At 38.8% G+C, this 72089-nt stretch overlaps 1 protein-coding gene and 1 long non-coding RNA gene across 2 annotated transcripts; both read right to left on the reverse strand.

The window, feature by feature from the left end:
- Positions 1–26582: 26582 nt before the first annotated feature.
- Positions 26583–29323, reverse strand: LOC107789162 (uncharacterized). Its single transcript, XR_001648797.2, has 2 exons — positions 28416–29323; positions 26583–26923 (listed from the first exon to the last, which is right to left on the reverse strand). It is a non-coding gene; the product is annotated as an uncharacterized LOC107789162 (long non-coding RNA).
- A 10777-nt stretch (positions 29324–40100) lies between these two features.
- On the reverse strand, positions 40101–40508 carry LOC142165463 (uncharacterized). Its single transcript, XM_075224012.1, has one exon. It carries the CDS (start codon positions 40506–40508, stop codon positions 40101–40103), a length of 408 nt encoding a protein of 135 aa, XP_075080113.1.
- Positions 40509–72089: the final 31581 nt, after the last annotated feature.

The raw sequence follows: 72089 nt of genomic DNA on the forward strand, positions 1-72089 counted from the left end.
AACGAAGAAATCAAGAACGTGAAGATGTTGATAGCCCAGAAGACGAGGAACTTGAAGATATATTAACACATGGTAACCCATCCGAATTTAACACTCCAGAAGAAGGTCAATCGATTCATATTGATTATGATGAACTTACTAAGGCAATGCAAAACCTTTGAATTTACTATTTTACTTGTTGAAAAAAATGTAAACCTTTCAATTTGTAAGTTTGAAACTTTGAATTAAGAAATAAAAGTAGCACTTGAAATAAGTGCATTTTTTCCCATCTCCCTTGTATTCTTTATGTTAGTACTTTGTATTGCACTTATTACAATATTTATACAAAATTCCAAAAAAAAAAATTACACTAAACCCGGCCCGGCCCCCTCAACCCATAACCCGATGGTTCAGTTTTTACCCGGATGAACCCGAACCCGTTAAACCTGTTAAGGACCAACCCGGAACCGGCCCGGACTATAAACCGTACGGGTCCAAAAAATGGAGGCCCGGACCGGCCAGGTTAGCCCGTTAAATACCTCTAGGCCCAAGCGGCCCAGGAAAATTCAAGTGAAGAAGCTCAAGGTATAGAGGATCCTCTCCACTCCTTCGATGGCCAGGACATGTCTACACTGGAAGATTTCTCCGGGTTGGGCCACCTGGAGATATCGAAGAAGGACGTGCCTTCGGGAGCTGATGGGCCGAGTACGAGCCCAAGATTGGTGAATCAATTCCCTGCACCGAGTATGGACCCCAAGCGCAAGAGGAAGGTTGTTCTTATAGTCCCACTGGATGTCCGGGTCTTGTACACTCCGGTAGGCATAGCCAGCTACCTCTCCGATGCCTGGTGACCGAGGAGGAACAGACAAAGAAGAATGTGGTAGGCACATCAAGTCTCTTCAACGAGGCACAACAGATGCTGAACCGGGTAAGGCTCTAACACCTTCAAACTCCCTTATGAATCATTTAAGTTTTCCTTTGATTTCTCTTACTTAATTCCAATTCTTTATAGGCTTCAGTGCTTCACCACGAGTGCTTCCTCCGATACCGCTTAGAAACTAGCCAGCTTGAGTTCGAGCTCAAGGAGCATGTCCGAAAAATAGAAATGTACATGTTTCTGAGTGAGCAACATGACTAGGCCCTTAAGGACCTCCTGATTCTACAGGCCGAGCCAGAAAAAACTCGTAAGGAAGCCTTGACCTAAAATGGGAACACGCCAACCTGGTTGAAAAGGTAAAGATCTTTGAAGATAAGAACGAGTTGCTAGTCGCAATGACTAACAACACAACTTCGCAGGTCCAATAGAAGATGGATCTGATTGGCAAGCTGCAGGTCGAGATGGACGAGTTCAAGGCCTAGATCGAAGTATGGAAGGGTAGGATGGACCGACTAGCGTCGAAAAAGGAAGTTGCAAAGACGGAACTGGCATCGGTTGAGAACCAACTCTGGTGGCGAAAGACAATTCAATGCTCAAGTCAAAGGGGGGAGTCCAGCTGAATGACGGTCTTCGAGCACGATTGAGCTCGGCTGTCGCAGAGCGGGATGCCCTCGGTAGAGAATATGAGGCACTGAAGTCCAAGCTGGACATAACCTCCGCTGATGCCGAAACAATGGTGCCCCAGTACAAGGCCGATGTGGAGGCAATTGAGATCCGCCTAAAGACAGGCTGAGTACATGAAGCAGTTGTCTTGAAAGGAGACCCTCAAAGATATCCACGCCCGAGGCTTGATTCGAGGAAGTGAAGAAGCTTGAATCCAAGGAAAAGAAGCTTTACTAGCCTAAGCGTGTCAAAGGATCTGAGAGCTCTGACGGTTCTGGTGATAAGTCGGGCCCTGACGAAGACCAGGCGTAGATACCTCAGTACCTTTTTTGTCTTTTCTTCTGTATATTTTTGTTTTTGTTTATTTTGAGGCCATTTTTATTCGGCCTTTGTAAATATATTTCGGAATATATGTGAAATTTTCCCTTTCCGGCAATATTGTGTCTTTACTTTTCAAGAATCTTTTGATAATTTCTATCTATGTAGTGTTTTTATGCCTTAGTATAGAATCGAATATAGTTATAGGGCATTCATTTTTTGGTGGTCCGAACGGAGCCCGAATTCGATACAAATTTGTTTGCTCAAAGTTTTAAGACCTCGGTGTGACCGGAAGCTTTCAAGATGCTTAAGTGATTTTAGATGATACTTTTGTCGTGGGTAATCTTTTTGCAGGTTTCGAGTTTTTATAAAGGCCTTATTTTCTGATTACAAGCTTAGGGTGTCTCTGAGCCGTTTTTAAGATGGCCATAGCCTTTGTATTTGGGCACCGCCTAATAGGCTTGGTGCATCCAGGATTCGCTAGCCCGGGTTGTCCGAATGTTCCTCGGGTGGCTGTCCCCAAGTAGGGGTAGATCACGGGCTCGATAGTCCCCGAGTAGGGGCAGCCCAAGGGCTTTTAGGATCCGAAATTGAAGAATCAAGAAAATGCTTAGTAGCAAGGCAGAACTTTCTTTCATTTCAGTGTGTAAAGTACATGATCGAAAGCACGTAAAAGCTTATATCATGGCTAAAGTGTACTCTGTGGGCACGGTTCATACGACCGTTTGGCCCTTACAATGAATCCTAACCACCGAGCCTTAGCTTCTAACATACAAGATTTTCTTTTTTCCTTGCTAAAAACCTTAACCGAGGGTAATGGCACCAGTATTCAAGGTCGAGCTTGAGAAGGCTCGGATACTGTTGATGCGAAGTGAACGCCCGTTGACTCCGGTTTGAGACCGAACTTCGAATCTAAGTTACCACATTTTATTGTTGCCTCATTAAAAACCTTGCCGAAAAATCCATTTTGGGACAAAACCGGTTCAAGGGAAAAAGAGAACAACGCGAGCTTTCAGACATAACATCCATATCCATCCTTGGTCGTTTACCTGCAAATGTTAGTACAATTCATAACATGATTATGGAGTAATTGAGTTTGTACCTTAGCATTAGTACTACTCTAAGTGCGTCGTGTTCTAGTTATTTGGTAGTTGCATACCGTTTCCTGCATCATGTTTGTACGAGCCTTTGCCGGTAATTCTAACGACTCGGTATGGTCCTTCCCAATTTGGTCTCAACTTCCCCTTGTTCGGGTTCCGGGTGTATAATGTTACTTTTTTCAACACTAAGTCCTCGATCTTAAAGTGTCAGAGGTTGGCTATTAGGTTGTAGTATCTTTCTATTCATTGTTTATGGGCGGTCAATCGGACTAGGGAGGACACCCGCCTTTCATCCAATAGTTCTAGGCTCGTGATCATGGCCTCTCCATTTGACCCTTCTTTCGTATATTGGAACCTGAGGCTCGGTTCTCCCACTTTGATTGGTATTAAGGCTTCGGCCCCGTAGACCAGTGGAAATAGGGTAGCCCCGATACTAGACTTCGAGGTTGTACGGTATGCCCACAGGACTTTGGGCAGGATTTCCTTCCATTTCCCTTTGGCATCGATCAACCTCTTTTTTAGGTTTTGAGATATGGTCTTATTTGTAGATTTTTCTTGTCCATTTCCACTAGGGTGGTAAGCTGTTGATACTATTTTCTTAATTTTGTGATCTTCGAAGAACTTATTTACCACGTCGTCGATGAATTGTTTCCCATTTTCGCAACGATTTCGGACGGTATGCCGAATCGGCATATTATGTGGTCCTAGATGAAGTCAATAACTTCTTTTTCTCGAACTTTCTCGAACGTTTGAGCTTTGACCCATTATGTCTCTATTCCCCATTTCAAAATTGGCCACGGGGACAAGACTGAGTGGAGTCGCTCTCCAGGTTGATGGATCATCGGTGTGTGTCTCTAACAGTTGTCGCATTTTCGTACGAATTCCTTCTCACCCTTCTCCATTTCGGTCCTGTAATAGCCAACCCTGATTAATTTCTGAACTAAAGATTCCACCCCCAAAGTGTTCGTGCAAGTGCCTTTTTGAACTTCTCTCAAGGTATATTCGATATCTCCCAACCCCAAGCATCTGTCTAACGGGCCGTTGAATGTTCTTTTGAACAATGTCCCTTTGACCAAGCTAAATCTAGCAGCCTTTGTATGCAGGGCACTCGATTCTTTGGGATCCGAAGGCAATTTTTTGGTTTTCAAGTAGTCTATGTATTTGTTCCTCAATCCCAAGTTAAACTCGTCAAATTTACTTCGGTGTGGCCTTATTCTATTACCTACGAACCCAAGTTAGCTAGAGCATCAGCCTCGCTATTTTGATCTCGGGGCACGTGCTACAAGGTCTGTTCCCTGAATTGATGCAATGTCACCTGTAACTTGTCTAAGTATTTTCGCATACGTTCCTCCTTCACTTTGAATGTCCTATTAACTTGATTCACCACGATGAGGGAGTCGCACTTAGCTTTGATCACCTCAGCCCCAAGGCCTTTAGCCAATTCGAGACCTGCAATTATAGCCTCATACTTGGCCTTATTGGTAGTCAATTTCACAGTTCTAATAGATTGTCTAACTACATTCCCTTTAGGAGGCTTTAACACGATGCCGAGCCTGAACCCCTTTGTGTTCGAGGCACTGTGAGCACGTGATTTTTTCTTCACGAAAACTACTCCCAAAGAAATCGAAAAATAAAATAAATTGCCTTTGGGTACAATTTTGAGAACTTTGCGTGACATTTTGGATAATTATTTTTGTCTGTGAATGTTTAGTTTGTTTTAATTAATTAAAAATACAAAAAATTATATGTTGCATGCACATTTAAGATTTAATTGTGCACTTAGGAATTAATTGAACCATGTTTTGTTTTTAAGAGAAAGAAAATCACAAAATAATGTATTTCTTTTTCATTTTTAGCATTTCATGTCCAAGTTATGTGATTTTATTTGATTGTGTGTGTTAATTGTTATTAAAAAGTTAGTAGTACTTTTGTAAATTAATCTAGTCCTATAAGCTAATTTAGGATTTTTGGAATTTTTAGTTTTATTAGTTTAAGAAAAGATAGACAAAATAAAGGAGTGTTAAGTCATATTTGGGCCAAATCAATTTAAAGTCCAAACAATTTTTCTTCCCCTTTGAAATTGAAACCCGGATACCCAGCCCATACCCCATCCCCGTCCCGGTCTGCCCCATAGCCCAAACAACCACCCCCCCTTCTTCCATTTTTCATTTCTCATTTCCAACCCCTAAACCTTAAACCACCCGCCCCCTCTCCTCTTTATCTTCTCCAAACGACCCCCCCTTCCCCCGCACCTCCATGGTTGCCCTTCTTCTTCTTCTTTGAACCCACGACCCCTCCCCTCTTCCCCTCCAGCTCCAAACGACCACGTCCATGGCCAGGCTTCTTCATCTTCGTCCAAACGACCACCCCCTAGGGCTGCCCTCTCCTCTTCATTTACCCCAAACGAACCCTCCAACTCCAAACGACCACCCCCATGGTTGTCTTCTTCTTCATCTTCGTCCAAACGACCACCCCCCATGGCTGCCCTCTCCTCTTCATCTTCCCCAAACGACCACGTCCATGGCTGCCCTCCGTCTTCATCTTCCCCAAACAACCACTACAGCTCCAAACGACCACGTCCATGGCTGCCCTCCGCCTCACGCTCACCACGACCACATCCAGCAGCTGCCCTCCAGTCCAAAACGAGACCAACCATCCGAGGTCGTGATCAGTCGTGCGTTGAGGCAGTGCATCGAGGTTTCGTATGAGTCCATGTTTGTTAGTCAAGCGTCGAAATAGTGTTGTGAACGAAGCTGTGTTTCATCGGAAGTCCAACAATGTTCGACGTCGGATCGTTAGCATAAAGGTCAGCCATAGCTCGTTCACGGATTTTTTTTTTGTTTTTCTTTCTTTTGAGTTTCGTTTTCACTGTGCATAACGGAGCAAGAAAGTGCAGTAGTAAAGGTCATATTTCTTACCTCGAATCTATGCTACTCACGGATCTATTTGTGGTTTCGTTTTAATGTGGGTTCATTTTGATAAAGCTTTCGCATGAAGTATCCTACTGCATATTTGTTGAAATTATATGTGCATATGTTTTGACGACTTTCCTACTGTTTTGAGTTCAATTGATGGTTGTGTTTAGTGATTTGGATATACTTGGTTGTTCTGTTAAGTTTGTTCTGATATGAATTTGGCCTTGTTGAATTGTCCTAATGTTGTTGTTTGGGAGTTAGTTTCATGTGTTTTATTAGTCAATTGTTAAGATTTCTCAATTAAGATTGGTTATAGCTGTTATAGTTTGGTTAATTGATTAGGAGGATTGGATATAGCTGATGGGGCAGAATGGTAATTTCAATAGTTTCAGAGGTATTTTGGGATTTAAAGTTGTAAAAATGATTAATTTGAGTGCTCTGTCCACTAAGCACTAATAATATTAAAATAAGGCATTATTTAATACATAGTGGGGGACAAGACATTTGCTAGTGGGGAACAAGGCATGCATGTGTGGGGAACAAGGCATGCAAGTATGGGGAACAAAACATAATGGTATGAAAAGCTTAAAAAGGATTGATTAAAATATGTTGCCCATACCTGTTTTTGGATTATAAATAGGGTCATTTCAAGACAGAAAAGGGGCTGGGTTTTTTGGAGGAGAAAAAATCAGTTTTCTTTCAGTCTTTTTTCAGAGAGTCTAGGCTGGATTTTTGACATTTAAAAGTTCAGTAATTTGAGAGTAAAAAACAGGCTGGTTTTTAATCCAAAAGGTTCAGTGTTTGGAGAGCTAAGAAACTGAAAAGTGGGTCTTTTCTTTTACTGCTGAATATCAGAACTAGTACTGTTGTTGTTTCATTGGTGTTGATGTTTGGTATTTCTAGGGTTTCAATTGGTTCTTCCTGAGTTTGCTATTGGTTATTGGCTACTGTTTTCATTGGGTGTTGCTGGAACTCTGCTGGTTCATTCCTTTTTTTAATCTGCCACTGGGTTGTTCTGTCACTGCGTTGCTGTGTTATTACTGTTGCTGACTGCTCCTTCATCTTCTTGTATTTCCGTTATCTAGGTACACGTTCTACAGCTCTCAAATCTAAAGGAAAGGAAGTAAAGAGTTGTTGGAATGAATTTCTGAAAATAACTGTTTCTTTGTGTTTAATTTGATGTATAAGCAGTAGTTCACTTGATATTTCATAGTATGTATTGGCATAACTTTGAAATGCATAAACTGGACTGATTGAATCTATTTCCACAAACATGGAATATCAATTGTAATTAATCTTGGTTGGTGATTACTAGTTATGAAATATACTGTATTTAATTCTTTTTTTTTCAGTAGTCACGAAATAGTTTCAAATAGTTTATGTCACAAAGCAGGTTCAAATAGTTTATGGAAATCAGCATGTTGGATTAATAGGTCTAATTCTGAAATTGCGAGTTCACTTGAGTAAATAACATCATTTTAAATAGCAACGTAAATAATGTTAGTAACTAATGTTAGTTCTCAAATGTTAGTGATTAATGTTAGCTTGATGATAGTTTTTAAGCATTGATGCATTTTTCAACAAATCGTGAAAGGAGCTCAAAAAATGGCTTTGTATTTCACATAGTTAACTCCAATAATCCAATTCATATAATAAAGCTAAAGTTGAACTGGATCGAAATGGTAGCTGGTTTGTTAATATTATAACGGCAGGCGGCGGATCTTAAGTTAGGTAGCGGGTTCAAACTAGAAGGTGTTTCCTTTTGTTTGGACCCGGATTTGAACTTGAAGCCCGAACTTTTAATGCTAATTGATTAGGATTTTTCTTTATTCTTAGAGACCAATAAATAGAAAATCATAGTCGCTTTAGGATATCCTTGGATAAAAATGAGATGAGCCTCGCTGAATGAAAAAAAAATACAAAAATTGCGGGGCCCTCAATAAATATTTGTTTTTAAAATACTTAGACTTAGGGACGGGCCGTTTAGCGAATTTCACGGCCTTCCCCAAAAGATAATAATGCGCAAGTCACTTCCGCCGCGCTTTTAATAATTTACTCTCTTAAACTCGGGTGCACATTTATGTGACCCAAATCCAAATCTCAACGAAGTCGAAATGTGTCGCTAATCACGGGTATATTGATTGTGACGTGGTTCGAGATGCATTTTCACGACGTTGCAAATTCCTTTTAAAAATAATGAATGAGACGAGCCTCGACAAACAAAAATACACAAGATGTGGGGCCCTCTATACGTGCTGGTAAAATTACTTAGACTTCGGGATGGGCCGTTTAGCAAAATTTCACGGCCCTACCCAAAATAATGACACGCTAGTCGCTTTAGGCGCGTATTTAATAATGTTATCTTCTTAAACTCGGGTGCACATTTATGTGACCCAAATCCAAATCTCAATAGAGTTGAAATGTGTCAATAACCACGGGTGCATTGATGTGACGTGGTTCGAGATGTATTTTCACGATATTGCAATTCTCGGTAAAAATAATAATAATAAAAGCGGTACATAGTTAAAATTTGCACATAGGTTCAACATGTATTAAAATCAGATAAATAAGCCGAATATGACAGTTGAGCGACCGTGCTAGAACCACGGAACTCGGTAATGCCTAACACCTTCTCCCGGGTTAACAGAATTCTTTGCTTGGATTTCTTGTTCGCGGACTGTAATACAGAGTCAATCTTTTCCTCGATTCGGGATTCAACATGTGACTTGGGACACCATAAATCTCCTAAGTGGCGACTCTGAATTAAATAATAAATCCCGTTTCGATTGTCCCTTAATTGGAAAAACTCCTTTTTACGCCCCTTTGCGGGGTGTATCTAAAAAAGGAGGTGTGACAGCTCTAGCAACTCTGCTGGGAATTGGAGCCAGAATCTCTGGTTCAGGGTTCAAAATTCGAGCTTAGATAAATTGTTATATTTAGCTTTATCTGATTTTGTTACATGTTTGGGCCTAATGTGCTAAATGATGCTTTTACCGCTTTGATATTATCCAAACTGTGTATAAACTATGCCGAACCCTTCTCTTCTTGCCTCCAGGGATGTGCTTACTGGTTGAGACTCCCTATTCTGTTAGTGTCATACCCTGAAATAAGAAAGAGGCCGGACAAGTTACTAAGCCGGATGGCCTTTTGGTTCCCGGTACGTAGCCCCCTCCTCGACTCGAGTTGTCCGCTCGGGTACACAGTCTAGAACAAATACCCAGGTTAAAAACCTAGAATAACTCAGCATCATGTCGGATCCCTAGTAGGAACGTTTGTTTGCATCACGTGCATTTGATTTTGGAGGCTCAACACAGGGGTTGGGTCTGTCTTGGACAGGTGTACCAAAAAATGACAAAAGACCATCCTGATGCATCTTATTTGCTACTTGTGCATTTGTTTGCTTCGGACTTGCATGTTGACCGGCTTTTGAATATTTTGAGGAAAGAGAGATAGAGGTACGAGGGTTAAAGAGAGTTAATCGCCTATTTTGAAAAGAAAAAAAACAATGTCCAAATAGTGTCGAAACTCTGCCAAATTTTTGAGGAAATGAAAAGAAAAGACAAAAAAATAGTTTTATTTGCCAATAAAAAAGGAGTTTCGTTTTCAAAGAAGTTTGTTTTATCGACCCGAACTACGCCAGTTTGATTCTCACAGGGTGTGAGATACGTAGGCAACCCCCATCGGGTTCAACTCCACTTTTTGCGAAAATAACCAAAAGAACAAAGTTTTAAAAATAATTAGGATGGTGTCATTCTTGTTAGGAATAGCCGAATGTCCCTAAAAGGGCGCCGGAAGACTATTTTTGCAAGAACAACCGCCTGTGGTCATGTTTTAGGTCACTTCTCGGATTTTGAACTTACCCCAACATTGGAAGAAATAGCCGGATACATTGGGGGTCCCAAAATTCCTTTGAGACACCAGTACCTGATTGCTCCAAGGGCCGTAGCCGTACACAGGTTCCTAGACTCTTTGAAAATAAGCAGGGGGGTCCACAATCCAGACTTGGCAGCTAGTTTTTGTACTTTGCGGTTTATATACAACAGGTATGGCCACATAGGGGGGTTCAACAAGCCGGAAAACAAAATCTGTAGCAAAGGAAACTGCCTTAAGTGGGAAGAACATAGGTGTTTTGCATTCATGGTAGCCTTTCTGGGACTTCTGGTGTTTCCTAGAAAAGACGGGAACATTGACATACGAGTATCCGGGGTTGTCAGCACTTTACTCACTTAGGCCAACAGCACCCTCGCACCCATGATAGTAGCTGAAATCTTCCGCGCTCTCACAGCCTGCAAAGCCGGGGAAACTTTTTTGAGGGATGCAATGTGTTACTGCAGATGTGGATGATTGAACACCTATGTCGTCGTCCTCAATTTATGAGTTATGGGTCGACAGAGAAAACATGCATAGAGGAATTTTCCACAAGGATTGACAGAATCAGCTTACCATAAGGGATCACAGAATGGATAGCACGCCTCCGTTCTGTCACTGCGGGCCAAATAGAATGGACATTTGGATGGTTGCCTGCGGATGAAATCATATATATGCCCGCCACTGGACCCTATTTCCTTTTGATGGGACTCTAGAGTATTCAGCCCTATGCCCCGTATCGAGTTTTGAGACAGTTGGGGAGATGCCAAATAGTTCTGAAAGATGAAGATCTTAGTGGCCAAGTAGTCGAGATCGGGCCCAGCGGACAGTTTCCTGAAGCAGCCGTCCGACAAATTTGGAGCGAGTGTCAATACTTAACAGCCAATACATGTGTATGTGATCGGTCCAAGGGTGAAGTTTCGCCAGGATACCTTGCTTGGTATAGGAAAAAAATCGAGTTTGGGAGACCGGCCAAAAGGCCCCATCTCCAAGAGTTCGTCCAGGCATCACAAGAACAGTGAGATTGGTTGCCTAAAGAAGAGAGTTACAGGGCAGAAATAGGCAAGCGGAGGCAACAGATTAGAGACCTGGAATTTGAAAATAGTCTGCAAATTGATGCCGATCGGGGAGAAAAGAGCAAATTGGCCCAAGAAAATGAGGCACTGAAAGCCCAAATCCGACAAATGAGGAGAGATGCTGACAAACAACAAAGGAGTCGGTCGGATGAGCGGTTAATAAAAGGATTGAAAAAGGAAATCGGTGAGTGTCGGGATGATTTGAAGAAATCTGAGGATACCATAGCACAACTCCAGGCACAATGGGTAAAGAGAACGAAAGAGCGCACACAGTACTTACAGCAGGCAGGGAAAGATTATGAAAAGACCATTGTCAGTCTAAAAAGGAAGGTGACCACCCTAGAGAGCAAGGCGGCTAAACAAGCCAAGGCTTTTGAAACCGAGAGTAAACATTGTTGTAATCTGATGGCCTCGATGGAAGATGAAATACACCAGTTATGGAAACAACATCTGCATGATTCTCGGGTTTTTAAGGCTAGAGGGGATCAGATAGAATGCCTACTCCTAGAGAAAGACCGAACCAGGAACAAGATTCTGACTATTGCTCGTGCTATCAACAGGAAATCTCAGGAGTGCGAAAACATGACCCGTACTACTTTCTTCTCGGCGGTGATGATATTTGTGAAGCAAATCATGTATGAATTGGAACAGTTGGAAAGGAACCTTACACCTAAACCCGCAGCGAGGCCAAATGACGTCCCGCGGGCACCCAAGTTTAAAACTTTAATGTGTTCATAGTTTGAATCTGCATTTTCTTTTTCTTAGAGTCTGTTGTCTGTTAGAGTCTGTCTTTATTTCGCATCAGAGTATGTCAGTTAGTTATTGAGTTCGTACTTGGTTTGGTTTTGAGTCTGTTATTTTCCTTTCCAAAAAGCGTCTGGTTTGTAATAGAATGTTTATTAATGAAAGATCAAAAATTACCAAAAATTATCTTTTTCTTTTCGCACTTATGTGGTAGAACTACACGTGGTCTGATTCATGCGGGGACATTATACGTAGGCAATCCACATAAGATTCGACCACCACTAAAAAGAAAAAAGAAAAGGCAAAGTGAATAAAAGAAAGGAAAATAAAGAAATAAAAAGAGAGATAAAGAAAGTTTCAGAGGCACAAACAAAGTAAGCCGGAATGACGCATGTAGTCGAAGCAGAGACATGTTAGAAATGGTTAAACTGCCTAGGAACATTGCATCCCCCAACGTGAAATTGCAATATGTGTTAAACTATAACGCTAACAAGTTTGTTGTTTATCGAGAGAGAGATTTCGAACCAGTTAGTGTGTTAGATCGTTCTGGCAGATTACCATTACCAAACAAGATCCAAAGGGCCCGTACTAAAAAGCATGACTAGTTCAAACCAAAGTGTCGAGGATGAAAGGACGGAGAATCAAATGTTGAAGGAGGAAATGGATAAGTGTTGGAAGTTGAAGACTGCCATACAAGATCTTATTGACACAAATAGGATCGAGGTCCAGGAGCCAGAGGCACCCAACATCAATCAGAACCCTTTGCCAGCACACCGTGAAACCCATATGATCGAACTCATGCACGAAGAAGGGGAGCTAAAGAAACCCTCATAGACAGTGATGATGATCCGTGCCAGTCTAAAAGAAAAGTCGACAGGTGGAGAAGAGGTGGTACAGTTGGAAAAGGTAGATGCCAAGCCAGTAGTGGTGATGGAGAAGAGTTCGCCTATTGTTACAAAGAATCTAGAGCCGGTCAAAATAACGGTGCGAGGGGTACCAAGCAAGCCAGCATGCATAGGGCCAATTGTTATCAGGCCAATAATGCAGATGTCGATAACCAGTGAGAAAGCCGTGCCATGGAGCTATAGTAAAGCGATGGTAATGTACAAAGGGAAGGAGGTTGTGGAAGAAGTATGTGAGGCCCAGGGCTTAACTCGTTCGGGAAGGTGTTTTGCTCCTGTAGAGTTAAGAAGGTCCAACCCAGCGGTAGTAAAGAAGCCAGTGACGGAGGAAGAGGTTGAGGAGTTTTTGAAGAAAATGAAGGCACAAGACTACTCCATTATGAAGCAGTTAAGAAAGACCCCGGCATAGATTTCGTTGCTATCCTAGTTAATCCATTCCGGCGATCATTGCCAGGCACTGATGAAAATCCTGAACGAGGCCCATGTTCCGGATAAAATCTCCGTAAATCACTTGGAGAAGATAGTGCACAAAATCTTCGAGGTAAACCGAGTGACGTTTTCTGATGATGAATTACCGACAGAAGGTACAGAACACAACAAAGCCCTCTACTTGGCCGTGAAATGCGAAGACTCGGTGGTCACCCGGGTATTGATTGATAATGGGTCAAGCACAAACATCTGTACTTTGAGTACTCTGAACAAGCTGAAGGTTGATCATGACCGGATTCACAGGACCAGCGTCTGCGTTCGAGGTTTTAATGGGGGCGGTACTGACACGGTGGGTGATATCATACTGGAATTAACCATTGGTCCAGTCGAATTCACCATGAAATTCCAAGTGGTAGACGTGGTAGTATTATACAACCTTCTATTGGGGCGACCCTGGATCCATGCCACCAAAGAAGTGCCTCTACATTGCACCAGATGGTGAAATTTGAGTGGGACAGGCAAGAGATAGTGGTGCACGGGGATGACGGTAGAGGCATTGTGAGTGATGTCGTTGTGCCATTCATAGAAACTGATGACGACAAAGGTCCATGGGTGTACCAGGTGTTCGACGCGGTTTTAGTGGATAAAATTTCTAAAGGCGAGGACCTTCCACTTCCCAGGATCGCAGCTGCGACCTTCATGGTAGCCTCGGAAATGCTGAACAACGGGTTTGTACCAGGAAAAGGTTTGAGGGTTGATCTGCAAGGTATGGTCCAGCCAGTTTCTTTGCCCAAGAACTTGGACACTTTCGGGCTAGGATTCAAGCCTACGGCAGTAGATGTAAGGCGGGCCCGAAAGTTGAAGAAGAAAGTTTGGGTTCTTCCCAAGCCAGTTCCACGTCTTTCCAGATCCTTTGTCAGAGCAAGCATCAGAAAGTTGTCGGTACCGAAAGTTCTCGGACCACTGATTGGGCCAGATGGAGATTTGAAATGAGGGCTTTGAAAGACTGTTCACCGATGTCAACATGATAGAAGCTGGAGAGGGGTCCAGTAGAGCAGATATATAGTTTGTGGGACCAAGGGCCAATATCAACAATTGGGCAGTTACTCCTCTTCCTACCCGGAAGGAGTCGTGGTAGTGGGCTCTGATTTTTCTTTTTGGTTTTTAGATTATTCCAGGGATATAATCCAGTTTTGTTTTGTATTCGGCAAAGTGTGAAACTCTGTTATCCCGTATTTTAATAAAGTGAAAGCTTTTCTTTTCTTATTTTGTTCTAATTTTGTTTTCTTCTTTTCTCTTTCTGAATAGTTCTCTTTATATTGGTTCTAATGACATGGCATGTACAAAGGATCTTCAACCCAGTCTAAAAAATCGATCTAATTCCGAACAAATTGTACAAGAGGTCGATTATGATGATGAATCGGAATACGATGAGGATGAAGCCTTCGAAGAGATAAACAGGGAGTTAAGCCAGTTTGAAGAGAAATCCAAGCCCAACTTAAATGACACAGAAGCCATCAATTTAGGGGATGCAGATGATATCAGAGAAACTAAAATAAGCATCCACATTGCACCGAATATCAGAGAAGAACTAATCAAAGCATTTATTGAGTTCAAAGATGTTTTTGCATGGTCGTATGATGACATGCCGGGGTTAAGCACGGATTTAGTGGTTCACAAATTGCCCATTAACCCGGCATGCCCTCCCATCAAGCATAAATTGAGGAAGTTCAAAACAGACATGAGTGTGAAGATTAAAGAGGAAGTAACCAAGCAGCTGCAAGCAAAGGTTATTCGGGTCACTCGATATCCTGATTGGTTGGCAAATGTGGTGCCAGTGCCGAAGAAAGATAGGAAGATCAGAGTGTGTGTCGATTACCGCAATTTGAACAGGGCAAGCCCCAAGGACAACTTCCCATTACCCAACATCCATATCTTGATCGATAATTGTGCCGGACATGAGATCGGGTCTTTTGTAGATTGCTATGTTGGGTATCATCAGATTCTGATGGATGAAGAAGATGCGGAAAAGACGGCGTTCATTACGCCATGGGGGACTTATTGCTACCGGGTAATGCCATTTGGTTTCAAGAATGCTGGGGCAACGTACATGAGAGCAATGACTACTGTGTTTCATGACATGATACACAAAGAGATTGAGGTATACACGGACGATATGATCATAAAATCCAAGCATCAGGAAGACCACGTAGCAGACCTAAGGAAGTTTTTCCAAAGACTTCGAAGGTACGATATTAAGCTCAACCCGGTCAAATGTGTATTTGGCATTCCATCTAGAAAGCTGTTGGGATTCATCGTCAGTCGGCGAGGCATTGAGTTGGACCCGTCAAAGATCAAATCCATCCAAGATTTACCACCGCCGAAGAACAAGACAAAAGTAATGAGTATGTTGGGAAGGTTGAATTATATCAACAGGTTTATTGCACAACTCACAGCAACCTGTGAACCCATTTTTCGGCTACTGAAGAAAGATGCTGCGGTAGAATGGATGGCAGAATGTCAGAAGGCATTTGACCAAATCAAAGGATATTTATCAAATCCACCTGTGTTGGTTCCACCTGAGCCGGAGAGACCATTAATTCTTTATCTAACGGCCCTTGAGAATTTGTTTGGCTGCATAATGGGGCAACACGACATTACAGGAAGGAAGGAGCAAGCCATCTATTATCTCAGCAAAAAGTTTACAGGTTGTGAGGTTAAGTACACTCAACTCGAGAAGACATGTTGCGCCCTAACTTGGGTGGCCCAGAAATTGAAGCATTATCTGTCATCATATACTACTTATCTCATTTCACGTTTGGATCCACTAAAGTATATTTTCCAGAAGCCTATGCCCATAGGGAGATTGACGAAATGGCAGATATTACTCACAGAATTCGACATCGTCTATGTGACGAGGACGGCCATGAAGGCCCAAGCATTGGCCGATCACTTGGCTGAGAATCCTGTTGATGAGGAATACGAGGCACTGAGGACGTATTTTCCTGATGAAGAAGTGATGTATATAGATGAGTTGGAAATGACCAAGGAACCAGGTTGGAAGCTCTTCTTTGATGGAGCCACAAATGCAAAGGGAGTTGGAATAGGAGCGGTACTTATTTCTGAAACAGGACATCATTATCCTGTTACATCTCAGCTATGTTTCTATTGTACCAACAACATGGCTGAGTATGAGGCATGCATTCTGGGATTACGGTTAGATGCAGACATGGATGTCCAGGACGTCTTGGTCTTGGGAGACTCAGACCTCCTGGTGCATCAAATCCAAGGTGAATGGGAAACACGGGATTTAAAGCTTGTATCATATCGACAATGTTTGCACGATCTGAGCAAGCGATTTTGATCAGTGGAGTTCAAACACATCCCAAGAGTTCATAATGAGGTTGACGATGCTTTGGCCACTTTAGCATCGATGTTGCACCACCCAGTCAAAATTCATGTTGACTCATTGTATATTCAGGTTCGTGATCAGCATGCTTATTGCAACATGATAGAGGAAGAAATGGATGGCGAACCATGGTTTTATGATGTCAAGGAATACCTCAGGATGGGGATATACCCGGAACAGGCCACCGGAGATCAAAAGAGAGCCATTCGGCGATTGGCAAATGGATTTTTCCTCAGTGGAGGAGTGTTGTACAAAAGAACCCCAGATTTGGAATTGCTGAGATGTATAGATACTAGTCAAGCCACGATAGATATGACAGAGGTACATGCTGGAGTTTATGGGCCACATATGAGCGGATATGTGTTGGCGAAGAAGATTCTCCGAGCAGGGTACTATTGGCTCACTATGGAGCATGATTGTATCAATTTCGTGCGAAAATGCCATCAGTGTCAGATACACGGAGATTTGATTCATTCTCCGCCGACAGAATTGCATACAATGTCAACACCATGGCCATTTGTTGCCTGGGGCATGGATGTCATTGGACCTATTGAGCCGGCAGCTACCAACGGTCATAGGTTCATTCTGGTGACCATCGATTATTTCACTAAGTGGGTTGAAGCTAAAACTTTCAAGTCGGTAACCAAGAAGGCAGTGGTAGATTTTGTTCATTCCCATATCATCTGTAGATTTGGGATCCCAAAAGTGATCATCACGGACAATGGTGCTAATCTTAACAGCGGTTTGATGAAAGAAGTATGTCAGCAGTTCAAGATTACACACCGCAATTCCACCCCATATCGTCCCAAGGCGAATGGAGCAGTTGAAGCGGCCAACAAAAACATAAAAAAGATACTTCGGAAAATGGTAGAAGGTTCGAGGCAATGCCATGAAATATTACCATTTGCATTGTTGGGTTATCGCACTACTATCCGTACTTCGATAGGGGCAACTCCTTATTTTGGTATACAGAACTGAAGCAGTGATACCGACGGAAGTTGAAATTCCATCCCTTCGGATTGTCGCTGAAGTTGAGATTGATGATGACGAGTGGGTCAAAACCCGTTTGGAGCAGTTGAACTTGATTGATGAAAAGAGATTGACAGTTGTGTGTCATGGCCAGTAATATCAAAAGAGAATGGCAAGATCATACAACAAAAAGGTGCATCCCCGGAAGTTTGAAGTGGGCCAGCAAGTGCTGAAACGCATCCTCCCACATCAAGCTGAGGCAAAGGGCAAGTTCGCCCCGAATTGGCAAGGGCCATTCATTGTAACCAGAGTGTTGTCCAATGGCGCTTTATGTTTAACAGATATCGAAGGGAAATGCGTCGACATGGCTATCAATTCTGACGCAGTTAAGAGATATTATGTATGATTTCTTTTAATTGTAATTGTTATTTGTTTGTACTTGGCATTTATCGGAGAATGAAATGATGAAGGCAATTCTTTCTTCTATCCAAACACTTTGACCTTTGCTTCCCCTTTTGAGCCTTATTTAATCTTTCATACCCCTATTTTGGGATCAATAATGAAAATGAAGGAAAAAAAGAAGAAAAAATAACGGTAATAAAGACAAAATAAAAGTCACAAGAAAAAAAAACAAAGGAATGGGAACTACGTTTGACCTGATTCCTCAAAGAAGGATACGTAGGCGCCTCACGGCTCGGTCATAGTGTAACAAAAAAATAATAAAAATAAAAATCCCCAAGCAAGAAAAACTGGGGCAAAAGTTTGTGTTTGTAATTTTGGAAAAAAAGTTTGATTCCAAGAGTTGTACTGTTTTACCCATCAAAATTATTTTGAACTTTTGATACCCCTTTTTCCTTTTAGCCATACACGAAAACCCATATTGATGTCCAAAAAAGACCTCTCGATCAGTATCCGAGAAGTGCCAAGTCATGCAAACGGAAGTTGGGGATAACACCCCGATCCCCAGCAGAGAAGAGGATCATAAACTGGAAATGAATTGATAGCCAAAAAGAATCCCCAACAGATCGGTAACACTCCAATCCCCAACTGAAAAATAAAATAAAATGAGAGAGTCTTATCGGTGAAAACCTCCACAGGCACCATAAGGCGACAGAAGTTGAGAGAAATAAAATGAGAGAGTCTTATCGGTGAAAACCCTCACAGGCACTATAAGACGACGGAAGTCGAGAGAAATAAAATGAGAGAGTCTTATCGGTGAAAACCTTCACAGGCACCATAAGGCAACGGGAGTTTGAGAGAAATAAGAGAGTCTTATTAGTGAAAACCCCTCGAAGGGCACTATGAGACGACAAGACAAGATTGGCTGAAAGGATCCGCATTTGGCAAAGAGTTGAGTGCCTATTTATCCCCAGTAAGATGAGGCCATCCGAAAATTGATTGATACTACTAGACTGGGTTGATTAATCCAGAATGCACGACGTGATCGTTGGGATCGGTTATATCATTTAGATAAGTTCTTTTCTATACTTTTCCCCAACATTTGTTCAGAAAGTCTTCTTCTTTTTATATCTTTTGAAATCATCACTTTTTCATTTCTTGGTTTAAAGACTTTACCTCCCCAGCAGTTTGCTTTTGAAAAGGACTTTCAGAGCTTACTACCAGTTGCCAAAACGGTGCAAAGCAAAAGGCGAATAGGATAGGCCAAAAATAAGGCGACAAAGCGAAAAGAAGTTTGTTGTAAGACCAAATGATGAATGGGTCTAGATTCCAAGAGGACCAAATTTCCAGGGGATGTTGGAGAAAAACAGGAAAAAAAACAGTTGAGAAGTTATGGATCAAATTCCAAGAGGATCCCCATCAGATTTGCGAGATGCAGGAACAACTCCGACAGATTATCAACCAAGTTCCGTGATGGTCGGACAACACAGAGCGGGGAAGGAAGAGAAAAGAAAAGCCATCCCCAGCAGGAATATCATCCCCAACAAATAATACCATCCCCATCAAGTTTTGTAATAAAACGCAAAGCATGGAAAGGAAAAAGGAAAAAACCATCCCCGACAGAAGTGGAACGACCACTCTCCACGTTTTAAACTAACAAATTTTTCTTTGATTTGAAGCAGAGAAAGGAAATATTATTTACAGCAGGAAGACATGGCCACAAAGAAGATTATCAAACTGGGGCAGAAAATTTTCTCTCATTGCGAAAATTTTCTTGAAATCAGATAGCCATTTGGGGAAGAGGGAAGATAACACAAGTTTTGAAGGAAGTGAAATCCCCAGCAGTATACGAGAGAAGGCGATACAAGTTTTAAAGAAAGCAATCTTGGAAGAAGCGAGATAACCCGAGTTTTAAGAGTAGTGGTCTTTGAATCAGTGCCACCCCCACCATTGTTAAAAGGAGAAAAGTAACTAGTCTTGAAGAAGGAAGATAATTCCCCAGCAGTGTTATCCCCGTCAGGTTTCAGAGAAGTGAAAACACCAGTTGGAGGGAAGTAATTCCAGTGGAAGGAAAGCGCCAGCTTTAAAGGAAGTAGTCTTTGAAGAAGGAAAATAATGTATTTTTGGATAAAACATTGGTGTTATCCCCAGCAGTTTTCGGAGGAATAAAAAACTAGTTTTGAGGGAAGCAGTTCTGAAAAAAGATGATTCAAGTTAGAAGGAAAAATTGTTCGGGAGGCAAAAAGGAACAACATCGATAAAACACATTTTTAAGAATTAGTTGAAGTCAAGAGCTCGCCTGGAGAATGGAGATGTTATGTTTTAAGGTTTATTGAAGTCAGGAGCCCGCCTGGAGAATGGAGGTATTATATTTTTAAGAAGTAGTTGAAGTCAGGAGCCCGCCTGGAGAATGGAGGTGTTATGTTTTTAGAAGTAGTTGAAGTCAGGAGCCCGCCTGGAGAATGGAGGTGTTGTATTATTAAGTAGTAGTTAAAGTCAGGAGCCCGCCTGGAGAATGGAGGTGTTATATTTCTAAGAAGTAGTTGAAGTCAGGAGCCCGCCTGGAGAATGGAGGTGTTATATTTTAAGGTTTATTGAAGTCAGGAGCCCGCTTGGAGAATGGAGGTATTACATTTTAAGAAGTTGTTGAAGTCAAGAGCCCGCCTGGAGAATGGAGGTGTTATGTTTTTAAGAATCAGTTGAAGTCAGGAGCCCGCCTGGAGAATGGAGGTGTTATGTTTTAAGAAATAGTCGAAGTCAGGAGCCCGCCTGGAGAATGGAGGTGTTATGTTTTAAGAAATAGTCGAAGTCAGGAGCCGGTTTGGAGAATGGAGGTGTTATAGTTTAAGAAGTAGTTGAAGTCAGGAGCCCGCCTGGAGAATTGAGGCATTATATTTTAAATTATAGTTGAAGTCAGAAACCCGCCAGGAGAATTGAGGTATTATATTTTAAGGTTTATTGAAGTCAGGAGCCCGCCTGGAGAATGGAGGTTGTTATATTTTTAAGTCGTTGACGAAGTCAGGAGCCCGCTTGGAGAATGGAGGTGTTATATTTTTAAGAAGTTGTTGAAGTTAGGAGCCCGCCCGGAGAGCGAAGGGTTACAACAAAGATCCCCAGCATAAATTAAAGTTCAGAAGTCGGAAGGAAGGCAACACTAGTCAGAAGAAGGCGGTTCAAGCTTCGAAGGAAAAATAATTTGAAGCTCACAAGAAGGAAATAAGCAGTTCAAATTCGGCAATCAAGAGAAGACTACGAGTCAAGACAGAAAGAAAGAAACATCAGAGGAAACACCAGTCACCGAGACATCAGAGCAACAAGAGACACAAGAGCACGGCTGAAGATCTAGATAAGATTTTGTAATTCATAGACTATAATTTAGTCTAGCTTCTTGTTTTCTTTCAGCATGGTGTAATAAGGAGGTCGGAAAGCAGTAATAACAACATGCAACAGCAATAACATTGCAGTCCCATAGTAGGCTCAGCTACCAAAATTTCCCGAACTACATTAACTTGATTCCCTTTTAGCCAGGGATATGTAGGAAACCTGTGAAGAAAAGGTTCGGTTAAATCTTTTTCAAAAAATGCTTCACACGGAGTATTCCAGCAAGCAAAAAATCGCTCGTATCCGCTCACTTTATCTTTGCACGAAAACTCTTTGTGTTTTCGGACAATGAGGGGCAGTTGTGAGCACGTGATTTTTGCTTCACGAAAACTACTCCCAAAGAAATCGAAAAATAAAATAAATTGCCTTTGTGTACAATTTTGAGAACTTTGCGTGACATTTTGGATAATTATTTTTGTCTGTGAATGTTTAGTTTGTTTTAATTAATTAAAAATACAACAAATATATGTTGCATGCACATTTAAGATTTAATTGTGCACTTAGGAATTAATTGAACCATATTTTGTTTTTAAGAGAAAGAAAATCACAAAATAATGTATTTTTTTTATTTTTAGCATTTCATATCCAAGTTATGTGATTTTATTTGATTGTGTGTGTTAATTGTTATTAAAAAGTTAGTAGTACTTTTGTAAATTAATCTAGTCCTATAAGCTAATTTAGGATTTTTGGAATTATTAGTTTAAGAAAAGAAAGACAAAATAAAGGAGTGTTAAGTCATATTTGGGCCAAATCAATTTAAAGTCCAAACAATTTTTCTACCCCTTTGAAATTGAAACCCGGATACCCAGCCCATACCCCATCCCCGACCCGGTCTGCCCCATAGCCCAAACAACCACCCCTCCCCCCTCTTCCATTTTTCATTTCTCATTTCCAACCCCTAAACCCTAAACCACCCGCCCCCGCTCCTCTTCATCTTCTCCAAACGACCTCCCCTTCCCTTTCACCTTCATGGCTGCCCTTCTTCTTCCTCTTTGAACCCACGACCCCCCCCCCTTTGCCCCTCCAGCTCCAAACGACCACGTCCATGGCCAGCCTTCTTCATCTTCACCCCCCGACAACCCCCAGGGCTGCCCTCTCCTCTTCATCTACCCCAAACGACCCCTCCAGCTCCAAACGACCACCCCCATGGCTTCTTTCTTCTTCATCTTCGTCCAAACGACCACCCCCATGGCTGCCCTCTCCTTTTCATCTTCCCCAAACGATCCCTCCAGCTCCAAACGACCACGTCCATGGCTGCTCTCCGTCTTCATCTTCCCCAAACGACCCCTCCAGCTCTAAACGACCACGTCCATGGCTGACCTCCGCCTCACACTCACCACGACCACGTCCAGCAACTACCCTCCAGTCCAAAATGAGACCAGCCATCCGAGGTCTTGATCAGTCATGCGTCGAGGCAGTGCATCGAGGTTCCGTCTGAGTTTGTGTTTGTTAGTCAAGCGTCGAAACAGTGTTGTGAACGAAGCTGTGTTTCATCGGAAGTCCAGCAATGTTCGACGTCAGATCGTTAGCATAAAGGTCAGCCATAGCTCGTTCACGGATTTTTTTTTGTTTTTCTTTCTTTTGAGTTTCGTTTTCACTGTGCGTAATGGAGCAAGAAAGTGTAGTAGTAAAGGTCATATTTCTTACCTCGAATCTATGCTACTCACGGATCTATTTGTGGTTTCGTTTTAATGTGGGTTCATTTTGATAAAGCTTTTGCATGAAGTATCCTACTGTATATTCGTTGAAATTGTATGTGTATGTGTTTTGACGACTTTCCTACTGTTTTGAGTTCAATTGATGATTGTGTTTAGTGATTTGGATATACTTGGTTGTTCTGTTAAGTTTGTTCTGATATGAATTTGGCCTTGTTGAATTGTCCTAATGTTGTTGATTGGGAGTTAGTTTTATGTGTTTTATTAGTCAATTGTTAGGATTTCTCAATTAAGATTGGTTATAGATGTTATAGTTTGGTTAATTGATTAGGAGGATTGGATATAGCTGATGGGGCAGAATGGTAATTTCAATAGTTTCAGAGGTATTTTGGGATTTAAAGTTGTAAAAATGATTAATTTGAGTGCTCTGTCCACTAAGCACTAATAATATTAAAATAAGGCATTATTTAATACATAGTGGGGGACAAGACATTTGCTAGTGGGGAACAAGGCATGCAAGTGAGGGGAACAAGGCATGCAAGCGTGGGGAACAAAACATAATGGTATGAAAATCTTAAAAAGGATTGATTAAAATATGTTGCCCATACCTGTTTTTGGGTTATAAATAGGGTCATTTCAAGACAGAAAAGGGGCTGGGTTTATTGGAGGAGAAAAAATTAGTTCTCTTTCAGTCTTTTTTCAGAGAGTCTAGGTTGGATTTTTAACATTTAAAAGTTCAGTAATTTGAGAGTAAAAAACAGGCTGGTTTTTTATCCAAAAGGTTCCGTGTTTGGAGAGCTAAGAAACTAAAAAGTGGGTCTTTTCTTTTACTGCTGAATATTAGAACTAGTACTGTTGTTGTTTGGTATTTCTGGGGTTTCAATTGGTTCTTCCTGAGTTTGCTATTGGTTATTGGCTACTGTTTTCATTGGGTGTTGCTGGAACTCTGCTGGTTGATTCCTTTTTTTAATCTGCCACTTGGTTGTTCTGTCACTGCATTGTTGTGTTATTACTGTTGTTGACTGCTCCTTCATCTTCTTGTATTTCCGTTATCCAGGTACACGTTCTACAGCTCTCAAATCTAAAGGAAAGGAAGTAAAGAGTTGTTGGAATGGATTTCTGAAAATAACTGTTTCTTTGTGTTTAATTTGATGTATAAGCAGTAGTTCACTTGATATTTCATAGTATGTATTGGAATGACTTTGAAATGCATAAACTGGACTGATTGAATCTATTTCCACAAACATGGAATATCAATTGTAATTAATCTTGGTTGGTGATTACTAGTTATGAAATATACTATATTTAATTCTTTTTTTTCAGTAGTCACGAAATAGTTTCAAATAGTTTATGTCACAAAGCAGGTTCAAATAGTTTATGGAAATCAGCATGTTGGTTTAATAGGTCTAATTCTGAAATTGCGAGTTCACTTGAGTAAATAACATCATTTTAAATAGCAATGTAAATAATGTTAGTAACTAATGTTAGTTCTCAAATGTTAGTGATTAATGTTAGCTTGATGACAGTTTTTAAGCATTGATGCATTTTTCAACAAATCGTGAAAGGAGCTCAAAAAATGGCTTTGTATTTCACATAGTTAACTCCAATAATCCAATTCATATAATAAAGCTAAAGTTGAACTAGATCGAAATGGTAGCTGGTTTGTTAATATTTACAACGGCATGCGACAGATCTTAAGTTAGGTAGCGGGTTCAAACTAGAAGGTGTTTCCTTTTGTTTGGACCCGGATTTGAACTTGAAGCCCGAACTTTTAATGCTAATTGATTAGGATTTTTCTTTATTCTTAGAGACCAATAAATAGAAAATCATAGTCGCTTTAGGATATCCTTGGATAAAAATGAGATGAGCCTCGCGGAATGAAAAAAAATACAAAAATTGCGGGGCTCTCAATAAATATTTATTTTTAAAATATTTAGACTTAGGAACGGGACGTTTAGCGAATTTCACGGCCTTCCCCAAAAGATAATAACACGCAAGTCACTTCCGGCGCGCTTTAAATAATTTACTCTCTTAAACTCGGGTGCACATTTATGTGACCCAAATCCAAATCTCAACGAAGTCGAAATGTGTCGCTAATCACGGGTACATTGATTGTGACGTGGTTCGAGATGCATTTCCACGACGTAGCAAATTCCTTTTAAAAATAATGAATGAGACGAGCCTCGACAAACAAAAATACACAAGCTGCGGGGCCCTCTATACGTGTTGGTAAAATTACTTAGACTTCGGGATGGGCCGTTTAGCAAAATTTCACGGCCTTACCCAAAATAATGACACGCTAATCGCTTTAGGCGCGTATTTAATAATGTTATCTTCTTAAATTCGGGTGCACATTTATGTGACCCAAATCCAAATCTCAACAGAGTTGAAATGTGTCAATAACCACGTGTGCATTGATGTGACGTGGTTCGAGATGTATTTTCACGATGTTGCAATTCTCGGTAAAAATAAAAATAATAAAAGCGGTACACAGTTAAAATTTGCACATAGGTTCAACATGTATTAAAATCAGGTAAATAAGCCGAATATGACAGTTGAGCGACCGTGCTAGAACCACGGAACTCAGGAATGCCTAACACCTTCTCCCGGGTTAACAGAATTCCTTACTTGGATTTCTGGGTCGCGGACTGTAATACAGAGTCAATCTTTTCCTCGATTCGGGATTCAATCGGTGACTTGGGACACCATAAATCTCCTAAGTGGCAACTCTGAATTAAATAATAAATCTCGTTTCGATTGTCCCTTAATTGGAAAAACTCCCTTTTACGCCCCTTTGCGGGGTGTATCTGAAAAAGGAGGTGTGACAGGCACCATCCGTGAAAAGAGTCCAAATTCTCGAGGTGGTCCTTGAGGTTAGCAATAATTCCCTTTCTACTTTGGGTATTAAGGCCGGCGTAAAGTCGGCCACGAAGTCTGCCAAAATTTAAGATTTTATGGCGGTTCGGGATCAATACTCGATATCATACCCGCTGAGTTCGACGGCCCATTTGGTCAACCGGCCCGAGAGCTCGGGTTTGTGCACGATATTCCTCAGTGGGTAAGAGGTCACGACACATATGGGGTGGCATTGAAAGTACGATTTTAACTTTATGAAGGCGCTTAGCAAAGCGAGCGCCAGCTTTTTCAAGTGAGTATTGTTATACCCCATTTTAAACTGGTTAAACTAAGGTACAACGTATTAGGCGATTCTGAATTTGATTAAAGTTAAGAGTCACCACCTAATTATTTCTAAGGAGAATTAGGGCACCTAAATTGATTAAAGTAATTTAATAAAGTATAACTTTGTTAATGGTCTACTTAACCTAAAAATTCTAGGTAAGGGTTCAATTAATCTAAAGGGAAGGTTTTTAAGGCACCCTTTAAGATCCATATTAAAATGGTTAATCGACCGAACTAAAATTTATTAAGGCAAAGTGTTGAGATAAGTAAAGTGATTGATTAAATTAATTAAAATAGTAACTTTCATTTGCGAAATCAAATGGTAGAGGCCTTGAAAAAGGACGATTTGAAGGATTTCAAATGATAAGAGCTGCAAAATTATTTTTTCAAAAGAAAGTTATCAACTTACTACAAAAGTGAGTAAAGGCCAAAATGCTTTCATCTTTGTCACACAAACGGATTAAGGATCAAATGTTAAATCAAACGTGATTTGTGGAAGACTTAAATGTCAATTTTTATTAAAACATTATTATTTAAAGTCACTCTATCTTCTAACGTATCTAAAGCTCAAGAAAACAAGTATAGATTATATAAAATAGTGAACTCATTTTTTGGTCAAATAGTATCCCAAAATTACGTGCTTGTCCCTTATCCTCGCATTGTAAGGTGCTATTAAGACAAATTAAAAGAGGGAGTAGGTAAAGGAGTTGGCTAGACCATTGATTTTAAAGTCCTCAACCGTTGCCATATCTCCATGTAACAAGTAATCCCATTATTAGCTTGAATATAAGTCCTAAGTGAGACTAATCGAAAGTTTTTTAATTAAAAAAAAAAAAGGACTACAATCTTATACCCAAAAAAGAACAGATTCGCAATATAGAGATCAAGGGAGAAACTAGCAAAGTAAAGATTAAAGTAGCATAATGGGTAGTCCCCACCGATATCCCATAAGGATGAATTTATGGTTTTCCGCCGTGAGATTCGACAATAGGATAGCACAAATAACGATGACTCCATGTGGTGCTACGCGGTCGTTCAGTCTTAAAAGTAAAACTTTCGGCTTCCGTGTTCATGCAAAAACAAAGAAAGAGCAGAAGAGTTAGAGAAGAACATATGCTTTTTAACAGACATGAAAGTCAGATAGGAAATATTGATCTTTCCAACTTGTATTAAAATAAATATGCTCACATGCCATGGTGACCAAAATATGAAGAATCAACTCCTACTAATAGAAAATAGCTTCTTAAGTAATATTTCAAGTTAAGATATAATTTATCTTCTATTGAGTATTATCCTAAAGTGTCTAAATTAAATGGGCAGACAAGGATATATTCTACAGTTTCTAAGGCCACTTTTAGATTATTAACCGAAGGATGTTAACAACAAAAAAGACTTGCAAGTTCTCATCAGTAGCATTCACTTCGTTAGCAAGAGTCTATTTCAAATGAGATATCAAATTCTATTGTTGTGGTTTCTTAGTGTTAAAAAAGGGTTGCAGAAAACTTGTTACTGGTGTATCTACATAGAAAAAGAAACAGAAAGCTAACACATACCCACAACTAGCCAACGCCATACTTTGAACAAAGTTTGTAAAAGAAAGCTAATGGCATGGTATTTCAGTTATCAAAAGTAAAAAAATGTAGAGTCATGTAATTTGTTATTTAGAGATACAATAGATCACCTTAAATATCTTAACAGATTATACCCTTTTTATATCCGTTATCTAAACAAGTGAAACAGTGGTCAGCTCCTATTAGTACTACTGACAGCAAAAACCAAAATCATAGAGAAGTACTTAAACTAAGCATGAATATTATTGTTGCCCACTGTCGTCATCTCTATAATTACCAAAATAACCCACAGGCTATGCTTTCTACCATTATTTTTACACTTCAAGAATATAGTTTTAAAAGTATTTTAGAACAAGATGGTTGTTAAGACATGAAATCCTAAAGAACATGGTTTATATTACATTTGAACAACGTCACTTCTTGTTGGGAACTGATTCAATTACTCTTTTAAGTTTATTGGCTGGATGAAGTTATTTACTGTGAGTTGAATAAGTCTTTTACTAGAGTTTACAGAGTCTTTAGGTTAGTTGCTATTTTTTCTAATTTGGTTGCTGTTTTTCTGGTCATTTCCTAGATTTTAGTTAAGTGGGTGTTATGGATAGATATTATCTTTCCGAGCTTGTAAGCCTATAAAAGGCACACCACTTTCCGTTAATAAAATAAGTCCTTCTACATAATATCTCTTTTAGCTTCCCTGCATCTTTAAGTTTTCTAGTTAAAGACAATCTCTTTTTCTACACTTCTTTGAATAGTCAAGAAAACAATAGCAAATAGCATGGTTTGATCAATAAAGTTTTAACACAGCCAACTTGAATACAACATAACTTAAAACGTTGATTCTTCACATCACTTTAGTATAAAAAAAATATCATCTGTACATTACACTACAACAGATAAAACATAAACCTAAGACATGTTTTTTCTAAGCAAATACAATTTCCTTAAGGGAAAGATCAGAACTAAAAAAAAGTTAGATTTTACCTGTTGTAGGGCAGTGAACTAGGACGATGTTGGCCTCGAATCTACTCTCTCATTATGGAAAAGATTCGAACCTCGATCGGAATGGTTCCAAAATCTCTGTCACGGCTAAAGTTCACCGAGACAGAAAAGAAAAGTTTTGTAAGAGAGTCTTGAGTTATTTGAGACTATATCAAATGTGATAGTGATAATGTAGTGTTCAAGAGGTGGCTAATTCTTATGTCTAGTCTAGGCGGCTAAAAAACCCCTCCTAAATGGGTTCTAACAGGACATATTTATAGTAGAAGAACTAGGGTCACAAATTTTGAGCAGGAATTTGAAATCAAGGGTTTGAATTATAGTCAAAATACCCGTTTGAATCGGAACGTTGCGATTCGGACAAGCCCTCATGTGATTTGGTCAAACAACTCGTGATTCGCCTCAGGCCTTGCCCGAAATTGTAATATTTGGTCTTACTTTTGAAGATTCACGGGTTGTAAGACACCAAAATACCTAGCCTGATTATAGAGCGACGAGATTGCACGAAATAGGGCGGATACTATATGTTCGAGGCTGATAAAGACCAATTCTTTAGCCACAAATAAACTTGGAGACAGAATAGAAATCTGCCATGGAAGAGGGGGGACTGTGCGCTGGAGAGAGAGAGAGGGGGAGAGAAAGACTTATTTTGTTCAATGTGTATTTTGGGTTTCAGTTGATGCCTGAAATTTGGGCTAAGATTGATTAATTCTAGTGGGTTCATCCGCTGGAAAATAGGTGAGAAAACTACCATGTATAACCCTTCAAAATTTTATTAGCCCATATTTTTTCACATGGACCCAAAATAGCCTTTAGGCCCAATGTATTAACAAGTTATAGTCACTATTTCCAATACATTTTCACTCTCTTTCAACCGCCTGCTTCTCCTCTCTTTTTTCATCTTCTCCGATCTTCAATCTTCCATCTTTTCCTTTCTTCTTATCTTTCCCTTCTTCACTCCCTCCTTTTTTTTCTTTTTTCTTTTCCTAGTGGGTTCATCCGCGGGAAAATAGGTTGGTTAAGTTAGATGTGTTTGGGCTATAAAATAGCTCAGAATAGATGGCATTTCCTTTCTTCCTCTGTATATTTCTTTTAAGCTTCTAATTTGGATTATATAATTTTAATGATCACTAGTAGTAGTAGTAGTAGTAGTAGTAGTTAATGGAAAATAGTATTGAAAAAAATAAGTATTTGATGTATTAATAACTTTGAAGCTCAAAGAAATTAATTGGAAGAAAGGAAGGACAAAATTGGATGTCAACAAGGATACTTTGTTTCGGCCTCGCCTAGAGTTCTACTGATATAGTAAATAGAAAATTGCGTACCTTCCTCGTCCTATGATGACCCAATTGGTCATCTTATAATTTAAAATCATATTCCGTATTTTGAGGACCTTAAAACCTTATTTTATCCCTCCTCGATTTGTGTGCGCAGTCCGGGCATGTTTCCGAAAAGCTTTTATGTTGAAGGTTGATGAAAATAATAATTTTTGCCTTTAAAAGTTGATTTAGTTGACTTCGATCAAAACGGGCTCGGATTCGTATTTTGACAGTCCTGGTGGGTCAGTATCAAAATATGGGACCTGGGTGTATGCCTGAAATTGAATTCGGAGGTCCCTAGCCCGAGTTATGATTTTTTGTTAAAAATTGTAAGTCTGAAAATTTAATGATTTTTAAGAAATTGTCAATGTTTGATCTTGTTGGTATCAGGTCCGTATTTTGGTTCTAGATTCCAGTATAGGTTCAATATAATATTTAAGTCATGTCTGTGAAATTTGGTGAGAAACGAAGTTCGTTTGACGTGATTCGGACGTCCGGTGGAGAAAATAGAAATTTCAAAGTTTTCTTGAGAATTTCATTTGATTTGATGCTAAATTCGTAGTTCTAGGTGTTATTTGGCGATTGGATCGCGCGAGCAAGTTCGTATGATGTTTTAAGACTTGTGTGCATATTTGGTTTGGAGCCTCGAGGGCTCGGGTGAGTTTTGGATAGGCTACGGAATGAAGTTGGACTTAAACATTGCTGATATTTGCAACTTCTGGGAACTGGCCTTAGATCTCGCATTTGTAAGACCAGGGTTTGCATTTACGAGCTACTCATCGCAAATGTGAAGAGTAGATGGGCCAGGCAGTCCTCGCATTTGCAAGAAAATCTTCGTATTTGCAAAGTTGATCTGGGGAAGGGGTTCTTCGCATTTGCGAAGAAGGTGGTCGCAATTGCGATCCCAGTTTCGCATTTGCGAACAATATGTTCGCATTTGCGACAGAAGCAGAAATGCGACAAGTTCGCATTTGTGATGCCTTTCTCGCATTTGCGAGCTTCGCAATTGTGAAGCTCAGGTCGCAAATGAGACATCAACAATTGTTAAAAGGGACTTAGACAGGATTTTTCATTAATTCTTTAAATTTTCAAAATCTAAGAGGTGATTTACCGAAGACCATTTCTTCCCCAAATCATATGTAAGTGATTCTAAACTAGTTTCTTTCAATCTTTCACTTCATTTTACAAGATTTCAACCTAGAATCTAAGATTTTCATGGAAAAATTGGGGATTTTTGGGTAGAAACTAGGGATTTCGAAATTTGGGGATTTATACCTCAAATTGAGGTCGTATTCCAAAACCAATTATATATCCAGGCTCGAGGGTGAATGAATAATCGGGTTTTGGTCCGAATTTTGGATTTGGACCAAGCGGGCCCGGGTGTTGACTTTTGTTCCCTTTTTCAAAAGTGACCTAAATTGAATTCCTTACAATTGTGGGTAGTTCCTAAGGCTTAAATTGAATTGTTTGGTTGGTAATTTGCTAGGTTCTATTGATCCGAAGGCTTGTAAGAAGGAAAAATCGGTGATTGAGCTTTAAATTTGGTCGTTGGAGTGAGGTAAGTGTCGTGGTTAACCTTGGCTTGAGGGATTAGGTATTATTTTCCAACTACCTACGTGTTTGGATGCTGAGTACAACGTATAGGTGAGGTGACGAGTACCTATGCGTTGTTGCCGAGTTATGGCATGTGAGTGAGTCTTATTCTTATAAATGTTGTATTCTTTGATCACATTGTTCATGTTTAGACTAGCTATTCGATGTGTTGAGCAATTTCTTATCATGTTTTACTGAATTTGGTATTGATAGAGTATTGCCTCAAAGTTGAGGTTGGTATTGTAGAACTAAGTGTTGAAGTAAGATTTGTTCTTGATATTCCTATCTCCCCATGTTCATTGTTTTGGTGAGGGAGAGTGTTAAAGCACGAAGGGTCATGCCGTGCAATATTTTGTGAGTGGGTGATAAATCACGAAGGATGGTGTCGTGCACGTTTTTATTATTTATTATGGTGAGGTTGAGTGTAAAATCACGAAGGGTGATGTCGTGCATATTTCTATTATTTTATCTGGTGAGGTTGAGAGTAAAAGCACGAAGGGTGATGTCATGCACTTTCTTTTACTATGTTTATCCATTTCTATCTGTTTAAGGTATATTGATTGTCCATGTTCTTAGTTCCGTTGTAATTCTTTGTCTTGTAATCCCCTCAGCATGCCCCCTTACCAATACTTCGTGCCTTATTTATTTAGTTGTTGTTATTAGTGTATATGTATTGATAAACTGCACAGGTTTGTTTGGGAGTGTCTTGTCCTAGCCTCGTCACTACTTTGTCGAGGTTAGACTCGACACTTACCAGTACATGGGGTCAGTTGTATTGATACTGCACTCTGCACTTTTTGTGCAGATTTCAGTACTAGAACATATTGACCCGAGTTGAGCTGCTGACTTCAAACCCACATGAGACCCAAGGTAGATCTGTCGGCATTCGCAGACCCTGGAGTCCCTTTCAGTTATTTCAGTTTACTGTTTCTTTTAGCTCAAAAACAATTGTACGTTTTTTCAGCCAGTATTTGTAGTGACTCTTAGAAGTTCGTGAATTGTGACACCAGATTCTGGGTAGTTGTGTATAATTATTTGGGTTATTATAAAATTCTGCACTCTTTTAATCTGTTATGGTTTAATTGTTGTTATTTACTGGATTGTTTAAGAGTTAGTGTATTAATCTCTAATTGTTGGCTTGCCTAGCAACTGAAAGGTTAGGCGTCATCACGGTCCCGACGATGGAAAATTCGGGTCGTGACACTTCCCTATCTAAGACACCACTTACCGCCACCTGAGAAATCGCCAATTAAAGGCATATCTGTTCGTCCGACTTCGGAGTATGTAGTAGGGGCGGACTTGATAGGTATCATTTGAGTTCTTCCAAAGCTTGTTGGCATTCCGGGGTCCAGGAAAAATTATTCTTCTTCTTCAACAGTGAGAAGAACTGATAGCTTTTGTCTTAAGACCTCGATATGAACCGGCCAGGGCGCTACCCGCCCGGTCGGCCTCTGAACTTCCTTGACATTGTCTACTACGGTGATGTCTTCTATGACTTTGATTTTTTCGGGATTGATCTCGATCCCCCGATTGGATACTATGAACCCAAAGAATTTTCCCAATGGACCCTGAATGCTCACTTCTTTGGGTTCAGCTTCATATTGAATTTCTTCAATATGTCAAAGGCTTCCTGTAAATGTTTCAAATGGTCCTCTGCTAGCAGGGACTTGACTAACATGTCATCAATATAAACTTCTATTGATTTTCATATTGTTCTTCGAACATCCGATTTACTATGCATTGATAGGTGGCACCAACGTTCTTTAATTCGAATGGCACTACATTATAACAATAGGTGCCGAATTTAGTGATAAAAGAAGTCTTTTTTGGTCATCCGGGTCCAGCTGAATTTGGTTGTACCCAGAATAGGCATCGAGAAAGCTGAGTATCACGTGCCCGGCCGTCGCGTCGATCATTTGATCGATGTTAGGCTAAGGAAAAGAATCCTTAGGGCATGCCTTGTTCAGATCTTTATAATCTACACACATTCTTAGCTTATTTCCTTTTTAGGTACTACCACTACGTTAGTTAACCAATCTGGGTACTTAACTTCCCGAATGGACCCTATTTTATGGAGCTTAGATACCTCATCCTTGATGAATACATGTTTTACCTCGGATTGAGGTCTCCTCTTCTGTTTAACCGGGTGGAACTTCGGATCCAAACTAAGCTTATGAGTGGTTAACTCCAGCAGGATACCTGTCATGTCAAGATGGGACCAAGCAAAACAAGTTATGTAAGCTTTAAGAAAATTAATGTTTTTTTTCGAGCTCAGGGGTTAACCCCGTGCCCATGTATACATACTGATCCGGTAGGTGTTCGATCAATATAACTTGCTCCGGCTCTTCAACTGTCGATTTGGTGGCATCGGTATTATCAGGAGCTACAAATGACCTCGGAATTCTGTGATCATCCTCCTCGTCGACTCTTCGTTCCTCTGGTCCAGCCGGGACCGGCATCGGTGGTTGCTATTTAACTTAGGCCTTTATGGTCGGCTCAGTGTTCCTTAATGTCAAGACGGCAGGCATCGGGAGTACTTTATCGACTACGAACATCTCCTTTGCAGCCAGTTGTTCTCCGTATACCGTCTTGATTCCTCCTGGTGTAGGGAACTTCAATGTCTGGTGTAAGTTCGAAGGCACCGCCCTCACGTTGTGAACCCGTGGTCTTTTGAATAGATCATTATATCTCATGTCCCCTTCCATCACATAGAACTTTGTTTCTTGGATGGTCCCGGCAATGTTCACTGGTAGGGTTATCACCCCTTTGGTGGTTTCTTATGCCATGTTAAATCCGTTCAGCACTCGGACTACTGGCACTATTTGATCCTGTAACCCCAATTGCTCTACGACGCTTGATCTGATGATATTAGCTGAGTTACCTAGATCAATCAACACACGTTTTACTCGAGATTTATTGATAAGTACAGATATTACGAGTGCATCATTATGAGGTAGTACGATTCCTTTGGCGTCCTCGTCACTGAACGAAATGATTCCCTTCGGGATATAATCTCGTGTGCATTTCTCCCTTGTGATAGATACTTTAGTGTGTTTTATCATCGGCCCTTGAGGGACATCGACCCTTCCAATGATCATATTGATGACGTTTTGAGGTTCCTTTTGTTTGGTCTGTTTGTTGGTATCCCTATTTCTAAAGTGGTTATTGGATCGATCACTCAAATATTCTCATAGGTGCCCGTTATTAAACAACCGGGAAACTTCTTCTCTCAATTTCCAGTAATCTTCGTTCCTGTGGCCATGAGTGCCATGATATTTATACATCAAGTTAGGATCTCTCTAGGTAGGGTCGGACTGCAACAGTCGAGGTCACTTAGTTTCCTTGATGCACCCAATGGATGATACGATACTGGCAGCATCGACGTTAAAGTTATATTCCGATAATCTTGGTGCCTCCCTGGCCTCGAGCGGCTGGTCGAAACCATTATTGCTCATCAGACCTCGACTATTGGGCCCTCGATCACTTCTCTTTTCGTTCCTCGTAAGGTGACGCCCAGACCCGTTTCCCCTTCGATCTTCATTATGTGGTTGATACCAGTCTCGAATCAATCTTGGTTCATAATCGACGACTCTCTTAGACCTATCATTGGTTCTAACAGGATAAACGGACCCAGAGAGGGCTCTGAGTTGGTCTTCCTCGACTCTAATTTTTGACTGGTACATGTTGTGGACATCATCCCAAGTTACAGTCGGGTATTCTACTAAATTTTGTTTTAGCTCCTATGAAGCTAAGGAACTTCGGGGGTTAAATTCTTGAGTAAATGCCTGAACAGCCCAATCATCCACAACCGGAGGAAGATCCATCTGTTCCATTTGAAATCTTGATACGAACTCCCTAAGCATATCATTTTCCCTTTTCTTAACCTTGAAAAGGTCCGATTTCTTGGTCTCGACCTTGATGGCGCCGTCATGAGCCTTCACAAAGGCATCTACAAGCATAGCATATGAATCAATAGAATTTGGGGGTAAGTTGTGATACCATATCATTGCTTTTTTTGATAGAGTTTCCCCGAACTTCTTTTGCAATACCGACTCGATTTCATCATCTTCCAAGTCATTCCCCTTGACAACACATGTATAGGAGGTCACATGCTCGTTTGGATCCGTGGTTCCGTTGTACTTTAGAATATCGGGCATACGAAACCTCGTCGGGATCGACTTCGGTGCAATGCTCGGAGGGAAAGGATTTTGGATAAATTTCTTAGAATTCGATCCTTTTAATATTAGAGGTGCTCTCGGAATTTGATCGACCCTAGAGTTATATGTCTCTGCCTTTTGGTCGTTAGCCTCAATTTTCTTCTCACCTGATTCCACCTATTTCGTCAATGTTTCAAGCATTTTTATTATCTCGGGGTTGGCCCCAGGCTCAGCTTCATCTGACCTCTCGGTGGTTTGCTCGTTTCTTCGGGTATTCTCCCAGGATTGTTCGGGCTCAACCCTACCGGGAGGGTGGCCCTAATTCTGTAGTTGTGCTATCGCCACCTGTTGATCTTGCAGCATTTTGAAGATTAGCTGCATGCTTATCCCATCACCTTCGCCTTCGGGCGTTTCTCGAACTGTTGATTGAAGGCCTCCACGAATGTTGTTTTTGAAGTCAGTTGGCAGGTGGGCTTCAATAGCAACCTGTTAATTGGCATGGATTAGATCGGCAGTTGGGGCTCCGTTAGGGTTAGTAGGGGACACCTCATTGCTAGGCACCAGGTTGTTATTTTCACCATGATGGCCAGACACAGCCTCAACGTTCAAGTGAGCAGACTGAGAATTTGACATTTTTTAGCTGACCTGAAATTGAAACTTTAAAGAACAAGCGTAAAATAAAGTGTGTTATGGAAATTTGTATCAAACCACCACTATTATCCTTATCCCTATGGTGGGCACCAAACTGTTTACCCTTAAAATAAATAATAATTGAATTTATACACAATTTTAAAGATATGCGGATTGAACAAATGACCAAGAATGTTAGATAGATGAGTTAAAGACACAATGAATAATCAAACCAGTCGTGCGTAATGGCCTAGCTTGAATTTGGACTGGACAATGGTTTCTTCCATCGGTTGGGTCTTGGGTTCAAAGCCAATCAAGAATAAAGAACAAAATTAAAGTAAAGACTTTGCAGTAGCTAGAAAGCAGAGAAATAACTTTGTATTTCCTTGGTATGCGTGTTACAATATATCTCATTGAAATAAAAAATTTCCCTTTATATAGTAGGAGAGTTTTACCCCTAGTACAAGTCTAAAAAAGATAAAAATCTTCCTTTCTCATTAATTATGGATCTGTTACCGACATCGGGCAAGATCTGCACTGTGATATCCGGTCGGATGCGGATATCATGGCTCTCTGTTAGCCGTGTGCAATCGTTCATGCGCTTTCCGAAGTATCAGAACCCCTCTAGGATCCGGGGTGCATCGTTTTATCTAGTCCGATGGCGGGCATTTTGTTCGGGCCTTGGTACAAGAAGTTCTTAGCTTTGATTCTGATACTGTATAATCATATCCTTTCTTTGTTTGACCCTCCGGAAAATCGGGGTATATGTTACCCCCGGTTTCACCCGAATACAGAGACCACTCTTTCCTTGTGATCATTTTGCACCGGATAGAGTCAGCGCCTAACTGAATTATGTATTGAAGTAATTTGTAAGAACAACTTCATAAAAGGACTAACCTATTAATGAAAAATATTTTAAATGAACTTTAACTAGATTTAATAAGTTATGTCACACATGACATACTTAAGTTATAGGTCAAGAAAATAAAATATTGTATATAACAGAAAAATATAGAGGAAGAAATTGCAAAATATCAAGGGTAAAATAGGCATTGCGCAGAGTATGAGGGTAAAAAGTTTTTAGTATTAATTTGTGTTGATGAAATATTTTAAAATATGTCATATTTGAATTATTTGAGGAAAGTTTTGATTTCCTCAGATACTAACATTTTTCAGTCATCTTTTAGATTAATATTTTGTTTAATTTTGGTAATAAATGTGAATATTACCATAACAATCCAAATGCTTTACATCCTAAGAGCATCAAGTGTACTAGCTAGCTCTTCCAGTACAACAAGACCTCAAAAAAATAGAATCTTCTAAGTACAAAATGCCATCTACTTTAGAAGAAAGAAATAAAATCAATCAACAGAGTACAACCTAACTACATAATCTTTGTACCAACAATGGACATTGTTTGGCTTTTTTAGACTCTGCATACATACTCATTCTATCAACAAGCTCCTTCTTAATTTGCCCAACACAGAATTTCAAGTTCAAGTTAATTTGTTTAAAAATTCTGCAGTTTCTCGCTTACCAAGTATGATATACAATTGCTCCTATGATTGTTGTTGCAACTTCCTTTCTGAATTGCTTCCAATTCCTCTTTCTAATCCACTGTATCATCTCTGGTATTGCCATATTTAGTAGTCTGATGTCTGCCCAACTAGTCAGTGAATCTCTCATATTTTTTACCTAACAACAGTCCCCAAAGAGATGTTGTTGTGTCTCTAATACTCCCATAGTACACATGCAACACTCTGCATCTCCTATGATAGGGATGTGTAATTGTACTAGTCTTCCCTTTGTTTGTATTTTTTGTTGATACGCCAGCCATAATACAAATCTATGCCTTGGTAACATCATCCAGTTCCATACCAAATCCATTTCCCAACATCTTAACATATGCCGTATCATTACATTATAACTACTAGAGATAGAATAACTTCCATTGCTAGTCAGCCTGTATGTATTTCCATTGTACCATTGTATCATGTTATGTTTTAAGCCATTAATTTTTTTCCAATACCAACTGCAATCAGAGGGTGGATTGTGATCCCAAATGTTCCTGCACGACTTCATATACACACTATGTACCCATCTCACCCGCAATACTTCCTTGTTTGTCACTAATTGCCATAACAGTTTGCCTACAGATGCTATATTCCAATTTTTACATCCCTTAATATTTAGACCTCCATATTTCTTTAGTCTACATAGTACATCCCATGACACCAATGCCATCTTTCTATGCCCTTCTGTACTGACCCATAAGTACTCCCTACATTTCTTGTCTACTGCTTTAATAACACTTTGAGGGAGTATAAAGACATCCCCCAGAAGTTGTATATTGCAAACAACACTGAATTAATAACTTGCAGTCTACCTGTATATGATAACTGTTTTGCATAACCTGACTGAATGTTTATTGTAATCTTCTCCACTAGCTGATGATATTCTACTTTGCTCCACTTCTTTGATGTTAAAGGCATCCCCAGGTATCTCATAGGCAATGTACACTGATAACCCTGTATCCCTCACAATAACCTGTTTAGTAGCCTCATCCATCCCTGCTAAGAATATGTTTGATTTCTCCATATTAGCTACCATTCCTGACACTTCACTGAAATGGTTCACTACTTCCATTATTCTATGGATAGACTGAATGTTACCTTTGCAAAATAACATCAAATCATCTGCAATTATTAGGTGTGTCAGTTTGGTATTCTTGCACATGGGGTGAAATTGAAAGTCTGGAAGCTCACTCATTTTATTCAATCCCCTAGATAGGTACTCTATAACCAGAACAAACAATAATAGAGACATAGGATCTCCCTGTTTCAACCCTCCCTTTCCTTCAAAATAACCATACCCTGCACCATTCACTTTTATTGTGAATGTAATTGTTGTAACACACATCATAATCAGTTGGATGAAAGGCATTGGAAAGCCATAACCTTTAAGAACATCCTCCAGGAATTCCCATCTAACCATATTGTATGCTTTCTTTAGGTCAATCTTCATCAAACATCTTGGAGTAGTCTTCCTGTTATAATGCCTCAATAGATCATGGCATATAAGTACATTATGAATAAGTGACCTTCCTTCTATAAATGCTGCTTGATTGTCAGCTACAATCATAGGGATAGCTTTCCTTAGTCTCTTACAAATGATCTTAGAAATATATTTGTAGATAACATTACAGCATGAAATAGGCCTGAATTGGCTAGCCTGCAAGGGATTCTTCACTTTTGGTATAAGAGTTATACTAGTTGAGTTTATCTGGGAAAGTATTTGCCCATTCTCAAGAAATTCTAACACTTCTTTGGTCACCTCCTCTCCAATAATTGACCAAGATGCTTTATAAAATCCACTTTCATAGCCATCTGGACTTGGACTTTTAGTTTCATTAATATTGAACATAGCAATCTTCACTTTTGGAGCTGTGTATGGTCTTACCAACTGCATTTGTTGAGCAGTTGACAGTACTTTCCCATTCTTCATAAAACCCTTAATTGCATGATCTCTGAACCTTCCCTTTATTCCCAATAGTTCTTGATAATACTCCGCAAATATCCCTGTTATCTCATCCTGATCAAATTTCAGGCATCCAACCTTATTAGTTAGTTGGATAATGGCTTCTTGCAATCTTTTGTGCTTTATCACTAAAAAAAATATCTATTGTTATCATCTCCCAACTTGATCCAAGTAGCTTTGCTCCTCTGTTGAAGGAATACTTCTGCCAAATAAGAAGATCTCTTGAATTTTGAAAACTTCTGCAATTCTTCTACTTGCAACCCAATATCCAGTGGATTTCTATAAAGCTCTGCTTGAGCTGAAGCCAAAGCCATTCTGTCTGCATCAGCTTCTTCAATGATATTGCTGAAGTATCTTCTATTTAGCACCTTTAGTTTGTGCTTTAACATTTTTAGTTTCTTAACCACTTTGAATATACTGCAACCAACTACATTCTATCCCCAACCCTCTTTAACTATATCTAAAAAATTGGGATGAGTAGCCCAAACATTACTGAATTTAAAAGAAGTTTTAGCCCTCCTAGGTGAGTTTGTACTTGATAGCTTGAGTGGACAGTGATCACTTATCCCCTCTTCTAAATAGTGAGCCATATATACTAGCATTGAATTGAGCCATGATGTATTGATGAATACCCAGTCAATCTTTGATAAGATCCTATCATCTCCATGCCTGTCATTCCAAGTATACCTGCTCCCACTAGTTGGTAATTCAATCAGCTCACATTGTTCTATACACCGATGAAACTCTGCTATTTCAGCCAGAGTTATAGGATTACCTCCCACTCTATCTTCAGTATGCAGCATAGAGTTAAAGTCTCCCATAACTATCCATAGACCCCCCATATTCTTGCTCACAGTGTCTAAGTAGCTCCAGAGATTTCTTCTTCGTTCCTTCGTGTATAAGCATAGACTATAGTCATCATAAATATGATCTGCAACCTATTATGAGTCACCACACATATTACTATTTGATTAGTCATAGACCTCAGAATGATGTTAAAACATTCTTGTCTCCATGCCAGCCAAATTCTACCATTATAATGTTCCCTCAAATTTGTTATACTCCCCCATCCACCAAATAGCTTATTAGCCACTTGATTAATTTTCTCCGACTTTATTTTTGTTTCCAACATACCTATCAACCCTATCTCTTCTTTGTTACAAAGGAGTTTCACTCCTTTTGTTTGTTAGGGGCATTCATACCCCTAACATTCCAACATAAAATGTTATCCATGACCACTAGGAGGTGTTTCTTTCCCTCCCACATTCCTCTCCCCTTTACTGTTACTACTATCAGTTACAACAATATCGTCTATCTCCAACACCTGAAAGTTGTTATGATAACTCCTATCTCCAACTCTCTTCCCTTGTTGTACTTGTCTACCAGTTGTTCTTGTTACATTACTAGGTGTTATCCAACCTGCATTGTCCTGTCTATCCTGCATCTTTTGCTTTCCATTCTCAATTATGTTCCCTTGCTTGTTTCTGATTTCTTCCCCTTCCTTGTTATCATTTGATTGAGTCACATGATCTGTTACTCTTTCATCCTTTTTTCCACTAACTTCCTCTGTTGGTTTAGGCGTTGCAGCTTGATTCTTTGCTTTACAAACTTGTTCATCATGGCCATATTTACTGCATGCTTTACACAAAGTTGGATTCCAATCATATTGCATTTTCTACTCCATTAGCAGCCCTCTTTCATTCTTAATGAACACTTTGTCAGGCAATTTGGTATTCATCTCAACCTCAACTAGGAAGCATGAAAAACTCAGCCCCGCCTTCCTTTCTGTGTGATTGTCTACCATCAATGATCGACCTATTAAACTCTCAATTTTGCTTAAGCCTTTAGGACTCCAGTACTTGAAGTCCAGCCCAAGCAGTTTTACCCATATGGGGACTGTATACAACTCCTCTTTAGTGAATTCTATGTCTATATGCCAAGCTTTTACAATGACTGGCTTGTTATCAAAGTGGTATATACCACCTTGTAGAACCTCATTCTTTCCTATGATTAAATCAAATCGCACTATTACTATCACATTTTTTAACATGGATACCTTGTTTATGCCATGTTTACCCCATATTCTACGAACATACGCATTAAGCACCGTGAACAGAGGGTGAGCTCCCAAAACATAGCACACTATTGTTGTTTTCCAGTATTCAATTTCAGAACTTATGTCCTCAGTCTCAATTTCACAAACAAGTGCCTCGTCATGCATCTCAGGCTCTACAAATTCAAGTTTAAAGCCAACATTAGTTACTTTTGTTATATCAAAATTGTCTCAAATTGAACCCCTTGCGTTCGATTCTGGTGGACCTTCTGCTTCATCTGCCCACGAAAATTTCCCGCTCCCAGCTCTAGAGTTTAACAGCTTTGGCGATGTCATCGATGAACCTTCTCCCAATTCCCTAGCCATCGTACCAAATTGACTTACAATTGGTGAAATTTCACTCTCTAGCTCATCAATTTCCTCTTGTTCGATCAGATCATCCTTGCATGGAACTATTCCATTGACTTCTTCCTCAAGCTGGTTTCCTGGATTTTGAACTTCTTTCAACTTATCGTCCTTCTTCCTTTGCTGAAATGCAATGGTTTCTCGTGCCAAAATCACCTTCTGCGAGGGATTCCGAGCTCTCTTCCCCATGGTGGCGCACGTTATGCTAACATGCGCTGAGAGAGAAAACCAGAGAGAAGGCTTTTTACTAAAAATGTTATTATTTTGTTTAATTAAAATGTATCTTTAACAAGTTTTAATTCAAAAGGTGAGGGTTAAGTTTTAAAATGTGTTGTTGGTAAGGGTTTATTCTGATAATTCCAATAAACTTGTAGGGCTGTTAGAAATACATTTTTCCTCTCCAAAAAAACGGATATAATACACAAAAACCAAAACTCTCATCTCTTCTCTCTTCTTTCTAAAATTTACGATCTTGTTTCTGGAGAAAAATGAAATTTATTGCTGAAACTAGAATTTCAGTTAGGCATTGTGAAATTTTGGATGATTTCTGTCAATAATTTCAGCAACAAGAAAGTGGGAAGACTAAATTCCTTAAGAACAAGAATTGTTTTATCAAAGCCGATTTCTGTTGCCTCACTTTATTTTACGAATAAAAAGTTTATTTGTTCATAGTTGAAGAGAATTTGATTCTCTCTCCATTTATGTATTGTGAATACTTGAATTGCAGCGGTTGTAATCATGAAGGATGTAATTTTGAGGGACGGGATTATCGTGCCGTAGTTATTAGCCGGAACAAGAGTTTGTGGTCGTGAGTTTTGACAAGGGTGAGCGTATAGTTCATGGTTTTTAACTTTTTATTCTTCTTAATTGCAGTGCTTGTCGTCATCTTATATAATATTTTAATTTTTTAAAAATTGTGGTATTCGGACGCGCATTTCGACCGTAGCCAGACACACCTTATAATGTGAGTTTCGTTGGAAAATTTTAATAAATATGAAAAAAACAAATATTAATAAAAGGAATATAAATGACATTGCTGGATAGTAACAGCTTGATGGTCCACTGGCGAACAGGCGAAGTGCCTTATTTCTTTAGATAGAAGAGTTTGAGGATTCAAACCTTAGTAACTGAATTTCATTTAAACTGTTCAAAAATAGGTTTCAACGAGATTTGAAGTTTGAATCCATGACCCCTTACCCATCAAATGCTAAATCAACCAGTGGACCTAGAATCGATTTTCATAAACGAATCAACAATTTCAATCTCTAGAATGGGATATTTAAGCACAGTGTAGCCTAATTTCGGCACCGATTAAGAAAATTCCAGCGACAAATCTCACGAGGTATTACTACCTTTCACAAACACAAATATCAAGTAACTCGGTCCACCAAGACTTAAATAAATAGAACAAGATTACGTAATATTTTTGCCTCCATTAAAATTTAAACCTGAAACCTCATCATTTTCGACTCACTTCATTAGCTGACGGTGCACCCTTGGGTGCGTCCTCTTATATCATCTCCAACAACTCTTATCTTATGAACTAATATTTTGCATCAAGTGAGAACGACTGTTCATTATTTTTTCACATACATGTCCTTGTATTTGGTAAAGTTTGGCATATAAAAGTTGGTGTCATGTAACCAACAAGTCACGGGTTCAAACCATAGAAACATCTTCTTGTAAAAATGTAAGATGTAAGGTATACAATAAATTTTTGTGGTCCGACACTTCCCCAAATCTCGCGCATAGCGGGAGCTTAGTGCATTGGTCTGCCCCTTTTCACGTCCTTGTATCATCAACTTAAAGAAGCCATATCAATATTTAAATCTGGTGGTAGAGAATTAATGGCGTCGAAATCCCATAGAAAAAGGGTAGCAGGCAAATAACGGCGTCAAATTGGACATTCATCTTTTTGATTGCAGAAATGAATAGTTTCACTGAGTATGTTGCTTTCTTATGCATCTGGCGAGGGATAGTTTGCCTCTTTGTGACTACTATATGGACCTTAGCTCTGTGAAGGTATGTCCAATATCATATCTTCCATTATCAACTGAAAATGCATTAAACTTTCTTTATTTAATTTATATACGTTAATAATGTAAAAAAATTCATGCCATCAAATGTAATTTTACTGCCTATAATAAATGAAATTACATCTTTTATAGGCAAGTATTTTTAAGTGAACTGACAGTGTCTTTAGCAACAAAAAAAAAAGTGTCTTTATTATTTTAGTGTATATTTAAAAATATTATATTTTATATAGCTCGTTCGATCATGTCACCTATTTTTTTCCTTTCAAGGATCCATAGTGGTGCACCACTAATTCTCATGTCCTTTTTCCGAATTCCAGTCTGTGCACCCTCTCCATATGGCTAATGGCCCGTGAGTTTATAGTATGACAATTTCAATTTGCTTTCAAGGGTATCCGAAAAAATACAATGTTTAAATCTACAAATATTACTTTTTATTTATGTACATATACTATATATGGACCCCCTTAACTTTTTTGTATATTTAACTCTAAATTTTGACCCCTTAATAAAAATCTTAGTTCATTATTGCTCACATTTAAATGCAGCTTGAAAAATAGGATTTCAAAATGCAGCTCTTGCTTAAAATAACTTTTTCCCCTGAAAATCCACTTTTCTCCTGGCTTAGTGGCTTTTGGATCATTTGTAAGAAAAGCAATGTCCAAAATCATCTTACTATGTACCTCAGAGGTCCACCATGTGAACTGTTCTATGCTATTTTTGTAACCATAAAGATTTATAGATCCTACTTACTGTCGGTAGAGTTATTAAACACCTAACTTTACTGATTAACTAAAATCTTAAACACTAATCTATTTAGAGTTCAATTTCAAATCATTAAAGCCGCTCATCAAGGAATTTGAATGATTGTTTCACATGTATCACATATACTGACATACATACAAAACCAAGAAAAAAAGACTAAAAGGTGAAAGGAAAAACAACAAAAAACCAAAACAAAGGTGCTAATTCCATAAATTAATAGCCACTATTAATCAAACAGGCTGAGAAAACATCAAATTTCTTTCAACATTCTTGCATCTTTTAACCAACAAAAATACAACTAACAACAAACCAATATATGTAATTTCACAAGTGGAGTTTGATTAGGATTGTGTAAACAAACTCAGAAATGGATCCAGGATTTAAATTTATTTGTAATTCTATTATTCTATTAATAATTTGTACATATCTAATTTAATGAGTTTCCGATACACCGCCGCCACAGGAATAGCAACAAAAGATAATGGAAACTAAATAGTGGACTAATCAGGAAGTTCAAGCCTATCTGAATCTTGCACAACAATGAAATTTTACACTTAAAAAGATATAAATCTACATCACACAGTCAACAATAAAGTAGTAACAAATATATCAAGATCTATTTGTCTTTAAGGTAGGTCTTAAACATATCCATACAAAACATTAAAAGCTGCAATTTTACACATATTCGGAAACAAATTAAACTCAAAAGAGGCTAAGATTTAAATATCAGAGAAACACCGGTACCTAATTGTAGATTCTCCGGTACAACTTCCGATCACTTTAGATACTCTTCTATCACGCCCAACTACTATTCGATTTATTGTAGCTGCAGTACAAAGACACTCCTTCAAATCAAAGTGCTGTTCGGATTCAGAAACAGAGGTTACAGATTTAACAAGTTCACAGCACAAATCTTCGGAAACTAAAGGAGATTCCTCTGTCGGAAAACAAGCAGAAGCAAGATGCATAAGTTCAGATGGTAAACAGTTTAAGACTTTTTTCGCCGGAGTTGTTGTTGTTGTTGCAGCTTGTAGGCTGAAGAAAAATGAAAGTGCTAAAAGAGAAATCAAAAGTGAGTTTTTTTGAAAATCCATATTCTTGAATTTTTGATGAAACAGAAGATTTATGGAAGTAGTAATGAAAGAGAGTAAAGTCAGCCAACCACCAGTCCAGCTACTTACCCTTTGGGTTTAGGAAAGTAGAATATGAGGAAGAAGAGATGTTTGACAAAAAGGGGGTAGTAAGGAGCGCGGGGAGAGGGGGGGGGGGGCGGGGAGGTGTAGATGAGAAAGATTATCACTTTTAGTCCTCCGCTTATAACACTACTCCTATTTAGTCTCCAAATTTTAATGCTAGGCACATGGGAACTTTTTAAGTTTATTTAATAACCTATTTGGCCGTGCTTCTAAAATTAATTTATGTTGAAAAGTATTTGTTGTGAGGAGTTTTATATTTAACAAATTAATTTAAAAATATTTTAAAATAGTAATTAATATTTTCTCAAGCTTTTAAAAAATATATTAAGTATATTTTTTTTAAAAATATTTTTAAATTTTTTGGAGATAATCTATTTTTTTTTTGTTTTCTCAAAAATTATTTTTGATTTTAATTAAAACTATTTATTTTATTATAAATTCTTGACCAAACACATTAATTTAAAAAGAAAATACGTTTGAAAAAAAAAATAGAAGAACACCGGCAAACATGCTATTATGAAAATTGCATAAAATTGAAACTTGTGTACTGGAGTGAATCGACAAAATCCAAAGGAGATAAAAAATCATGTTGGTTTTGATTAATCGTATCTTCCTCAAAATATCAAAAAACTATATCTCTATGTCATGCAAATTTGAAATTTCAAATTAACTCCCAAAACTATCACATTGAGTAACATACCGAGATACATCAATATTATAGGTTATACTGATTCGAATAACAACATAGTGGAGAAGATTGTTACTGTGATTAGAGATTGATTCGATCTAGGGTGTGTTTGGCAGGAACGAAAATATTTTTTAATATTTTCATATTTAGTTGACTTAAATATTTTGGAAAATATTTTTCTCAAGAACTCAATTTTCTTTAATTGGATGAAAATGTTTTCTCTATCAAAAGAAACGAAAATATTTTTCAAAATCCTTTTTCATCTTACTCCCATTCCCCATCCTCACTAACCACCTCCCCCCACCCTTTCCCCACCCCATCCTAAATAAAAATATTATTAATATTACTTTCTTTTATGTTATAGATAGAGGATTTTTTTTCATTTTAACAAATGAGAATTTTCTTTTCACGATGTAAAAATATTTTTTTCATTTTAATAAAAAAGTACTTTCTTTCATGAAGTAGAAAAATATTTTCTTTTATTTCAACAAAATGATGTAGTAAAATGTATTTTCTTTCATTTCAAATAAATAATACAGTAAAAAGTATTTTCTTTTATTGCATCAAAAAGAGTATTATTTTTTTTCATGACGTAGAAATAGTATTTTCTTTCATTTCAACAAAATGAGTATTTTCTTTTCATGATGTATAAAAAGTGTTTTCTATCATTTCAACAAATGAATATTTTCTTTTCATGATATATAAATAGTTTTCTTTTTCTATTTTAACAAAAAATGTATTTTCTTTTCATGACGTAAAAGTAGAATTATTTTTTATTTCAATAAAATGATGTAGTAAAAAGTATTTTCTTCATTTCAAACAAATGATATAGTAAAAAGTATTTTCTTTTATTGCAACAAAAAGAGTATTTTCTTTTCATGATATAGAAAAAAAAAATTCTTTCATTTCAACAAATGAGTACTATAATTTCATGTTGCAAAAATAGAAAAATAGTACTTTTTTTTCCAACCAAAAAAAGAATATTTTTTTAAAGTTATGGAATACAAATTTCAATGTTATTTTGTATAAAAAGGTAAAGCAACCACATTAATTCTTTTGGGTTTGCATGAATTTTTAGAAGAATAATTAAATTATTAAAGAAAATAGAATCATGAAAATGTTGGGTATTTGGGGGGAGGAGGGAGGGGAGGAGAGCACACGAAAAATAGGGACTTAGGGGAAGGGGGTGAGAAGAATATCATAAAAAATTATTTTCCTAAAAAATATTTTCTACTCTCTAACCAAATATTAGAAAATATTTTCCGGAAAAATATTTTCACTCATCAATAAAACAAGAGAAAATAAGTGATAAAATCACTCATTTTTCTTGAAAATATTTTCTATGAAAATATTTTTCTTTATACCAAACACACCCTTAATCTTAATATATAATCAAGATCTAGATTAAACTTAGTAAAACTTAGAACTTTCTAAAATACCGATATGGTAAATGAAAACAAAAGAATATTAACAAAATCGTTTTTACAGTTCAGACATCTTGTCCCTAATATCGTGCTGTCATGTTTACACTTACACTGCGGTGCTTTCTCAGCAACTTCCAGATTCCTTTGCCAGTATTTTGTTTGATTTATTAATTACTTGTGCCAAGGTTTGCTAATTCCTAGAAGAACTATATAGTACTCTACTATATTTTAATCCGGGGACAAAAAATTTAAAAAAAAAAAGATTGAAAGAAATTTGATACTAATATCTTCAACTATTATGAAACTTCCATTAGGTCAATTGCTTAAAACGCACTCCAACCATCTTCTTAACTAAGGATAAAGCTAGGAGTTGGAAGGAAGGTTATCAGCAATGTGAGCTTGGCGAAGTACTGGGGACGCAAATACAATGTGGTCGACGACGGCGGACTGTATAAGAAAGGCAGCGAGAGAGGTGTTAGGGATATCTACGGGCCATAATGGTGGCCACAAAGGAGATTGGTGGTGGAATGCAGTTGTCCAAGGTAAAGTGGAAGCAAAGAAGGCAGCTTACCTACGGTTAGTAGGGAGCACTGACGAGGAGGAGAAGAGAGAAAACAGTCAAAGGTATAAGGTAGCTAGGAAGGAGGCGAAGATGGCAGTGACGGAGGCTAAGACGACAACTTTTGCTCGTCTGTATGAGGAACTAAGGAACAAAGGTGGGGAGAAGAAGTTATTCCGACTCGCTAAGGCGAGAGAGAGGACAACTCGGGATCTGGACCAAGTGAGGTGCATAAAAGATGATGACGGCAAAGTTTTGATGGGAGATGACCAGATTAAGAGGAGGTGACAGACCTACTTTCATAAACTTCTAAGTGAATAAGGGGATCAGGATATTATACTTGGGGAAGTGAGGAATGCCGACAGTCACCATGAATTAAGTAATTGTAGGGACATTGAGATCGATGAAGTCATGGAGGCAATGCGTAAGATGAGAAGGGCCAGAGCTACCAGGTCAGACGAAATTCTGGTTGAACTGTAGAGGTGTGTGGGTAGAGCAGGCTTGGAATGACTTACTGGATTGTTTAGTGTTATATTCAAGACTAATAGGATGCCTGAAGAGTGGAGGTGGAGTACAATGGTCCCGTTGTATAAGAACAAAGGTGATGTCCAGAGCTGTAACAACTATAGGGGCATCAAATTACTAAGTCATACCATGAAAGTTTGGGAGAGAGTGGTAGAAATGAGAGTGCGAAGGACAATGTCTATTTCAGACAACCAGTTCGGGTTCATGCCGGGGCGATCTACCACAGAAACTATCCACCTTATTAGGAGGATGGTGGAACAGTACAGGGATAGGAAGAAGGATCTCCACATGGTGTTTATTGATCTGGAGAAAGTGTACGATAGGGTTCCTAGGGAGGTCTTATGGAGCTGCTTAAAGGATAAAGGGGTCCCGGTTGACTATATTAGGGTGATTAAAGACATGTATGCTGGAGCTAAGACTCGGGTTAGGACAGTAAGAGGCAACTCTAAACACTTTCCAGTTATTACGGGGTTGCACCAAGGGTCTGCGCTCAGCCCATTCCTATTTGCCCTGGTGATGGATGCACTGACTCATCATATTCAAGGGGAGGTGCCATGGTGCATGCTATTTTCTGATGACATTATTCTAATTGACGAGACACGAGGCGGCGTAAACGAGAGGCTAGAGATTTGGAGACATGCTCTTGAGTCTAAAGGTTTCAAGTTGAGCAGGACGAAGACGGAATACCTCGAGTGCAAATTTGGAGTTGAGCCGACGGAAGCGGGAGTTGAAGTGAGGCTTGACTCTCAAGTCATTCCCAAGAGGGGTAGTTTCAAGTACATTGGATCGGTTATTCAGGGGATCGGGGAGATTGACAAGGATGTCACACACCGTATAGGGGTGGGGTGGATGAAGTGGAGGTTAGCGTCGGGAGTCTTGTGTGACAAGAAAGTGCCACTGTTACTAAAAGGTAAGTTTTATAGAGTAGTGGTTAGGCCTGTCATGTTATATGGAACTGAATGTTGGCCAGTAAAGAACTCACACATCCAGAAGATGAAAGTAGCAGAGATGAGGATGTTGATGTGGATGTGCGGGCATACAAGGATGGATAAGATTAGGAATGAAGATATTCGAGAGAAGGTGGGCGTGGCCCCATGGAGGACAAGATGTGGGAAGTAAGACTCAGATGGTTCAGGCACATTCAGAGGAGGAGCATTGATGCACCGGTGAGGAGGTGTGAGCGACTGGCTGTAGTGGGCACGCGGAGAGGTAGAGGGCGACCTATGAAGTATTGGGGAGAGGTGATCAGACAGGACATGGCGCGACTTAGGATTACTGAGGACATGGCCCTTGACAGGGAATTATGGAGGTCGAGCATTAAGGTTGTAGGTTAGGGGAAAGTTGTGAATATTTCTACAGCACAATAGAGTGAGACTAGCCAGTTAGGAGTTAGACTAAGAATGTCATTGGTCGTCTATTGATGCAGGGCTTTACCTGCTAGTTTTTACTATACCAACCATCTATTTCGTATTTCGTATTCTGTATTTCATATCTCTTATATTGCTATTATTTTATTATGCATTTTATGGTACTAATATATCGTCTCCTATTGCTTTTTTTAGCCGAGGGTCTCCTGGAAACAGCCTCTCTACCCTTCGAGGTAGGGGTAAGGTCTGCGTACATATTACCCTCCCCAGACCCCACTTGTGGGATTATACTGGGTCGTTGTTGTTGTTGTTGTTGTTGTATATCTTGCCAACTATCATTAGTCTTTTTCCTTCTCTCCCAGCGACTGAGTTTGGATTTAAAGGTTATGGATTTTGAACCTAATGTTTTATACTTCAATGCCATATAAGAGGGGTGATTTGTGTGGTATATAATTTTTTGCGTGTACAAATTATGAAAGGACTTGGTTTTTCTACGTTTTCCGTGTACTATAATTGCAGAATAGTAAATGCATAAAGTAAAGAACACAAGTATTTTTACGTGAAAAATACCTTGCTCAAAAGGAGAAAAAATCACGACCTACTTTTCAGTAGGATTTTTTCCAACACTCCACTAAATCACTAAACCAAAAACAACGTTCACAAAACTTTTGTAAACCTAAAGATTACCTCTAATCCTTTGTGGCAACCAGCCTCAGGCTGTTGCGACAATTTCAAGTTAACTCTAACTTGAACAATGCACTCAAAGTACCTAGTACAAATATTTCTAGAGAAAAACTTAAAGGTACAGCCCAAACGCCATACTACAATGAAACTAGAATAAAATACAGATACTTGGAACTGGTTCTTCTATCTGGTTCATGTAGATTCAGGTAGGGCTGTGCATTTGGATCGGATATCCGAAATCCGATCTGATCCGCTCAATTTCGGATTTCGGAATTCGGATTTTGGATATTTGGATCGGATTCAGATTTGATTTTTTAAAATTTCGGATTTTCGGATTGGATTCTGATTTGTATAGTTTGAACCCAATCCGATCCGAAATCCGAATTTATTAGGTCTAAACATCAATGGCTTCTTCTTCTACTTTCTTGAGTTTCTTCTTGTTGTTTTCTTCTTTCTTTATCTTATGTTTTAAACTATGTGTAGCATAGTCAGTGCCAGCAGCGTACATGTTTGGTGACTCCCTTGTAGACGTTGGAAATAACAACCATTTTGGTACAGTTATTAAAGCTAATTTCCCTTACAATAGTGTTGATTATCCTGGTGGAAAATCTACTAGAAGATTTTGCAATGGGAAAAAACATTGCTGATTTTATAGGTAATTAAGCAAACACTCATCCTATGTTAATATTTCACTACTGTACAATCAATGGTAGTAATTTGTAGGTAATTATCCTCCTATACAGTTCCATCCGCAGGCAACTATATAAAGAATCATCCTACTGATGTGCATAATCTGTAGGGAAGAGGTGAGGTACGTTTTGGGGGATGGTGGGGGGAATAAGAAGTTAGCAAATATTAGGAAGATGTTTAATAAAATCAAAGCTTATATAGATTAAAAGAGCAAACATATATTAAGACTTAACTACCACTACAATCCGATCCGAAAATCCGATCACCAAACCGATCTAAACTTTAAAATCCGATCCAATCCGATAGAATTCGGATCGGATTCGGATTGCATTTTGTAGAATCCGAAATCCGAAATTTCAATCTGAAATATACTAAATCCGATCCGATCCGATCCATGCACAGCCCTATCTTCAGGTTCGCACACTTGAAACACACAGGAAGTGCTTGCAAAATGCCTTGCTATTTTGCTCCCAACTCTTGTTTAACTTCAGCATTTGTACGTTCTTATAAAAGGGAACATCTTGAAATATATAAAGTTAGTAGAATAGGATCAACTAGAGTTCTAATGTTATACTCTTCCATGGTGGAAGAGTTCTAGTTATTTTCAACTTCTAACTCCTCTTTTATCTAAGATAGAATTATTTTCAAGTAAAGAGTGATGCTCCTTATCAATTATGCAACCTTTTCGTTTAGGAGATATCATATATAAGTACTTTTACTCATCCCCTTCAGGTGCATGCCTTGTGCTTGAATCTGCCTGTGCCATGTGTATATTGTGTATGGACATGATTCATGCATGTGTTTCTTTGTCAATTATCAAAACAACCTTAATTAGGACAACAAATTTTCCCTTTTTGATGATGACAAATTCTGTGCTTTTCATAAGCATGAAACATGTTTCAACTCAGCTCAACGTCAACACAATGTTAGAACAATTTCCATTTTAAAGTCACAAATCATCAAGGACCAGGTTCATTAGGTTATAAATATCACAGTCTAAAATAAAAAAACACAACCTATCTTTCCCCTTTTGGCATCATCGAAAAGTTGCATAATTATATTAGATTACCAGATTTTAGCAGATCTTATTCATGGCCATTTAGGCTACCTCAAATGTAATCATGGAGTCGGGTATCACTTATCAATCTAAGGATATTAGCGATCTAAGAAACATCAACAAACAATTAGCAAAAGCAGTGATTATCATTGATAAGAGCCATCCACAAAGCATAGAAGGAAATAAAAGTACTGCACCATGAGCAAAAAGACAAAAGAAAAACATCTCACTTAGGCCATTGATTTTCTAACTAGGCTAGGAAGGGTTTAAGGCTGGGAAGGACTAGGTTCTTGGTGTCTGGGTTGAAGCAGCTTCAACATGTCATGAAGAATGCCTTCATTCTTCTCTTTCTCATTTGCAAGCTCAGACCTGAGAGCATCCCTCTCAGTTTCTACTTCAGCCAGCCTCTTGTTTAGCCTCTTAATCTCAGCATCCTTAGACCCACTTGCACTTTCCTAGATATCTTGGCAGACCTGGTCCTTTTTGCCAAAGCAGAAGGCTCTGTATCAACAGGCTTTGAAGGAGACTTCTTTTTGGAAGTTTTTCTTTTCTTCGCTTTTGGAGTCACAACCTCCACCTCTTCTGTATCGTCTTCATCATGAAGGACGAGGTCCATCTTCTCAATCTCAATTGCTTCAACTGGTTCACTCATTTTCTTCTTTCCCTTTGCAGCAACTTTTCTTCTACTCACTTCTAAGGCTCTTTCAAGTTTAGTCTCGCTCTACTTCCGCTGACTCCTTGTAGCTCTTCCTCTTGTAGGAGGAGTCCCTACAAGGTTAGAAGAGGCAACCTTTCTTTTCTTGTGTGCCCTACTAGTTCCAGGGACCTTGACACCTGAACTTTTATTCTTCTTTGGATTGTAGCTATCTGACACTCTTTTTAGTAGATCTTCGATGGGTTCCTTCATAGCTGGAACAAGTTCTTGGAACCTCTTCCTCAGCCTAACCAGCCCCTCAGCTACACTTGCATCCCCAAATCCATAACCTCATTATTTTCTCTAACTTTTTTCCTCCTCAACAACTTCCTTACTACATAACGCCATCGCCCATGTCTCTTCAATCAACCCAACAGCAGTAGTGCAGATTCAATCGCTCCTTCTTTTCCCTTTTCCCTTACATCTCCTTAAACACCCTCACTCTCTTTTTCTTTTTTCTTTTTATTTGTACCACTAATTTTACCAGGCTCAATAGTCTCTACCCCAACAATAGTACCAACCAGAGAAAATCTATTCTCTAGATTTTCAGCCATTTCAGAAATGACCTCAGATGCAATATTTAGACCAGAGGTTACATGTTCTTTTTCAGATGAAATAGCCCCCCCCCCCCCTTAGTTGCATACTTGAAAGATTCTTCTGATTTTTGGGGTTCTTCTACTTGGCTTGCTTTTAATTGCTCATTTATTTTCTTGATTTGTTCACTGCCAGCGACTGTCTTACGAGCAAGCATCCTGAACCGTCCTTTCTTAGAGGTAAGTGTGGATAAAGGTGTGGTCGAAGGTGTAGGTGATGGTTCGTTGGGTGGTGAAAAAGGTTTTTCATTGTTGTGTGTGTAGAAGAGATAAGAGAAGATAGAGAGAATTTTGGCGGTTGCAAAGATTAGAAGTGAAGAAGTCGTTAAGGCCTAATCAATTTAAAGAAGGAGAGTTGGAGTGGATAACGTTTGCTTTTTGAAGTTCAGAAGTCTAATCAGACTAGGAAAGTCAGTTTGAATGGACGTTGGACTCTTTCCTAGATGTGTGGGACTCCTTTTTGGTGAAACTAGTTCGTTTGTAACGGATAGACTTGAGAGAGATTGGGATTAAATGAGACTCTCCTTTTGATCATGATCCAAATACAATTATTTCAAAACATACAGAGTGGATAGTACATACCATATAATCTTGATGAATCAGGTTCTTCACTGAGAATTCTCTTGTGTAAGTCTGAATTTTCCAAGAAAATAAAGATAATATCATTAGAGATTAATAAGTCATTTTATCACATGGCACAAGAGTATACTAATGAAAGTATGAGACTGGACAAATCTAATCTAATTATTTACGAAATTCACAAATTATCTAACCAATTATTGACTTAGAACTGGTTCCTTTTAGGTGATCTTAGTCATCCTTAATTCTAACATGTTCCTTTCAAAGTGATCTCTACTTAGAGCTTTTGTGAAGATGTCAGCTATTTGCTTGTTAGTAGCATATAATTCCACAGTAATCAAACCTTTCTTATAGTTTTCCTTCAAAAATTAATGCATAACATCTATGTGCTTAGTTCTTTTGTGATGAACTCGGTTCTTGATCATACTAATTGCACTGGTGTTATAACAAAAAATGGGGATACAATCTACATCAATTTCAAAGTCCATTAATTGTTGTTTGACCTATAACAATCGAGCACAACATGAGACAGCAACCACATACTCAACTTCAACAGTAGATAAGGCCACAAAATTTTGCTTTTTGGTGGCCCAAAACACAAGACATGAGCTAAGAAAGTGTGTCATAGCTAAAGTGCCATTTCTATCCACAAGAAAATCTGAATAATCATCATCAGCATATCGTACTAAGTTGAAATTACTATCTTTTGGATACCATAGACAGAGATCAGTGGTGCCTTTTAGGTATCTCAAGATCCTCTTGAATGCTGTCAAGTGAGATTCCTTTGGATTTGCCTAAAATCTAGCATAAAGGCCTACACTGAAAATAATGTCAGGTCTACTAATGGTGAGATATATCAAAAACCTAATCATTCCCCTATACATCTTCTGATCAACAAATGAACCAGGTTCATCTACATCTAATATTGTGGTTGTTGCTATAGAGGTGTCAATTTCTTTGGACTCTTCCATTTTAAACCTTTTAAGAAACTCCTTCACATATTTCCGTTGATAGATCATAGTTCCATTTGATTTTTATTTAATTTGTAAGCCTAAAAAGAATTTAAGCTCACCCATCATACTCATGTCAAATTCACACCTCATTAGCTTAGCAAATTCTTTACTTAACCTATCTGTAGTTGCTCCAAAGATTATATCATCAACATATATCTAAACTACCAAGAGATATTTACCTTTTTCTTTCAAGAACAAAGTATTGTCAATTTTACATCTCTTTTACCCATGCTCAAGTAAGAAGTTATACAATCTTTCATACCATGCTCGTAGAGTCTGCTTGAGCCCATAAAGTGTCTTGTCAAGCTTGTACACATGATCAGGACATTCTTTGCTTTCAAAACCAGGAGGTTGCTTGACAAACACTTCTTCCTTTAGATAGCCATTGAGGAAGGCACTCTTGACATCCATCTGATGGAGAGTGAATTCCATGTAAGCAATAAAAGCTATAAGGATTCTAATTGTTTCCAATCTTGCACTAGAGTAAAAGTCTCATCATAGTTTATGCCCTCATCTTGACTATATCCTTGAACCACCAATCTTGTCTTGATCCTTGTAACTGTTCCATCATCATCAAGTTAGTTTTTGAAGACCCATTTAGTGCCAATTAATGATCTGTCCTTAGGTCTTGGTACCAGAGGCCAAACTTGAGTTCTCTCAAATTGGTTAAGTTCGTTTTGCATTGCATTCACCCTGTCTGTATCCTACAAAGCCTCGATAATATTTTTAGGTTCAATAAGAGATAAAAAATATCAAAAGTACAGAGGTTCTTCAAAGAAAATTTGGTTTTGATTCCAAATGTTAGATTAGTGATTTTGTTCCCAATGGGATGAGAACTTTGATACTTGTAAGGTTTTACAATCAGCTAGTTTCCCTTAGATGTTCCTTCAATATTTTGTTGCTGAGGAACAAGTTCATGGACAGGTTCCCTCGAGGTTTGAGGATTAGTTCCTCTCTGTTCAGTTCTCCATGTCAGGTTACCCTAGGTGGAAGAACTTGTTCTATCACCTGTTCCTTCCTCTGGTGCAGCTTCGGTCTGGGGTGTGGTTTCATTTGAGTTTCTTACTAGCACAATTGCTTCATCATCTTGTTCCTGCCTCTTAGATAGAATGTTAGTTTCATCAAAAATCATATGTACAATTTCTTATACACACATAGTTCTTTGTTATTAATCTTATAAGTTTTACTATGTGAAGAATAAACCAAGAATACTCCCTCATCACTTCTGAGATAAAACTTACCTAGGGAGTTTTTTCCATTATTATGCACAAAACACTTGCATCCAAATGCCCTAAGGTGCGATATATTTGGCTTTCTCCCTTTAAATAACTTATAGGGAGTCTTCTGAACAAGAGGTCTAGTCATGCACCTATTTATGATGTAGCATACAATGTTCACAGTTTCTGCCCACAAACTATAGGGCAATTTACTAGTGAGTAGCATAGCCCTAGCCATTTCCTCCAATATCCTATTCTTTCTTTCAACTACTCCATTTTGTTATGGAGTCCTAAGAGCAGAAAAGTTATGATCTATGCCTTGCTCATCATAAAATTCAACAAATTTAACATTCTCAAATTCAGTACCATGATCAGACCTAATTGATATAAGTTGACTACCTAGTTGTTTCTGAGTTTTTCTAACAAATGAGGTGAACATGTAAAATGCTTAATCTTTAGATGTTAAAAACAGTGTCCAAGTAAACTTAGAGTAATCATCAACAAGCACCATAATATATCTCTTACCACCTTAGCTCAATGTTCTCATTGGTCCACAATGATTCATATGGACCGGTTCCATCTCCCTAGTAGTACTTACCATTTTCTTGCTTTTAAAAAAGGATATTACCTGCTTCCCCCTAGCACAAGCCTCACAAACTTTATTTTCCTTGGACTTAATGTTAGGCAACCCTATCATCAAGTCCTTGGAGACTAGTTTGTTGAGTTGGCTTAGACTGTCATGTCTAGGTCTCTTGTGCCAAAAGAGGGGATTATTGTCTAACACACTTAGCAAGTGAGTTTATTATCTGATAGTGTGGACAGATCCATCACATATATGTTATTCGCTTTTTTTCCCTGCAAAACTATCTTGTTAGTGGTAAGATTAATCACAAAGTATTTTGTAGAGGTGAAATTTACCATGTTTCCTATATCACACAATTGTGATACACTTATTAGACTGTTCATCTATCTAGTAGACATTCTCAATAGAGTGAGAATTAGTCTTACCTACCTTTCAAACCCTAATGATCTCACCTTTCTTCTGTTTCCAAACAATACATTACCTCTTTTAAGATCCTCAAGTGAAAGAAACTGGTTCTTGCTTCCTATCATGTGCTTAGAGCAGCCACTATCCATGTACCATATTTGGTTGTTTCCCTTCACTTGGACTTGCAAAAAGAAATCAGGGGTTAGTCTTGGGAACTCAAACTAGTTTGGGTCCCTTTGTATAGGCAAAAGGATAAATCAAGTTCTTTTTAGCCCAACTTGGCAACCTATTTTGCCCTAGAACAAAATTTGTGTTCTTTTGATCTGCCTTTTCGTTTGCAGTGCAATCACTCTTGTAATGACCAGTGTTTCCACAGTGTGTGCAAATCATATTCTCAGTGAGTGTAAGGTACTTGCTTTTGGGATCCCACTTAGGTGTAGAGTTCCCAAAGCCAAGTCCTCTACTGTTGCTACTATGATTTTCTTGTAGCCATGAAAGTGCATCAGAGGACCTGTTCTATTTACAAGTTCTGTCTAGATCATGCATGACCTATTTCAAATCCTTATTTAAGCCTCTTACCAGTTCATCCCTCTTATACAACTCATCTTTCATTTTTTTCTAAAGTGAGTTATGTGTGATCAGCTGTCTTTTTACCTGTTACTAATTTCAATTTTAGATTTTTATATCTAAGTTCTAGGACAATTGTATCGAGTACATAATCCTGGTTCTTCAACATAGTATTTTCATATTCAGTTTCACAAGCCCTAATTTCTAGGTTTTTGCACTTAGCTTTCAAAATCACTCATTTTTTTGATAGTTGATCTTTTTTATTATTCACATCCTCAAATTCATCAATTAGTTCTAGTAATAACTCAGATAATCTTTCTTTAGACAAAAACTTAATCTTGTCTTTGGGATGACGGACACTTACCTCAATTTCTTCATCAGATTCTCCAACAACCATTAGTACGCATTCATCATCATCATCATCATCATCATCTGAGCTTTCTCCCCAAGAAGGAACCATAGCCTTGGTTGATCTTTTATTGTTGCCTTTCTTGGGATGAACATATTTCTTCTTCCTGTTCATTCGTTCAGCTCTTTCCTTCTTACATACAATTTCCCACAAAGGACAGTTTTTGATCATGTGATTAGTCTTTCCACACTTGTATCAGCCATCATTGGTTTGCTTCATCAGAGCTCTTGCCTTATTGTAGCTTCCACTTCTTGAAGAACCTTTTCCTCTCCTTAGGTAATTCTTGAAGTCTTTTGTGATCATTGTCATTTCATCATCTTCCATATTAGAACCTTTAGCGATTCTGAGTGCAAACTCTTTTCCTTTATAAGTACATCCATTTTCATAGTTTATCTTCTAAGTTCATAGGCAGTGAGATGATTAATCAATTCATCTAGTGGGAGAGTGGTAATATTCTTTGATTCCTAGATATTAGTGATCTTGCTCTCCCAAGTAATTGGCAATACCCTAGTGAGTATTTTCTTAACTCTTTCTTCTTCAGGGATAATCCTTCCAAGAGATTTTAGTTCATTTGTCAATGTAGTGAACCTTGTGTACATCTTCTGAATGGTTTATCCATCCTTCATGGCCAAGTTATCATACTGAGAGTACAAAAGAGTTCCTTATGATTTCTTCACCTAAGTTCTTCCTTCATGGTCCACTTGCAGTGTGTCCCAAATTTGTTTAGTAGTAGAACAACCTTGGATTCTGCTGTACTCATTTGGACCAAGTCCACAAACAAGCCACTTCTTGGCTTTGGCATTCTTTTCTCACTTCTTCAGATCCTAAGCATTACAATCAGGTCTTGTCTTTGGCATATCTACTCCTTCAGCATTTTTCTTCAAAGTAGCCAGTGGACCATCAGTGACAATGTCTCATAGCTCGTAGTCCTCTCCATGTATGTGATCTCTCATTATTGACTTCCACCAAGAGTAATACTGCCATTAAAAAGTGGTGGCCTAGAAATAGATTGCCCTTCCCAATTTTCAGGTGGTGCACTCATCTTGATCTTCTCCTAAGGTGTTAGCCTCTTCAAGGATAACCCGCTTTGATACCAATTGATGTTTTATACTTCAATATCACACAAGTGGGGGGTGATTTGTGTAGTATCCAATTTTTGCATGCACCGATTATAGAAGGACCTGATTCTTCTATGTATTCCTTATACTACATTGTAGAATAGTAAATGCATAAAGTAAATAACACAAGTATTATTTTGTCGAAAACACATGGCTCAAAAGGTGAAAAAACCACGACCTATTTCCCAGTAGGATTTTTCTTAACACTCCACTAAATCAATGAGCCAAAAACAACATTTACAGAACTTTTATAAACCTAAGGATTAACTCTAACCCTTTGTGGCAACCAACCTCAAACTGTTGCGATAATTTCAAGTTAACTCTAACTTGAATAATACACTTAAAGTACCTAGTACAAATGCTTCTCGAGAAAGCTAAAAGGTAAAACTCAAAAGCCCTACTATAATGAAACTAAAATAAAAGACAGACACTAGGAACTCGTTCTTCTATCTGGTTCATGTAGCTTCAGGTTCACACACTTGAAACACATATGAATTGCTTGCAAAATGCCTTGTTATTTTGCTTTTAACTCTTGTTTAACTTCAGCATTTATGTGTGTCTGTAAAAGAGAACATCCTGAAATATATAGAGTTAGTAGAATACGATCAACTAGAGTTTTAATTCTATACTCTTCCATGGTGGAAGAGTTCTAGTTATCTTCAACTTCTAACTCCTCCCTTATCTAAGATAGAGTTCTCTACAAGTAAGAAGTCCTGCTCCTTATGTAATGACCCGACCGGTTATTTTGAGCATTTGCACTTTGCTTGGCAGTTTACGGGCGTGAGTAGCTCCATATGATGTATTTTGACTTGTGTGAATCTTCGATTTTGGTTTTCAAGTTATTCAGGGTTGATTTGGAAGAATGATTCTCAACTAGGAAGCTTTAAATTTGAAAGAGTTGACCAAGTTTGAATTTTTAGTATTTGACCTCAGATTGGACTTTTGATGGTTATGTTAGCTCCATTGGGTGATTTTGGACTTAGAAGTATGTACAGATTGTGATTTGGAGGCCCTCAGTAGAATTAGGCTTGAAATAACGAAAGTTGAAATTTGGAAAGTTTGATCGGGAGTGGACTTTTTGATATCGGGGTCAGATTCCCATTCCAGAAGTTAGAACATGTCTGTAATGTCAAATGTACCTTGTGTGCAAAATTTAAGGTCAATCGGATGTGATTTGATAGGTTTTGGCATCGGTTACAGAAGTTTGAAGTTTCAAAGTTCATTGATTTCGAATTGAGGTGTGATTCGTCGTTTCGACGTTGTTATGTATGTTTTGAGTCCTTGAGTAGGTTCGTGTTATGATATGGGACTGTTGGGATGTTCCAGCGTGGTCCCGAGGGGCTCAGGTGTGTTTCAGATGGATTTTAGGCTATATTTCTTCATGTTTTCAGTGCTGGTGTATTCTCATATCCAGTGTGATGTTTCTTCGTCACGATCAAGGAATGAGGAATGTGATTGCATAAGGGAATAATCTGAGGCTGAGTGTTTCTCCTTCGCGTTCGCGAACATGGGTTTACGTTCGCATATGTTGTGGCAGATTGAGCATCGTGCCCGCGTTCGCAAAGGCTTGAGGTAGTGTTGCTCGCGTTCGCGTGGCCTGTTTTGCGATTACGTAGTGTATTCTGGGAGGATTGTGTTTGTTCTTCGCGTTAGAAGTGTCTTGTCCGCGTTCGCGTAGAGCCTTCTTAGGGAAGTGCATTTTTGTTCATCTCGAATGCGATGACTTTTCCACGTTCGCATTAGAGGATTCCTGGGCAGATAATAAAGTACTCTATTTCGAGGGTTTCAGCCATTTTTTCATTTTGGGAGGTATGGAGCTCAGATTGAGGCGATTCTTGAAGTAATTTTCACCATAAGAATTGGGAAAAGTGTTCTCTACTCGGTTTTGGTTATATTTCATGAATCTATCTTCGATTTTAGCTTTTGGTTGATGAATTTTAAAGAGGAAATTGGGGGTTTTGGCCTAAAGTTTTATATTGTGAATTTTTGAGTTTTGAACATCGATTCGGAGTCGGATTTGAGTGAACTAGTATGGTTAGACTCGTAATTGAATGAGTTATCGGATTTTGTGAGTTTTGTCGGGTTCCGAGGCTGAGTGTAATTTTTGGCCAGTTCTGGGTTTTGATTAAGGATTCGATCTTTAATGTTTGGAATTATTTACTTGGGATTTATTTGATGTATTTGAGTTGCTTTTGGCTAGTTTTGAGATGTTCCGAGGTTGCACGCGCGTGATGGCATTTTTGGAGCATCGCTTAGCTTGCTCGTTGTTGGAATTGGCTTGTTCGAGGTAAGTAACTCTTCTAAACTTTGTGCTGAGGATATGAAACCCCAAATTACGTGCTATGTGATTGGTGTTGAGGTGACGCACGTGCTAGATGACGGGCGTGTGGGCATGCGCTATGTGAATTGTGACTTAGTCATTTCTGTGGCACTGTGTAGTTACCTAATCTTACCTGTAACCATGAATTTATATGTACTTGAGCTATTGAGTTGTGATACATGTCAAAAACTATGTCTAGGCTACATGGTTATCCGGTTGGGACCCACTGAGGTCATTTTTGCGATTGAGTTATTTGACTTTATTGCTTTATATACTCAGTCATACGCATTCATATGCATATCATATCTCAGTCTCTGTTGTTATTTATTGATGCGTTATATCATCATTTTTGGGCTAGTTTCATGACATTGTGAGCCCGAGAGAGAGACTGGAGAGATTGATGACTGAATGAGGCCGATGGCCTGATTGTGAGGATATTGATACTATAACACATGGGTTATCCGTGTGGATTCTGATATTGATACTAAAGCACGCGAGTTGTCTGTTCGGATTCTGATATTGATACTATGGAATATGAGTAATACGTGTAGATTATAGCACTTGGGCTGTAGGAGCCCCTCCGGAGTCTGTACACACCCCTAGTGAGTACGGTTGATTATATTGATGGATATATCTTCCTTGGACATGTATCTTGTCCGAAGAATTACATACCTAGAGATGGATCCTCTCCATGGGCTGGATTGGCCCCACTCAGTGCTGAGTGACCGTTGGTTAGTTGATGTATATATTCCGGGATAGATCTTTCCTGGGCCGGATTGGCCATATACGATACTGAGTGAATGGGCATGATAAGCATAAAATGTGAGACAGTGAGATTGAGTACTCTGAGAGTGTGAGTACATGATTCATCTCTGAGATATATGGCATTGGCATGCACACATGACATACATGCATAGAGATGCATTTTCCTCATGCTGTACGGTATCACGACATTCATGACTTTTCACACATATTGATATGTGGGCATAGAGAGATATTTCACACTTGCTATCTGGAAAGAAAATGAAATATCTTATTTATTGTGGAAAGGACTTTTTTATATAAAAATAATAGTTTTCAAACTATCTCATATTTTTTGACGATTTCGGTAAATGATTTTGGTTTTCACTGATATACTTGAAAGGCGAAACTATTTTTGGGAATTATGAAAAAGCTGAGCAGTTTAAATTTCAAGTTACTTCTTTATTTATTTGTTTTACATTATTATGAATTGCGGTTGGTTATTGATGTTAGACACGACCTATGTTCCAGCTCGCCACTACTTTCAACCTAAAGTTAGGTTTGTTACTTATTGAGTACATGAGGTTGGTTGTACTCATACTACACTTCTACACCTTGTGTGCAGATATTGACTGGTGATGTTGCTGTGGTCGATGGGAGTTGAGATTGAAGATGTACATGTGCTTTTTGTTCATGGTAGCCTTAGTAAAACTCTGTTTATGTACTTTTCCAATAGATGATGTATTTGCTTCATATACCAGCTTTGTAAACTCTATTCTTAGAAGCCCATGATTGTACTACCAGTCCTTGGAAAATGTATAAGATTTCAAAAATTTCCTTTTGTTTAATTATCTTATTAATATTATTGAAATTGGATAGTAATTAGTTGGCTTACATAGCGGATTAGGTTAGGTGCCATCACGACTAGTGAATTTTGGGTCGTGACAGATTGGTATCAGAGCTCTAGGTTCATAGGTTCTACAAGTCATGAGCAAGTGTCTAGTAGAGTCTTGTAGATCAGTGTGATGACGTCCATACCTATCTTCGAGAGTTTACAGGGAATTTAGGATATACTTCCCATCTTTCTTTCCTTATCATGTGGCATCAATTCAGCTTGAATTGTAATCCTTTGAATTCCTTCCACGCATTCGTATGCGCACATAAATGTTTAGTATTAGTTGTGCATCGACGACTTGTGATTCTATAGATGAGGTGCGAGATGTGATTTCAGTATGCTGATGATGGGCCAGTCTAGAGGACTTGAGGTCGGGTTTTGACTGTAGCTTGAGCGCAGTGATGTTGATTGTGTGAGCATGTGCTTTTGGATTTATATGTTTGGTAGTGTCCCTATTAGTGGAATTTATCACTGGACAACTACGTGATGAGTATGATATGACTGTGAGATGTGTTCATATTGTTTGAATGTGACGATGAGGGTTTGCTTGAGGTGGTATAGAAAGGACTATCGGGTGCTTGATATCTGTCTTGACGTGATGCATAGTCTCGAGTTATTAGTGTATTGGAATATCTTTCATGTTGTTCAATTATGGAATGAATTAGATTCTCATGTCTTGCTGATGAGTTTAGAATCAGGAAGATTAACTGATTACGTAGTAGTAAATGTGGAAGGGTATAGAGAGATGTCAGCTTGAGGCAAAGCAAGTGGGTTATAACCTGCGAGGTAATCTACAGGTGCATGATTTTATGATGTTGTGTGGAGGCTTTCTTTTCTACCAGTGGGTTATATTTGTGCAATTTGAGGTATTATATGGGTTGTGTTACACGAACTTATGAACGATTTAGTTGAATTTCAGTGAGGGATTTTGGCAGCAACAGAGTATGGGTATTGTAAGTTATCAAATATTTTATTCCTTGACTTTGACCCAAGTGGGGGAGTCTGCTATCGATGGGTTAATTGCACAGTTATGTGTTGTCTTGGTTTCAGTTTGAAGTATACTAGTGTATTAGTTATGACTTGCAGAGGTTGAGTTCGAGAATGACTCGAGTAAGGAAATTTCTAGATATGGATTGTATTACACTCAATGGGTATATGGGAATCATGGAATGAATCAAGTTTGTTATTCGTAACAGATGTAGTGTGCTAGGAGTAGGGGTCTACTCGGTTGCTTAGAGGTGTGAATTACTTCTTAGGGTGTTGGTATGCAAATGGGGCACAGATCGTTCGGTCCGTTTGGTCGATTTGGTTGAGAGTTGAGCAGATTGGAAGACTCTTGAGAATGGTCCAAATAGATTCAAGATTTAAATGTAGAAATTGGAAATTTTCGGGATTGGTATATGGCTAAGGTCTGAGATTTTTCATTGGATGGTGTCGAGACTTGTGACATTTCTATATCCTTATGGATTCTACATTTCAATATCAGGAAGGTGAAGAAAATGGATTTAGATTTGCAGAAGGTATCTTTAGAGTGGGTGTCTCAGTTGTGGTACCTTTGGGGTGCTTAAGAAGGAATACATCGGCTTATGGGCCTTAGGGCAGTGTGGTTTTATGCTAGGATCTCTTGTGGCGAGCTTTGGGTTAAGAGTCGTAGTCTATTGGTAAGGAGAAATATCAATTTAAAGGCAATTCGGAAGGTACTCGGAGAATTAGGACAACTTGGTAGTAGATTGGATCAGCACAGTAATGGATATAATCAGTTCCTTGGGTACTTATAATGTGGCAAGTCTCTACAGGTATCTCGTGATAATGCTCTTGGGTTTTTGGTGATCTGCGTGGCTTGGTTGAGTTAAAGAGATTTAGTTCTGATGGATTGATTATGTGCAAATGGGTTTTGAAGAGTTTTCAATGGTTACCACGGTTCGAGGAGTATATTTTCTACTGGCGTGATGAGCATATAATGTATAGTGATTTTCTCCGGATGAAATCAAGTGGAAAGTTCTTGGCTAATTGAATATGTAGTTTCTTGTGACTCAGCGTGGATTATGAAGTTCTCGTATTTTTCATATGATGGCATGCTATATGCGGTGTGTTGTGTGGGATCGAGATTTGCATGTGCAAAGGTCACGATCAGTTTTGAAGGGAAGGACATGAATTCTTAGGTAGCATGGACGATTTCATATGACTAGGTAAATGATATTACTAATTTGGTATTGCCGATGAGAGTGTACATTTCATAAGGAACAATGTGTTTTGATTTATGGATACTTCACTGGTACTGCGACACTCTCTTGGTTAATCGACTGTTGATATTCAAATTTTGCTATGTGGCATGGAAGAATTATAAAAGTATCCCTCGTGGGATGATCGTATATGAGAAATGTGTTAGATATTCGGGCAATGGAGTTGAGATCAGATATGGTGATTTATGTGTTCTATGGATTTGGAGACTGAGAGTTCTCATGAGTCGATTGTTTTGTGGTTTTGGACTGTGAAAATATGACCAAACTAGAGGATGGTATGTGTTATGGTTAGGTCATTGTGGATCTTCAGAGGGTTATTTATCTATTTGTGGATGGCCAGAGTTGATTTGGGGGTCCATTGGTAGGCCCAATTAGGATGTGTATCCTACACCACGTCAGATTGGTTAGCTACATACTACTATTGTTGAGAGATGTGTCATTCAGTTGTTGTTGAGCTTATTCGTGTTCTGAAATAATATGTTGGTTACTCTTCTATGTTACGAGGAGTTGTGATTCGTTGGTTATATGAACACATTGTGCGGTTCTATTTGGGCCTTATAACGGAATCTGAGCGAGATAGGTATTTGGGTGATGCATGGTTGTTGCGCATTAGCTATGACCTTTCGGGTTTTGTGTGGCATTACGTCATTTGCATCTCCATGGTTATGGTAATGCACTTTGGGTACTTGATGTCAAATTTCATGTGGTTATTGATTTTGATCAGGGTGGCTCGAGGTATAGTATGGACCATCATTTGGATGGGGTCATACATTGCAACGGAGTTATGTAGAGATATGACCCTTTGTGTTAGATCGATGTGTTTGGTTCTGTGGTGTATGATAGGTTCTTAACATTGCATTGTGGTGGTACCTATTGAGCTTGCGACAGTTCTCTCGTCTGAGTCATTTTCCATGATTGAGTACATTTGGAATGTTGCTTATTAGTGCACGGATTGCACGGTTTGTGGTTTTAGATTGTATTGATGTAGCATATCACTAGAATGGTCGTGTTGGATGAGATAAGGTCATTGGACCTAGAATGGGTTCTATCAGAATTGATTATAGCATGGTTGGAAGGATAATATCGAAAGTCGACTTAGAAAGTTGCTATAGTCCTTATCAAATGGGAGGGAGTTCCACAATTGGCTGATCTGATGAATGGTTATGAGTTCTGCGTGTTTCTTACATCATTGGCAATGTATGAAGGTTTTAGAATGAGGCTTTGTTTGATATGAGGTTTATTACTGGTATTGGGTTGTTTTGGACAGCTATTATGATTAGAAATTATTGCTATGAGTATTTGAGTTATGTGGTATATCATGTGATTACATCTTGGGTTATGGTAAAGGCTTGATACAACTTGTTCAGACTTATGCAGTGTGTAGATGCAAGATTCTGATCTTATAGAAAATTTCGGATGTTGGAAATTGGATTCTAAGGCTTATGGGCTCAGATTGAAGTAACGATCTTCGGTTATATTATGTTATTGGGCCTATATGGAATAGGGTAATGTGGGATCACCCCCGAGTATATGCATGGTAAGGTTACACGGCGATTTGATGACTTTTGAAACAACTCTTGGCATGTCCGAGGACGAATGCATGTTTAAGTGGGTGGGATGTAACGACCTGACCAGTCATTTTGAGCATTTCTGCTTCACTCGGTAGTTTACGGGCGTGAGTAGCTCTGTATGATATATTTTGACTTGTGTGAATTGCCGATTTTGGTTTTCAAGATATTCACGGTTGATCTGGAAGAATGATTCTCAACTAGAAAATTTTAAATTTGAAAGAGTTGACCAACTTTAACTTTGTAGTATTTGACCTCGGATTGGATTTTTGATGGTTTTGTTAGCTCCGTTGAGTGATTATGGAGTTAAGAGCGCGTTCGAATTGTGATTTGAAAGTCCGTATGAGAATTAGGCTTGAAATGGCGAAAGTTGAAATTTTGGAAAGTTTGACTGGGAGTGGACTTTTTGATATCAGGGTCGGATTCCAATTTCGGAAGTTGGAACAGATCTGTAATATTAAATGTGACTTGTGTACAAAATTTGAGGTCAATTGTACGTGATTTGATAGGTTTTGGCATCGGTTGTGGAAGTTTGAAGTTTTAAAGTTCATTGATTTCGAATTGAGGTGTGATTCATCGTTTCGATGTTGTTATGCATGTTTTGAGGTCTTGAGTAGGTCCATGTTATGTTATGGGACTTTTTGGGATGTTCGGACGTGGTCCCAAGGGGCTCGGGCGTATTTCGAATTGATTTCAGGCTATATTTCTTCATGTTTTCAGTATTGGTGTATTCTGACGTCTGGTGTCACTCTTCTTTAACGCGATCGTGAAATGAGGAATGTGATCGCATAAGGGAAAAATCTTAGGCTGAGTGTTTCTCCTTCGCGTTCGCGAAGATGGGTCTACATTCGCATATGTTGTGGCAGATTGAGCATCGTGTCCGCGTCGGTGAGCACGCATTCGCGTAGTCGTTTGGACTGAGCTGGGACTAGAGTAATTCTTCAGCGCATTCGTGTGAGGTGAGATGCATTCGCGAAGGCTTGAGGTAGTGGTGCTCGCATTCGCGTGGTCTATTTTGCGATCGCGTAGTGTATTCCGGGAAACGAATGTGTTTGTTCTTCACGTTACTAGTGTCTTGTTCGTGTTCGCGTAGAGCCTTCTTATGGAAGTGCACTTTTGTTCATCGCGAACGCGATGATTTTTCCGCATTCGCATAAGACAATGCCTGTGCAGATTATAAATTACTCTATTTTGAGGGTTTTGACCATTTTATATTTTGGGAGCTATGGAGCTCGGACTGAGGCGATTCTTGAAGCAATTTTCACCATAAAAATTGGGGTAAGTGTTCTCTACTCGATTTAGGTTATATTTCATGGATCTATCTTCGAGTCTAGTTTTTGGTTTATGAATTTTAAATAGGAAATTGGGGGGGGGGGGTTGGCCTAAAGTTTTATAATGTGAATTTTTGAATTTTGAACATCGATTCGGAGTCAGATTTGAGTGAAACTAGTATGGTTGGACTCGTAATTGAATGGGTTGTCAAATTTTTTGAGTTTTGTCGGGTTCCGAGGCGCGGGCCTGGATGTAATATTTGGTCGATTTTGGGTTTTGATTAAGGATTCGATCTTTATCGTTTGAAATTATTTCCTTGGGATTTATTTGATGTATTTGAGTTGCTTTTGGCTAGTTTTGAGATGTACGGAGGTCGCTACGCGCCTGATGTATTTTTGGATCATCGCTTGGCTTGCTCGGTATTGAAATTAGCTTGTTCGTGGTAAGTAACTCTTTTAAACTTAGTGTTGACGATATGAAACCCCAAATTACGTGTTATGTGATTGGTGTTGAGGTGACACACATGCTAGGTGATGGACGTGTGAACGTGCCCCGTGTGAATTGTGACTCCGTCATTTCTGTGGTACTATGCAGTTACCTGATATTACCTGTAACCATGAAATTTCTACGTACTTGAGCTATTGAGCTGTGATTCATGTCAGACACCATGTCTAGGCTGCATGCTTATCCGGTTGGGACCCACTGAGGTCATTTCCGTTGTTGAGTTATTTGCTTTCTCTGATTTATATACTCAGTCATACATATTCATATGCATATCATATATCAGTCTCTATTGTTATTTATTGATGCATCATATCATCATTTTTGGGCTTGTTTCATGGCATTGTGAGCCCGAGAAAGAGAGAGACTGGAAAGAATGATGACTGAGTGAGTGAGGTCGAGGGCCTGATTGTGAGGATATTGATACTATAACACGTGAGTTGTCCGTACGGATTCTGATATTGATACTATAACACATGAGTTGTCAGTGCGGATTCTGATATTGATAGTATGGCATATGAGTCGTCCGTGCAGAATATAGCGCTTGGGTTGTAGGAGCCCCTCCGGAATCTGTACACATACCCAGTTAGTACGGTTGATTATATTGAGGGATGGATCTTCCCTGGACATGGATCTTGTCCGAAGTATTATATACCTGAAGATGGATCTTCTCCATGGGCTGGATTGGCCCTACTCAGAACTGAGTGACTGTTGGTCAGTTGATGTATATATTCCAGGATGAATCTTCCATGGGCCGGATTGGCCATATACGACATTGAGTGATTGAGCATGATGAGCAGAAAGTATGAGACAGTGAGATTAAGTACTCTGAAAGTGTGAGTACATGATTCATCTCTGAGATATATGGCATTGGCATGCACACATGACATACATGCATAGAGATGCATTTTCCTCATGTTGTACGGTATCACATCATTTATGGCTTTTCACACATATTGATATGTGGGCATAGAGAGGTATTTCACACTTGTTATCTGGAAAGAAAATGAAATATCTTATTTATTGTGGAAATGATTTGTTTTTAGAAAAATTACAGTTTTCAAACTATCTCATATTTTTCGACGATTTCGGTAAAGGATTTGGATTTTCACTGATATACTTGAAAAGCAGAACTATTTTCGGAAATTAAGAAAAAGCTGAGTAGTTTAAATTCCGAGTTACTTCTTTTATTATTTGCTTTACATTATTATGAATTGTTGTTGGTTATTGGTGTTGGAGCCGACCTATGTTCCAGCTCGTCACTACTTTCAACCTAAGGTTAGGTTTGTTACTTATTGAGTACATAGGGTCGGTTGTACTCATACTACACTTCTGCACCTTGCGTGCATACGTTGACTGATGAAGTTGATGTGATCGACGGGAGCTGGGATTGAAGATGTACTTGCGTTTCGGTTGTAGCTGTCTCTTGTTCATGGTAGCCTTAAATTTATAAAATATTGTTTATGTACTTTTCGAACAGATGATGTATTTGCTTCATACCAACTTTGTGAACTCTATTCTTAGAAGCTCATGATTTGTACTACCAGTCCTTGGGAAATGTATAAGATTCCGAAAATTTCATTTTGTTTAATTATCTTATTTATATTGTTGGAATTGGATAGCTATTAGTTGGCTTACCTAACGGGTTGGGTTAGGTGTCATCACGACTAGTGGATTTTGGGTCGTGACACCTTATCAATTATGCAACCTTTTTGTTAAGGAGATATCAGATATAACCACTTGTACTTATCCTTTCACGTGCATGTCTTGTGCTTGAATCTATCAGTGCCCTGTGTATACTGTGTATGGACATAGTTCATGCATGTGTTTCTTTGTCAATCATCAGAACAACCTTACTTGGGTCAACATAACTTTCCATCAAATTCATATTTCGTCTAGGTTATTGAATTTACAATTAAATAATTATATACATTTAACGAATTTTCTAATATAAATATAGTATTTACACAAAAATTATTGAGTTCGCCTGAACCTGTATCTAATACTCTAGCTCTGCTTCTGTCTCTCCCAAATCTCACTCTGAGATGCACACATTAATACTCCATTGATTAGATTTGGAGACTAAATTATCACAAGAATCTATAAGATATTTGTGGAAACAGGACAAGTCATGAGATGTAGACATTAGCCTGTAAAATGAGCACAGCTACTCTATCAAAAGTAGAAGAGTAAGAGTTACAATAAGAAAACAAATTGGCCAAGCCATAATTAGAGGAGTGTCTCATAGTTTTCTAGTGT

The sequence above is a fragment of the Nicotiana tabacum genome, chromosome 10, assembly GCF_000715075.1.
Source record: "Nicotiana tabacum cultivar K326 chromosome 10, ASM71507v2, whole genome shotgun sequence".
NCBI classification, from domain to species: domain Eukaryota; kingdom Viridiplantae; phylum Streptophyta; class Magnoliopsida; order Solanales; family Solanaceae; genus Nicotiana; species Nicotiana tabacum.

Excerpts from the sequence above, each read along its gene's own strand:
- LOC142165463 (XM_075224012.1), bottom strand. The coding sequence starts at position 40,508 with ATGGGGGGTCTATGGATAGTTATGGGAGACTTTAACTCTATGCTGCAT.